We start from the raw sequence: 72,089 nt of genomic DNA, 5'->3' as shown, positions 1-72,089 counted from the left end.
CTCTCTCTCATCAGGGGAATTCCCATCATTTTTCAAAACTGCCATTGTAAAGCCTCTGCTGAAGAAACCAACACTCGACCATAACGATTTAAAGAACTACCGCCCAGTTTCTAATCTCCCATTCATATCAAAAATCTTAGAAAAGGTTGTTCTATCCCAGCTTGTATCTCATCTGAATTCAAACAGTCTTTTCAGCAATGTACAATCTGTATATCGCCCTTGCCACAGTACTGAAACTACTCTTCTAAAAGTAGTTAAAGCCATTCTCTCTGCTTTGGATAGCATAAAGATTACAGTCCTCACCCTCCTTGATTTGTCTGCAGCATTTGACACAACATACCTTGACATATTACTTCACCGTCTCCTGCATTTATTTGACATTCATGATACAGTCATACTATGGTTCAAGTCCTACTTGCACAACAGGGCACACATTGTGTCTTCAAATAGAATACACACCAGCCCAGTTAATCTATGGTGTGGTTTTCCACAAGAGACCTGTTCTCTTAATTCTATACACTCAGCTGCTCTCAAGTGTCATAGATCATCATCCAGTGTCTCACCAATTGTACGCTGATGACACCAGATATACAAATCTAGCCACACAGCTGAAGTTGATGCTACCATCCAAGGTGTACAGAGGTGCATTTCTGAAATCTTGGATGACAAGTAACAAGCTGCAGATGAATGATGATAAAACTGAGGCAGTTCTGATCACAACAGAAAGACTTTCTCGTTCACATCCTTACCTCAAACAATAAATATCAGCAACACCAACATTAAATTCACACAGTCAGTACGAAACCTAGGTGTTACCCTGGACAGTACTCTCACATTGCATCAGCTCCATTCGCAAATATCTTTCAGTTGAGGCCACTAAAACACTTGTGTGTTCATTAGTACTTTCAAGACTGGACTATTGTAACTCAATTATGTCTGGTTTATTTCAATGTCTACTTCAGAAACTTCAAAACGTTCAAAACACAGCTGCTCAGATCACCACGATCAGAGCACACCTCCCCGCTGTTCTGTACCCTACACTGGCTATCCATTCGATCCAGAATCAAACACAAAATTTGTTCTCTGTGCAACGTTTCACTGACGACTCCAGTCCAACATACCTATCCGACCTCACCCATGTGTACACACCAGCAAGATACTTACGCTCCTCTTCTGACAATCGTATACTCATTATTCCCACTATGAAAACGAAGTATTATGGACAACGTTCTTTTGCATACCAGGGCTCATCAACATGGAATGAATTGCCCACTGAACTTAGACACAAAGACACAGTGAGCCCATTCAAGAGTGCTCTTAAAACTCACTTATTTCGAATGCAAGAACAAACTTAAAGACCTAATAATGTTTTCTAACTTAAATATATTCAGCATGGATTTTATCTTTTATTATTTCATGGTGTTTGTTTTTTGTAATCATATCATTATATGTTTTTTTATGTTATAGGTGTTGTCTAATGTTGTAAAGCGCTTAGAGCTTCTAAAGATTAGGCGCTTTACAAAGTCCTCATTATTGTTAGTATTATTATATATTAAACACTCTTCAATGCGCATGACATTCGCATAATTATAAGCTACTTATAGTGGAAGGGCGGAACCTTATACAAGCTGTCCAGTACGAAAGCGATTGGATCAATGAAAGGAGGTATATTTAAGCCATCCTTTTCGTGGTTTTTAGTCCGATAGAACATCACTCGGCCATTTACGTCAGGTCGTTTTATGTCATGACTTGACGGAAATGGCCGAGCGACGTTCTGATTGGATATTCAGTTTGTTGGGTTGAACGCCCCTCATGCAACATGCTGTGTTCTCTTCACTGAGCTTAATATAGTGTCTGATCACATTTCGAACATGTATTGGTTACAAAATAAAAAATATTATCATATTCAAATCACTATGTTAACGATGATTGAGGTAGTTCTGAAATATTTTAATGAGATAATGCTCGACAATTTACATGGAAATGTTCAAAAGTTAGGTACAACTTGACGTATCTACAGCTTGCACGACATTTCATTGAACAAGCATGCGCAGAACAACCACGTTCTGCTGCCATCTAAAACCCTGGTCTTCCATAGCAACTTTTACATCTTAATTAATTCTTTTGCATATTACTGTCAATGTCATTCCTCGGAAATGGTAACCAAGTGCCTTTCTTAAGGAATCACCGAGCCAGTCGACCTGGGTTGTGATGGCATCCAAAACTGTACCATTGGATTATACGAGTCAGTTGTTCTATCAAATCAGCTAATGTCCTTCTCTTGTGCAAGGTTATTTTACCACATGTTTAACATCATCAATAAAATGTAAAACATATTAGAACCTTAAAAGTTGATAGTAAAAGCATGCAAAACACACGGTAAAAGCAATGCAAAACCAATAATTTTGTTAAACGAAATACGTGCAAGCTAAATTTATTCCAAGCTACTGATATTGACGTGACGTCAGGGAAATGCAGTACAATGCGGCATTTATGAAGCACGTTCCAGTGTCCGTAAAACTAGAATTGAAGTATGTGTCATCAATATAATATAAAATTCCTTTCATTAATTTAATCTATACGTTAATTACCTCATCACATTCTAAATGCATATTAATTATTACAGATGTATAGCCTCCTGATCATACTGCCTGGCTGCTACTGTATCGCTAAAATCTTTGCCTGGCAGTGAGTCATATATTTATATATATGACTATGATATGACTAACTGTTCCCCCCCACACACACACACAGAGTCAACGGGCATCCTTTTCCACTGAGCACGATACAGAAACTTTGTGTGTCAAATTCTACAGTTATTTGGTTATTCATTCATATCACACGCAAGTAATAGCTTGTAAAATTGTAAATTTATAACTAATGTGTTGCGTACATGTACACATTGAACATATGATAACAAGTAATGCACAATGATAATAAGACACATTGATTGTTAAAAAAGAAAGTGTATTTTTAATTTTATAATTTTCCCATAGTGATAAATATATGAAAAGTGTAGAAGAACGTATACATCCATATATGACATTTACTTATATATCTGGGTCTGTCCGTCAGTCTGTCTGTCTCGATTACAAAGGTAATTGCTATCCTTTTTCTACTCCTGATTCAGCTGTTCTAAGTTGTAATTCAATTGTTTTAAAATAATTAAGAGACGATTCTTATGCAACAATAAGAACAAATTCTTACATTTTTTATTTGAAGTTGACTATTTTTATCTTTAAAAGGTTTAAGTGAAGTAAACTTAAAAAGGCAATTAGAATCCAAAGTTTAAAAAAACAACTGAAAGGTTGCAATAAATAAAATTCTTCGCTTATATTGTAGACAAGCCAACGACAACTGTAAAATGGTAAATGAGCTGGTGTGTGTGTGTGTGTGTGTGTGTGGTGTCTGTAATTATGTGTGTACTTGTTCGTCAATTCACATGTTCTATTCCCGCATTAAATTTCTATAATGGTCCAGATGAAACTGTACGATATAAAAATAAAAGAAACATGATGATGAATTTATAATCTTTTTTGCCTCTTTTGGTAGAGCTATCGAGTATTATTGCGGCGTTCCTCCATACCTCAGTTTAGCAGAGGAAAAAGTAAAAAATGACAATCTAGCAAAATGGTTTTGGCAAACACGTTCTTAGGCATACACGTCTGTTTTTCTCTCTTTGTAACAATAATAACTGCTTTAGGCATCAGTGGAAATTAAGTTTAAAAAAAAAAAAAACAATTCCCCTACGCTAAATCGTTTTTATCCAACAAAGTGACATCTTTTAAATTTCTACTTGAAACTGGCGTTCAATTTTCAACTTTAAACTTTGCAAACATAAAGAAATGTGAATCGAATTTTGTGAAATACTGCATTTTCCAAATACTGCAGTAACAGAAATAAAAATAAATAGCTTGTAATGTGTACAAGTCAACAACGAACTGGAAAGAAGGTCATTGGAACAACATATAGTGTGTGTGTAGGCCGTGTGTGTATGTGCATGTGTGTGTGTGTGTGTGTGTGTGTGTGTGTGTGTGTGTTGTCCGTAATTAAGTAAGTATTTATCTGAATATCAACGTGCTTCAATTCCCATAATAAATGCGGAAAGTGCCCTATATTGATCAATCGTCTTCATTTTCCAATTGTGCATTTTGGTGATCCTCAATGCTAGTATTCCATATAGGGTGTTATACCGAACTAAAAACGTAATGCTAAGTTCCTATTGACCTCATACAGTCCGAAACGTAACGTTAAATTTCCATTGGTTGTCATACAATCCCATCGTAACGTTAAGTTTCCTTAGCTTGCCAGTAGCTTCTCGTGGGTCGGTGGTTCATTTCGGGGTTTTCCCGGGTTCTTCCTCCAACAGTTATACTGGCCGCTATGTATAGCATATCTTGTGCTGAAAAATGGCGTTAAACCCTACAACAACAACAACAACGTTAACAATTTTCCTTATTGTCCCATACCATTCCATCGTAATGTTAAATTTCCATTGGGTACCATACCATCCCACCATAATGTTAAATTTTCTTAGTGTCTGATACCATCCCACGGTAACGTTGAATTTCCATTGGGTGCCATACCATCTCACCGTAACGTTAAATTTCCTTAGTGTCCGATACCATCCCACCGTAACGTTGAATTTCCATTGGGTGCCATACCATCCCACCCTAACGTTAAATTTCCTTAGTGTCCGATACCATCCCACCGTAACGTTGAATTTCCATTGGGTGCTATACCATCCCACCGTAAGATTAAATTCCAAAGGTACAGCACAGTCCCAAACATAATGTTAAACTTCATTGGACCACAGACAGATTCAAACATAATGCTAACTATCCATGTGATCGCCATAGTTGCCCACAATGTAAATTTTCCATACATCCCCCACGCCGACTCATCCATGTTAAACTTGAATCGATCCTTATAGCGTTATTCGTCATATATTTTATTTATATCCCTCGAACAGTTCTAATACATCTCTGTAGTCGCAGTACATGTTTAATTCCTTACATATTGATGATCTACTAATCCTGTACTTCTCTTATTCAAAAATGAAGAGTAGAAAATATTTTTTGAAATTTTTTAAAAACGTTTTAAAATTTATGGCAGATTACAACGATGCCGAAATCAGCACACTATTAAAGGCAGTGCTAATACATAATGTAAAGCAGTAATTTTCGAAAAAACTATATTTTTGGAGTGTTCTTTGTAAACTGACCTTATGATCTAGAACCTTCCTAATGTTGTAATAATCTCGCAAAATTTTTAAATTATATAAACTTTATTTATTATGCTTAGTTGTGATGCAGGTTTATGTCTTAAATGAGTTTCTCCATATTGGTAAAAAAAATCATCAAACGAAAAGTTACACGTTTGCATACGAGAACATGTGAATTTTAAGAACAGCAAAATTTTACAACAACAACAGCAAGATAATAATAATAATAATAATAATAATAATAATAATAACTTACCGGTAATTTTTAAAAGAAATATAATTAAGCCACATATTTTGATGCAAATATCAGCGGTCATCATGCCTGGTTAATCGTGACACAATGATTCAGTTACTCTTCAAAATTCTTGAGACCGTGAATGTCTCGATTTACCTTCAAGATTAATTTCGCATTACGCCAGATTGTGGCACAATAATAGTCAAAGACACGATTCTTCGATTGAAAGTCAATCAACAATAATACAAAACTGTTGAAGCAAGGCGGTTGAATAATCCAGTCAGATCCGGCTGCCCACACGAGTAGGTCATTTTCTTTGCTGCTTATTCCCAGGTGTAAAGGTCCGTACCGACTCAGTGTTCTTGACGAAAGGTAAGGCAGTGGAATTACAATTTAGATTGGTATTATAATGGTATTATATGGATCAGAGTTGCTGTGGGAAAAATCGATTGTTCTGTCTAATTTGACGGTTTAATGACAGCGTAATTAATGTCGTATACGGAAATGTTTCGAATTTAATGGCTGCGTGTCGTATAGAACATTTATCGTCTCTTTTGTCGATGGTCCAGATGCGACAGTAAGCGCAATGCTTTAATCTTCGCACATTAATTTGGTGCAAATTCGCACTTTAAAAAAATATCTGGTCATCTGAACTTTTCACGAAACACGGTTGCAATTTTAGATATTGCTTCCTCATTGATTACCGATAATTTAGATCAGCATTTGAAAATTGTACAGAGGCAACACTATTTGATGCATTAAAATGGTATCTTCTTGGTAGAAGACAAGGCGTTTCCTCTGTTACGAATTTCTGCTTTCAAATTCACCTTTTACGTTAATAATAAATGAGAAGCAAGCGAGTTGAGGTACCATTTATGCAATTTCCTTTTAGGACACTGCTATATATATTTAATTTAAGTTCTAATTTCTGGCCTTGTTTGCGGGTTAGTGAATTTTTCCATTGAATTGATTAGTTTTCAAGAACATTCTGTTGCGTCATAGGTCAAGTGACACTCTGTCACGTTGTGGGAAAATCTGCTGTTACTTCATGTAGACATATCTTCTTATAGTTAATTTGTTGTTAAGAACACCATGGATAATGTCAATACGTATTATGCAAGATTACGACTATAGATCCGATTCTGGACACAAAGAAACTGCATGTCTGTTGTATAACCATTACCCAACGACCCGTCCGTGGTGAGTTAATAAGGGACTTCTACAACCAGGACGACGTGGTCGAGGCTCCGATGTTTGTTTTGCAATCCGTCAGTGATGTCACAATATGACTTGAAAGTAAATTCGGGAATTGGAAGCACGGAAACCAGAGAGTGACAAGTAGGTGTTAAATAACTCAAGGCAGTTTTAGAAGAGACCAGACCGCATCCAATCAAAACTGAGAGAATCAAATCTAGGGCGGAGTCTAAACAAGCAACCGCTTATATTCAAACTGAATCCATTTTTCAATCAGTACATGTGGTAACCTTTCCAGGTGCGGATCATAGAGAATTTGAGAACCATTAGACTGTACTCCGTGTAGCAAAAGTTGTGCACTCGTTCAAAATGAGAAGGAAATTCTAGTTGGAATTCTATGTTTGGATATGCAAACAAAGGCTTCTTGAGGTAACATACTTTCGCCCGTATTTGTCTTACTTTCATAAAGAGGTGTTGTAAGATGATACATTATTACGTACAGTTAGTTTATTAAAAATGTAATATTCCAGGTATAGCTAAATTATCAACATATCGTAACGTAACGTATAACATGCAAGATTAACGTATAGTAGATTGTTGGACTGGAATCGAAGAGGATTGTGTAATTTACTACTATGTTGCATTGTAATTCATAACTGAATTTATTAGAAAATTGTGTTTGACGTTGTACTTGCTCTATCAGTATATGAATATATAGATTGTAAATTATGCAGAATTAGTCATTGTTGGACTTAAGCACACATAATTAGGTATTTGTATATTTGTATGTGTCTTTTATAGTTCGTAGGGGAGGAAATGCGTATGATTGCTATTGAAGACGATAGTTTACTATATCAAAAAGTTAAAAATTAGGGATGCGTGTGCATGTATTAGTACTCGTTAATAATAATAACAATAATAATAATAATATAACAGAATTATTATAGAACACAACGTGTATTGAATATTCAGATGTGAGTGACTGAGTTGATCTGTTAATTTATTCGCCATTATTCTGATGAAACGTCTGTGAGAGTGGTGAATTTTCCTGAGATTAGAATAAGGACAGAAGAATATACGTCCCTTCTAATTCTACGGGAAGCTTTCCGGGTGGGTGTTAGAGACGACGTCTAAGGATCAGAGACGAGGGAAGACACGTGGAGAGCACGTGGTAGGCGTGTATTGTAAGGTCAGCAGTTTGTGTGGCAGTTCAGTGCCGGAAGGGGCAATTAATAGAGAGCACCGGAAATGTCGGAGGAACGGATCCTGAAGTACCAGGGGAGCACGTTGTCAAGGGTACCGGAAGTACAAACGAGAAAGAAGAGGCACATATGGACTCACAGATAAGTAACAGATACTACACTAAAAGGAAACACTCTCACTTAAGACCTTTAATTTCATGTGATGGAATAATACTTGTCAAATGTGAATAGGTCCCTGATTATATTTGTTCAAAGAAATTGTGATTGAAAAATCTGTAGATGAAATTATTGAATAATTTTGCTATATTTTATTAAATTGTTATACTTTCACCTTGAGTTATTTATATAGCTAGACCGTTTGCATTGCTGATTGGGGGCTCGGAGCTATTTAAGTTTCAATTGTCCACCTTCTCCGGTATTAGAAATAATATCTTAGGAGGCATTTGACACAGTCTATATAAAAATATAGTTGGTAAGTAATTATTAATCCCTTTTTAATATTGTCTTTGGGAATATGTGGTCAGAGTTTGAAGTTGTGTTCAGATATAATTCAATTGGATTTACAAAGTGCTCATTGACTTTCTGAACTGAAACACTACTTTTGGACTATTGATAACTCATTCAAAGACAAACATAACTGCATCGATGTGGTACATCAGGATATTCAAGATTATTGCAATTCATTCGGAGCATTCTATACTTATGGACTTGTGATAGGATATTTAGGATGATTTGGGATATAATTCACACTACTGTAAGTGTCTCTGTTTGACAGAATGTCACTCCTTGTTCAAGAATAGAGAAATATTCCAAATGATTGATGGATCCCTAGGAAACTGCAACATTAGAGCTTAATAATGACTGTAATCCTCTCTGTGGAAAAGTTAAACCCGAATATATTTTCTACATGAGTAAATTATTTAAAAGAATGAATGGAGCGTAGAATCTGGAAATCAAACGTTGAAAGCAGGAATAAATATATCTGTTGTATACCTAACAACAAAAAGTACCCGTACACCGTTAACGTCACTGTTTCGTTGGAAAAGTTCACACAGACTTTTCAGAAATAATAGTGTACATTGTACTCTTTAAAATGACTTACGGGGTCAAAAGGACATGAATTCATTAAGTTCTTAGTTCTGACGAAGGAAGGCACATTCCAATGTAATAAAGAGTTACTTGTATATTTATCAAGACAAACATTAAGTTGAATGAAAACTTTTGTCCGATGACAAACATTAAGTTGAATGAAAACTTTTGTCCGATGACACACATTAAGTTGAATGAAAACTTTTGTCCGATGACACACATTAAGCTGAATGAAAACTTTTGTCCGATGACACACATTAAGTTGAATGAAAACTTTTGTCAAATGACACACATTAGGTTCAATTCAAGTGGACCATTATGTCATTAAATATATCAAGTTATAGACACATCAAGCCCCCCCCCTCCAGTTGGTTGGATACATGAAATGTGGTTTTCTACGGTTGGATACCATTAAGTATGGGGGAGGGGAAGACAAACATAATATTTCTTCGGTGAGTTAGACGTAAATTGTCAATGTGCATTGATACAGCAATTTGCTATGCATTAACAAGGAAGTCAAATTTTAGTATTGTGAAATCCAAAATACTGTCCTTTTCTGAAAGAAAATTCGAGAAAAGAGATGTAAAATTAAAAAATGAAAACAGTCAATTCAATCAAGGGATTATTTTTCAGAAAACACCAAACTACAGTTAACTAGAAAATAAAGCGTCGAAAAATGTACAGGAGTATCATAGCTCATTACTGATACAGGTTATTGCTTGTTTTCAAACTGCAATTTACTGGCTCCAACCGGAATAATCCGTTTCTCATGTATTTAATCTAATTCAAGAATATTTAGAAAGAAACCATCATGAAATTTCCGATGGGTAGAACCAATTTCTTTACTATAGATCAGTTCAATATAATATTGTCTACAATTCATTTTATATATTTATAGTATTTTGATAAGTTCAAGACTATGTTTTACTGAGCTCGTAAACAAAAGCTCGTAAATGTCATGACTTTCAGACAATGATATAAAAATAAACGCACGGGAACCTAATAATGTTTTGCGGAGTTATTGGCACTAGCTATTTGACTGATTGTAAAAACATGGAGAGAAAAATATCGAAGAAAAGATAACATTATGTAAAAGGTGTTTGCATATTAATATATTATACCATGCTACATGCGAGAGCTCGTCTAAATGATTCGTACGGCAAATTTAATCCAATACTGTGAGGCCATTTTTTTTAAGCGATGAGCAATTGATGTTTTTTTACTGGATCGATTTTGAAAGGAGAGAGGCCACTAATGCGAAGTTCTGTGTGATTGTTGAATTTTATTGCTTGCCACAAGAAAAATTAAACTATTTTTTCTCGGGAAATATCAATATAGAAGACTAATTCTGTATTTTTATATTCCCAGCAATTGATTAAAGGCATAGAGTCCCATTGTGTTGCATCATTAAATAAAATAAGCACAATACGGCATGGTATGAAATGTCTGTTCCTGACCTCAATGATTTGAAAAGAATGCTCCAGCCAGTAATTATAAATATGTATTGTGAAATCTTATTTTCCTTGGCCAAGTACGCAGAGAAACGTTTATAACATTCAACACACTAATTAGGGGTTATCAACATGTTACGTTTCAAGTGGTATATTATCAGAAATGTCGAAAGTAATTGACTCAAATGAATAAACTCTCATTCTACCATCAAAGTATGTATATAAAAAAGCACTTGGGTATACACTGATACATAAAAGGTTGAATAGTTTGGGCAGCTACTCACTGGAATGTGTATTATGCAACATTTCTCTGACATATGGTTTGGACGTTTTTTTCCCAAAAGTGAATTTAAAGTGACTATTGTCGCTGCAAGAACTAAGTAGCAAGTACCTCTATTGTAATTACCAGACTTATTTGATGTATGAAGGGTTGAAACCTCACTACGAAGTGACGTACCTCCATTTAACCTTTAAGAATATAAACTTAATCGCTATGGTATGGTACTAATATGTACCAGTCAAAGCATAGTCTTAAGTGAGTTGAAAATTGCAAATGAATATCCATCACATGATCACTGTGTTATTTACATTTATATATCCATATAATCATTTTCGCTTCTCACTTACTTGTTACCCCTTACACTCTTTGTGCAGTTTAACATATCACCTTTTCGGTCCAAATTTGTCCATGAAATTCCTGATTGGTCCAACTATGTCTATGAAATTCTGAGCAGTATTCTCGTCACAAATTGAATGCTACTGTGGGATTTTTCCTTGACTCGCCATCCGAACCTTTTATTTTGGCACTACAATAAAGATCTTGACAAATATCTATGCAATCGATTTCCCTATAGGTATTGGGGAAAAACCTAAGGTCTGTCTGGATATGGCCAAATACCCCACAGAGGCTCGTTCCAAATGAAAATAAGGGTATCACTCAATTGATTGAGGGCTGGTGGCGGGCGAAACCCATATAACTGGCAAACAACTCTATGACAAATCTGATTTAAAGATACCTGTTTCGAGAAGAATTTCAACATATGCTGGTACGACAATAGTCAGAAAGTTATCCAATCTAAGCATTCTTCTAAATCAAATAATGCCAATAGCAATACCTTTAGTCTAGATTTAACACATTTTCTGTACCCAGTAATCATCTCCGTTTTCTGCCATGTTCAAAATAGCATCCATGAAAGTGGAGCTGGTATGCTTTCGGCGGAAACATTAAAAACATTCTCGTACAAGTCGATGTTTATGTCGCGTCGACCCGAACTAGAGTTAACTATATGACATCATATAGGAATTCCCATCGTAGATCCTGTACATAGTTTCTTGTGTTATTTATGGAACTTGAAATATTAACTTCGTTCTCAAAGTAATTGTCAAAAAGTAAGAGAATGAAAGTTGGTAGGCGATTTATTATTTCGTCATCGCTTAAACATTTTGTTTTGCTGGACCCAGTCGTTCAAGCAATATTATTGTTGATTAAACTGTGATGTGACTAGGTTACCTTTATCTTCCTTTAAAGATACCCCGTCAACCCAAGATAATACACTCATGCAGTTTAATTCTGTAAAATTAGAAGAACCACAAAAGATGACACACATGGTCAGAGATTTGCAGAGAGTCGAAAATATACTTCCAACACTACTTCTGGAGGGATTGACATTAGTTTAGTTTGGCAATCGTTTGAGTAGCATCTGTTTTCCAACACAAGTGCTCGACGCGAGCATGATGTTGAGAGAGAAAAAAAAAACTGAAGGAAACAAAAATCAAACAGAGTGACAAAAATACCTTAGATTACCCCCATGACCCGTTCTGACATTGGACCCTTTCTATCATACTATATAAGAGAGAAGGTACGTAACTTCCAAATAATTCGTTCCACCCATGACCCTCGATTTCCTTTTGCTATTTCCGTCTCTAAAGGTACACGACCATACCATATGGCTTGTTTTACTCCTTAAATAGTTTTCTATTCATCAAGCCATCATTGTCTTTTCTGCAGTGTACCAAACTGAAGTTACGGGCTCCGAAACGTGCGATTTTCGCGAAATTTTACTGCTGAGACAAGTCCGAGCTGATGTGACAATACACATAACCTTTTGAGCCAATCGTATTTCGGCGTTGACGTGTGTGCCGCATTGCTTACCTATTTTGAAAATAGATTCGCTTGTATACGATGTATGTGCAGTGAATAAGACAATGTCTAATTCTTCCACGGAACAGGATTCCTAAAGTTGAATTGAGTTAATGGTAAGTAAAAACTTATATTTGCATCTACCACTGTTCTGTAATTAAAGAAGGGATGTATTGTAGAGTTGCAAACATGGTACATGTAGCTCTTTTCACCGGTTGTCACATGTGCTCGGACTTGTCTCAGCAGTAAAAGTTCGCGAAAAATGCCACGTGTTAATTGGTGAGTGTACACATTAGTTTACCTCGGAATCATGTGCCTGGGAACACAAGGGAAGACACGAATCCGCACGTCTTGGTAGTTCCAACCCTGCTAGTTTATCCTAACTGGGTCTGCTAATATCCAACTTAAGCCGGTCGTAATCAAGACTAGTTAAATTTTTAAAACAGCACGACACACTTCGTTCAGTTTGCGACATACTGGAGAAAATGCAACAATTGTTCCCCGATTTTGACGTCTGGACAAGAATTGGTCCGGCAGTGCCATTTGCATTCGGATAGTCTTGGATTTCACCATTGACCGAAAGGTAAGTTCAGAACTATGGAGCCTTGGTTTCAAAATATATAGGCAAGCAAACTATACCCCTTGTATTCTGATTCCCTGACCTCTCCACTCTGTTACTCTTCGTTATGAGGAAGAGTAACGGAGTGGAGAGAGGTCAGGGAACTAGACAATACTTGACCCTCATAACGAAGAGTAACGTAGTGGAGGGAGGTCAGGGAACCAGACTATGCCCCGTGCTGAGGACGGAAAAATGAGAACATTTTAATGTGCGGAGTGACGTCAGAGACTCCGATTATCCAGATAATATCATTCGAAAACTGTATTCGCGTCCATTTCTATGTACTCTTTATGGGAAAAAATAAAGTATATATTTTTTGGCGTTAAATGACACATCAGCACAATCAGTGACCGAATGGACTACCTTACCAATTAAAAGTAAAGCTCTAAATATTTGAAAATGAAAATTTGTCTAACACTCCAAGAAGATAAACCCTTCCAAGTAAATGTAAACATAAAGTACAAGAAGAAAAATTATAAAAGTTAAAAATGTTTAAATTCTATAAAAGGTATATACATAAAAAGGAAAATGATAACACTTGTAAAAACATTTAAAACTTGTTGTCAAAATTTGTTATATAAACCGCATGACCTCAGATATTTAGAAATTTTTGGGTGGTACATTATCGCACAGTTTCTTCATCGAATTCACTTCAAAATACATAATCGTCATCCAGTAATCTGATTTTTATGACCAGCAGCGGAAGCGGAGGGTGGGGTGGTGAACAGACCATGTTACAGAACCCTCCAATCGTGAAAATAACGTTTCCAAACCACCAAAACAACGCCTAAAAATTGACAAACAAATTCACAATTTCTTTTATACTCTGGACCCCATGCCCATACGTGGTACCACAATATGGTCATCATCCCTCCCCCCCCCCCCGCTGCTTTTTCAAAATATCCTATCTAGACAGAATCGATATCGTGATCGCCATCCCGGGGATAGACACTATGATTTAACATATAAATTTATACTCAAAATTCATTACTTAAATCAAGCAAATGTCCGTTCTGGTCAGTTAGTTTGAAATTTATCCTTGATAACAGCGGATTATGACATCGTATTATAGACCGGATTGATCGGTTCTTGCACGATGAAATATCCAGGAGGAACGTGTGTCGTAAACGTATACAGGATGTAACCTTGTTGGGCTTGACTTGACTGTTAAATTTGCCTGGTAACTACTTTCAATTGCATCACATACAATGTTAATCGCGATCGTTGAAGTTATATTTACGATTCCCGGTGAATTATGACGGCCATCACTAGCGGGGATGTTATCAACCCGCAAAATATTATCTTGTGGTTTTCAACGGTGCTGTATTCATAGCGATCTGATGAAGTAGTTCGGTCATTATTTGAATCCCTATGATTTAAATTATAGTTGTCAGAATTTTTAAATTCCGTGTAGATTTTAACCATCGTGTCAAACTCAGAATCTGAAATTAAACCGTCGTTGAGACTTGATGATATCAACGATGACAATTTAGAATATGCGGCCGTGGCTGCGTTTAATCCTACCATATAGTTGTGTAATTTTTTATTTGTACACGTATATATCTTTTTGTGAGGATGTTAAAAATACCTGCAATTGTCGCAGACGAGGCCGCGTCAGTTGTAAGCACGAACGGCGCCACTATTAGCGAAGATACACCTACGGCGCCAACAACCACAGACGCTAAATAAACCACAATATCGATAACAACTTCGCGTCCACGATATTTTTTACCCTGTCTGTATACTTGTCGAAGATATCTTTTAGCGCTGCCTGCCATTCACGCACTTGATTATACCTGAAATTATGTACATCCAAACACTGTGGAAGACTCATTATACTTTATTTAGCAACCAATTGAGGCGTTTCAGCGACAAATTCCAGACACCACCAGTAAGACGTTGCGGTTAATTTTTTATCAGATGACTCTAATATAAATGTTTCTTCGTCTCCGTTATTTAGCACAATAGACGCGGTTCCAGAAAACTTATCGGTTGAATGCCTCCAGGGACACGTAGTTTATATACTAAATTTTGCACCACTGAACACAGACAGCCTGTACACACCGGTGACGTATGCGGTATGTTTGATAGTGTTATTTTGCTGAGACCATGTTGAGAATCCTGATGACACCGTGTATGTGTTGTTGGTAATCTGCTCGTGGAGAATTTTAATAAGATTTTTTTTAACGATATCAGGAATTCCACTTATGACATGTTCTAGCTTTCTTTTTAATCTTTTCAATATCCGACAACGCTGTCTTAATATTACCGAGTTTTGTGATAATATCAGAGAGTTTTACATCAACAGTCTGCGATTTTATTGAGCTTTTGAAAATTTCTACTAGTAGTCGTGAACATATTTACGTGAACGTCATACTCAGCCCGCAACTTAGCTAATTTGGTATCTACGGTATTATAATTTACATCTACATATTATTTTGGTTCGGCATCTTCATCATGTTGGGTCTCTTAAAACGACTATTTTATTTCCATTCATACTTAGTTCACCCGTCATAGTATCACCGGTGTTCCGCAAACGACCGGCGACACTTCTTGCAATTTCATTTCTAATAGTTGAAATTGATATATTTGAGTCTCTGATTATAAGACCTTTAGTAAACACAAGAATATTATCCACGGTAGCACCAAGAACTCGTCTAACTATGTCATTCCTTTGCTTGTATAATCGTGCACGACTCTCTGAAGTGGTAATGTTGATTTTGATATAGCGTCGAGTACAGCAATTACTTCACGGCCTCATATTGCCACCCAGTGAGTGCCAACGCAGGTGCTATTATCAAGATTGATAATACCTGTCTCGATAGGATTTGGTTGCGCCGGCAACTGACAGCGCATAAAAAGTCCTCTGAAGCCCTTGAGATTTAATCGTGCGGCTGCATCAAGTAAATCAAAGTCTGACATCGGTGCCGCTAGAATATCCCTGGGAGTCTCAGGCCCGAGCCGCTCGCGACTCGACCGTATCGATAATGAGTTCAAGATAACCTTTGGCCCCTTCCCCCTTTTTTAAATCTCCGCCCTGTCGTCTTTTTTAATGCCATTGCCGCGGAGGTTGCAACAGTACCTAACGTGGCTGCTATTGCAACGGCTGGAGCTGCAGCGGCTATCAACGCTGGTATATCCGCAAGAAGTGGAAGTATACCGCCTGTCTTAATCGAGTCTTTGATTGTACCCGTGGAAAGATTGAGCTTAACACCGGTTTTTCATTGTTTGGCATCATTGAAATGCTTGAGTTGACGCTTGTCAACGATAACTTATTTTGACTGATCTCGCTTAAATGATATTCTTATGCCAGTACGCGCTGCTGATTCCGACTAAAGTCTCTTGATCTGACCAGGAGTCAGACTGACGCTAACATGAGAATATGACAGTATGCATATCAACAGTGGTCTAATTACATGTTTTCTTTTTGCGCGTCAATAACTCGGATTCGTCCACCAGCACTCTCGAGTAACATTGATTTGTCACTAAGTATAACAGCGATTGCTCTGTAATCAAACACACACACACACACACCACCCCCGTATTTACGCTGGTTTGAAACACGAAGATCAACAACAGATTGTCTGGATAAATCAAGATGCTCCAGAGAAAAGTAATAGATTGGATATAGATTTTTAAAATCCAATTGTGATATTTGCAAACCAGTGTCTACGTTTTGATCGCGTCTCATAAATGTCATTAACCTATGATACACATGCGCTATATGATTTTGATCAACGTTTTAGTAGTATATTTCCAGCTGGTTCTTGTTGTCCGTTTATCCGTAAATAAACCTCACTAATTCCAATATTGTCAAATATAATATGATTATGTTGTTGTGAGTTTAATCGCGTAGATTCTTGAAACGCAAGGAATATATGTCGTGGTGATGAAATACGTTACTGTGATGATATATGCCATGAAATTAAGCCATTAATATTGCTCTGAATACTGTCTGTGGTTACTGCTAACCATGACAACAATTATTTACCACCTTATTCTATAAAAGGCAGCAGTCGCTGATCTTGGGCGATCGTTGGAGTCATTACCAGCATCCACAATGAGAGTTTTGTCAGTATTACTTTACCAGCATCACCATCAGCTCGCCAGATAGCTTCGTCGTCGGTCACCTTTTCTTACAAGGGCAACTGTATGCTTAGCTTCAAAGATAACTTTTCTATCGTTTCTTTAAAGTCCAAAGATGTGAGATAGTGGAAACGCGTATGAAAATGTCTACGACTACCTTTCAACATTGATCTATGTATTGCAAATCCTAAATTGTAATGATCGTTGGTATTCTGTGACACCAGAAAGTCAGCGTCAGGTCTGTCTATCGCTCCAGCTGGTTGTGGATTAGTCGCAGTATTTCGTGGTACTTGTACCTTAATATATGACCTAGGATCAGGATAATTAATGTTATCCTTTGCGAACATCATTGTTGGACCAGCTGATCTTTTATAATCATCAGTGTATCTTGCTAAACCTATTATTGTTGTGGCAACGTCGACGTCTTTCTGAATTGTTTCAATATTTTTTCAATCAATCATATGTGTAGCACTGTCAAACAACGCCATGATGCCGTTATTGACAAACCCAATTCTAACATCATCGGCGTGTGCAGTAACGTCTGTTTTTAAGATTTCACCTTCTACTTCAATAAAAGCCTCAGCGGGTAAGAAGTATCTACTTGTATCATGGACTTGTAATTCAGTTCTTCCACGCTGATTTGGCAGTCATTCGTCATAAGAATAAAGCTGATAATCATGTACCGATTCATCTTTAAGGACTGGTGCGCCCATATCGAAAGCTGGATCGAATATACGTTTAAACGTCTTTATTATGATTGCTGTTGTCTAACACGAAGACGACCCCCCCGAAATAAAACCTGTATTTGCATCACCTGCCAACTCTGCTAGTTTTTTTATTTGCAGCTTGATTTTATTATTTTACTGATATTTGCAGGCATAATTTCTGTGCTGGCTAGTTTTACTGGTTGTCGGACCGCTTGGGGTCTACGTATTAATCGTGCTAGTCTTTCTTTGATTGCCAAGAATGCTTTACCGGCAACATCACCAACAGCACCAATACCTTTATCACGAACAACGTCAATAGCTTTCATTGTTACTTGTTTTGCAATCGGTACTGCCTTCGGAGCTATCCTTCTGAATAGACCCTGAACAACATCGCCGAGCCCATCACCTTAAATCGCTTCATAAACAGGTAATCATGAGTTCATCATCCTGACCATGATCGGTCTACGTATGATCATCTTATTAATTGTTTATTATCTAAAACACAACGTGTTTTAAACACCACGTGTTTAGTTGCTGTGATAACCACCTATGACAACGTCATCGGCGATCTCATCGATAAGCTCTTGATAAACATGGATGTCCATGATACCGCCTGTAAACAATCTCCGATAAATATCAGCTGCCTCATTAATAATCTCTGGATAATTATTCTAGGCGCGTTTTACTCCTATGAGGACTCCTAGTCGCGCTACGTCAGAAAGAACATTGTTAGGACATGGTGTCGCTGAAAAACCGCTTTCAGTAGCACCATCTGGTCGTTGTTCTTGTCGTCGTTATTATCGTTGTGGTTGTCTTCTTTCTTCTTCTTGACTCTTTTTTCGCCTATCTTCTTCAGACATTTGCATCTATGTTTCCGCTACTTCTCGCATAATATCTTTTCTAGCCTTGTGTCTCCTTTCTTCTTCTTGCCTCTTTTTTCTCCTATCTTCTTCGTTTATTCGCATGTTTGCTTCCGCTAATTCCTCGCATAATTTCTTCTCTATCCTTTTGTATCCATTCTTCTTCGTATTATTCTTCTCTCCGTTGCTCCCTTTCTTTTTGCTTTCTGTTTTTGTTCTGTTACTTTTTTAGACGGTTTCGATGGTTCTAGTGGCTGCGGTGTCTGAGCTTGTTCCCGTAACTTGTTATCAAGTAAGTGTACTTCCCGAGCAAGTTTGTAGAATTCTAAATCATCAGGTTTAATCTGAAATTTGTTAGAATATATCCAATACATCCATCTGATAACTTTTTCATCAGATACACTTTAATAACCAGGTTTAAAAAATCAAGATTTTTCATATATCGCGGATAGTATTACTGCATGTAAATCTCCTGATTTAGCATCTTTTTTAGTCATTCAACAACACCTTCCTGAATTTTTTCAGTCAGATTAATACTCTTTTGTCGCTGTGCATTTGTATGCAAGGTCGTGCGGTATTCACATTCGAAAATCTCGTTCATATTTTCCCATACAAATGCAGTAACCTATAATTATTGGATTTTCACCAGGTCTTGGTTAATCTTGGTTATCAAGTCGGATATCAAGTCGGGTACCAGGACCACACTAATTATATCCAAGAAGATGTTTTTCTCCTGGGTACATAGCCCATGGAGTTCCTGGTAATTTTCCCAGTGAAGTAGCGATATCACCACCAGACACTTTGTGTCCGGAAATAAATTTATATTTTTTGTCCCACATCGTTCGCACTTGCCTGTAACCGCACGCTTGCAATTTTTATTATCGTAGTTGTTAGTCCACTTGTGGGTGGTGAATGTTTTACATTTTACGCAGGATAGATTCATATTACAAGTATATGGATGTAATTGATTTCTCAACGACAAGAAAGCAAGAAACAGTCAAACATCATCCAGCATTACCAAATTATATCCGAATGACATAAATTGGTCCGTCCGGATGGGGTAAAACACCAATGCTACTTAATTTGATAATGCGATGGTTAAATGAAGATGGCAATGTTATTATTGATGATATTGATGAGACGCAGTCCGTAGATGAGCTAAATGGACTTGTAAACAATATAGTTATATACGACGACGTAATGTTGGAAAAACAATCAAATCCAGCTCGGTTATTTTCTCGAGGCAGGCATAAAACCACAGACGTGATTTATGTCACCCAGCGAGCAGCAGAGGGGCTGTACAGACCGAAACTTTTTGCACAATAAACCCCTCCAGGAAACTATTCCTCGATAGAGGGCTTATTTCGACGAAATAAACCCTTCTATTCAGAATACAGGACAAAAAAAAATGTCCCCCGAAAACTCGAAGAGTTTCCAGGGACAAACTCGTTGAGTTTGCACTGACAACTTGGGTTACTTCAATAAATCTGAAACAGTTTCCGTGGCGGGGTCGTTATTGAAAAATCCATGGGTCGGGTCCATCCCCTCTGCTGCTCTGGGAAATGAGTTTCCAAGGAAAAACATTTTTATGTTGCAAATAGTGTATCAAGTCCAATACGGTATCTTGTTCTGGGATCGTGTAAATTTATTGTCACAAATCCGTGAGGTTTTCTTTGAGCATGACTGAAGAAATTTTTAAATTTATTTAAATCCATATCGCCACCACACCAGGTTTGATGAATATTTCTCAGTGTATGTGTATCAACTCCATTGAATATCGCAAGAAGATTACAATTATCCCTGATTACTTTAGGAATTTGTGTATAACGCTGAGTAACATAAATCACATCAGTGTTTTTGTGACGTCCCCGGGAAAATATTCTTGCGGGATTTTTTTGCTTGTCCAACATAACATCATCATACACTACTAGGTTGTTAATTGATTCATCAAGATCCTCGACGCTGGGGGCTTCTTCGATATCAGTGATAAATTCAACAACATCCTCACCGTCTTTACTCAGCGCGCTTGCACTCTCATTAAAATCTTTTATAACGTTATAGCATCGTTGATCATCTACAGATGGAGCTATCAAATACAGTTTATCCCATTTCATCCACTTCATTATCAAGTTCAGCAACAGCTGTGTTTTACCTGAACCGGATGGCCCAATTATAATCGCGCGGATAGAGTTTGGTAGCACTGAATTATGCTTAACTGGCTCTTTCTTTTTTGTCGCAGAAAAATCTGTAATTTCCATTTGTATATAAAGAATAATAATTATGGATCTATATTGTGTGAAGTGTAAGGCACGAACCCCTACGAATGATCTAACAACCATTACAACAAAAAATAACAGACAAGCACTTTCTGGTAAGTGTACGCGATGTGGCACAAAAAAATTTAGATTTCAAAAAAAAAGCGAGAATTTAGCGGAGGTGACATTGCAGCCAAACTTGGAAAGCTCCCCGGAACTCCCTGGGCAAAGTATCCCGGAGAAAAACATCTCCCAGGATACAATTACTGCGGTCCAGGGACCCGACTAGATATCAGACTTGATGAACAATCTAAACCAAAACCGGGAGAGTATCCGATAAACGCTATCGACGCAGCGTGTCACATACATGATGTTGCTTATCGAAGTAAAGATCTACAAGACAGGCATATCGCGGATGTGAAATTAATTCATGCACTAAGCGCCATAAAAAATAAATCATTTAAGGAGTCACTCGCCGATTGGTTAGTAAGATCAGCGATGAAATCTAAATTAGTATTAGGCGCTGGATAATTAAATAAAAATGCAAGCGATTTATTATTCCCCAATCGGATACTGGAGAGGTAACTCAGCAATTAATAAACTCGCCAACGCGGCATCAGTAACACGCGAGGTTGCCAAAAATTGGCTATCAAAACAAGCAATATGGCAAATCTACTTACCACCACCTCGACAAATCAACTTTGCACATTTTGATGTTAGTGTGCCCAATGAAGTTCATCAGGCTGACATACTATTCCTGCCTCATGATACTGTCCGTAGAAAAATATACAAATACGCGCTAACAGTAGTTGATGTTGCCAGTAGATACAAAGAAGCAGAACCGTTAGCGACTAAAACAGCGTCCGAAGTCGCCTCTGCGTTTAAACGAATTTATCAACGAGGACCTCTAAACTGGCCACGATTATTACAAGTTGATCCTGGCAAGGAATTTCAGGGCGCGGTGTCATCACTGACAAAGCAGCATAACGTTACCATACGACGAGGACATACTGAAATTCATCGGGATCAGGCAATTGTTGAGCGATTTAATAGAACACTCGCTGAGAGATTATTCGGATACCAGTACGCGAGGGAATTCATTTACGATACGAGATCTCGTGAATGGGTTGCAAGACTGCCAAACGTGATAGCCGCACTGAATAATGAAATTACCAGAACAACAAACATGAGACCTGTAAATGCAATCACAAAAAAATATATACCCCGCGTCAGTGAACGCGGACAACAGCAACAAAATGTTTCAACGCAGCCAGGGACGCTAGCGTCCCCACTGCTGGGTAATGTCACCGTTAGGTATTTATACGAACCAGGCGAACTAGAAGGAGGAAAAAAAAGAGCAACCGATCCCACATGGAGTGTTACTACACATAAGATATCCAGCATAACCAGATCAACTGGGAGAAACGCAATCTACAGATTAGATTCGACTGCTCCTCAACGCGGATTTAAACGCGAGCAACTTCAGGTGATTCCCGAGGATACACAATTACCACCCCGATCACTAAAGTGATCCGCACTGAAGTGATTCAATCATTTAAATAACTGCAGCAACACCTCTGCGTCGGTTACACTCAAGACAGGTCAACATCACATTTTCACGTGTATGACCGCGACTGCTATCTATTCTATCTACGGTGAATTGCCTTGGGTCGTTTTTCGAATACTGCCACAGCAATAAACAATTACAACTCGCACAGTGATTATTCTGCTGTTGTTGTAATTGTATTACAAATTCAACATCCAAACTTTGTTTGGGATCAAACTCTCTACCATTTTTTTTGTCGCTCTGTTTGTAACCGGCTAATTTCTTTCTTATTGTGTCATCAGCGATTGAGCTGTCGTTGACAACATCATCTAATACAATTCTTCGTAACTGACCTATCCTTCTTACTCTTGACACGGCTAAATAAACTAAATTTGACCACTCGATGCGATCATCAACAATCCAAACTGTTGTATCTGAAATAGTTAGTCCCTGCGAACTGTGGATGGTCATAGCGTATCCTAGCGTCCACGGGGATTTGCTCATTTTCAGTGCCTGTTCAACAGCATCAACATCAACTGTGACAATATCATTTAATACTAAATTCTGTTTCTCCGGACCCGACGCAGTCAGGCGCCCTGGAATATCAACATCAATATTCTGCAATCGCGTATCAGCTGGTCTATAACACAACGGCACTGGCAACATGGGAAATTTCTTCTGATGTAACTGAAATAACCGCTGCTGAAGTGTGTCCCTGACTATCTTTCTACTTGCCACAATTAAATCACCTGGTTTCCACGTTTCCCAAAAGTCGCTCAGCGAAGTCTCTGGAATTATTTCACGCATTATCTCACACTGGACTTTATTGGTTTGTAGCCTGATCAGTGCCTTAAACTCTTTCAGCGTTTCATCGAGTGCTCTAACATCGTTAGTTATTTCCTCATAATAATCTACAAAAGTTTTCAGCCACTCGTGTGGAGATTCACCTGTAAATGGGGGTGGTTGACCATGATCGCCGCACATCACCACTGCGGTATTTTTCTTTAGCAGCCAATCCAGAAACTGTTTTAATGTATCCAACGGCACAGTGTCTATCTCATCCCAGATGATTTTCTCGGGAATATATTTCGTTCCCATTCGTTCAGGTGTCCACGTGCCGCCGCTGTATTTGAAAAAACTGTGATACGTGCACGCGTTAACATCCCGTTGTCTCATCTCCCTGGCAAGTCTGTGTGTGGGTGTTAGCACAATCATGTCAGAGTTTCTAAATAATTCAATCGCTCGAGTTGTTTTACCAGAACCACCAGGACCGTTCAGATAAACTGTTTTGTGTCTTGTAACAGGATCGTGCACCGGCGGCAACAACGAAGTTGCCCCCGACGAAACCATCGAAGATATTTCTGCGCTGCGATACTCATCCTCGATTTCAACATCAGCCGATTTACAATATCCGTGTAACATTTCATTCTTTATTCTCCACGAGCCCCACGATGGATCATCCGATATAACATTATCCAACAGCGCTGAGTGTTTTTTATCAATATAAAATGAATCCGTTGCAACTCTCACTGCGGCAACAGGGAATCTATTGATCATCGACAACAAATTTATGGATACATAAGCCAGCATCGAAGATCTCAAATGTATGTACTGAGATGATTCTCCGTCAATATAACTAAAAACAGTCCCTAGTTTTTCCCCGTTTGACAGAAACACATCTTTGCGGTTACAGAACATGTTGTTCGTGGCTGCATCAGCGACAATAAGATCCAATTCAGTCTTGTCCATGATTAATCGACTGTGATGTTGTTTATGATCATACGCTCCACCTTGAGTGAATTTCCCTATTATTCTTCGTCCTAGATCTTTTGCTGTGCTTTCATCATTTCTGAGTTTGCTTTTAAGTACTTCAGGAGCTTTCTTGATGATAGCGTCGATAGAAGTTTCTGGATATTCTCGTGACCAATCTTCGATGACTTCTTCTAACGTAACCGGCGTTGGAGTTGGCAACCAAACTTCGGTTTGACGACAATAACATATAATCGCTTCGCTGACCGTCAGCGACAACAGTATTCGACTGTCAAGCATGTATCGCAATAACACTATCGGTGCCCATCGCTTCTCAACGAAATGTCTGCCAAACCAAACATAACACACAGGATGTAAATCCTTAGCGAATTTAAACGACGACACACAAGCAAATCCGGTCAAGTCAAAATCGGGTAAAACACCGTTGACAGCTACTCTTGTCATGGTATTGCCAGCGTGGCCAAACCGTTTAAAATATTCGCTGCATTCTCCACGCCCAAGGAAACTTCCTGGATAACACGCCGTCATGTCCACGGATATCATACCGCGGTGATCATACTGAGTATTCCACAAACCGTCGTGTCCGTATTCGACACAGCTCTGCTGGATATCAGCAAGAAAACTTTTCGGAGTTGGTCTCCATGAATTTCGTTCCCGGGCTACATGCGCGACAACACCCGGGACAGTAAAACAGTGTGTCAGTAACGTATCAGTGTTGCCAGCATGATATTTTTCTGCGAGTTTTTTCATTTCCTGCTGTAACGCCATTGTTCTGTATATTTCCCCGTTGGGTCTCACAAACTGATCATATTCTCCATCTTCGCTACTTCTGAATAACCACACAGACACTGGATCGGTTTTACTTATCTGATAAATAAAATCAAACATGCTCCCAGAATTGCTTTGCAATTCCGGATAATACTTCACAACACGGTCTTGCGGAAATATCCTAACCGAGTCAGTCCAGGCGTGACTGTTATGATCGATAATAGTTATTGGTGTTCCACGGGAATTGTATTTACACTCATACAATACCTCACCGGTTAACGATGAAACCGTTATAGGAAATTTTAGTAATCGCTCTAGCTCAGCAACATCATTTATTGACGCTCCTTTATCCGCTACTCGTGTCGCCCACGCTGTTATTTTAGTTTGTCTTAGCGGTGTTAGGCCGTTTCCTCGCATTGCATTTTTAAAATGTTCCATTACTCGCTCAGCTACACAATTCAACACCGACACCTTCATCGGTTTGAGTTTATCAACGCGTGGTTTCTTCATCGGATAAATTCCATAAACAACTGCGGTCACAGGATACGCTCTGGCATAATATGGTATATCAATCCCAACAAGTACTCCCGGTTTTGAGTCTTTACTTAACAGAACGGTTTTTCCACGAACGCCTCTGGCATCAAGAACAGGGTCTAGTTTGTCTCTGATAATCCACGTTCCCTCGCCGACTCCAACAATAAATTTTATCTGTACGAAATATCTTCTATCGTCGAGATACCCAATTATGTTACGCGCGATTGTATCGTTCATGGTAGCATCAATGATACGGTCACGAGAAATGCTCGCGTTTCCGAGGATAATTTTATACGAAGACCACGTGTGTGCGGCACCATCACGACGAAACTCTTCTTTGGCATTCTTGATAACACCAATTACCTCTGCTAACTCTCTTCGTCGTGGATCAGCGGTTAACCGGTCAAGATCGAATCTAGAACCTGATATGGGTTTTATTCTGGATAGTCTTTCAAAACCCATTATTATAATTAAGACAAATATTTAAATAGACAAATATATTATATGATGAACCAATGCAAGTGGATCAAACTAAATTCATCAGCGCCGTGTAGCAAACCCTGCAGAGGCGAATACTGTGGACAACATGCTCAACAGGTCCGCGGTGGGAGTCTAGGACCGATACCGTGTATCAGATGCGGCATTGGAGTACGAGGAAAAACGCAATTATGTTCAGCGTGTGGTGGAAAACGCTATCGAGAACTAAAACGGTATTATGATAAAAAAAATCCAGACTGTGATAACGCTCTCAAATGCGAGCGTGATTACATAAATAAGTTTTCAGACAAATTATGAATTAGACAATGATTTGCTTATAGTATAATGAATCAAGAATTCGTCCGACATCCAACTATTCCAAATTATGAGGCAAACCGAGATGGCATAGTGAGAAACTACAGGCTGAGGAAACAAGTTGGTACAGTTGATAATGCTGGTTATTTAAGATTTACTGTTAGGAAAGGGAGGTATTTATGTCATCGTTTCGTCTATGAGGTTTTTAACGGAGAGATCCCTAAAGGCCTTGTCATTGATCATATTAACGGGAACAGACTTGATAACAGTATTGAAAACCTTCAAGCGATCACTCAGAGCAAGAATACCATACGAGGAAGAGTTAAATGTAAAACAGCTATAAGAAGAGCAGTGAAATCTGTGAATGTTGAGACTCGTGAAGAAATAATATTTCAATCAATGAGCGCAGCCGGTAGGTATTTCGGTATTTGTCCACCTTCTGTACAGCATGTCGCAGATGGGATCTACAAAACAGCATTTTCAAAGAAGCTCAAACAGAAGATTTCATTCTGTTATATAACTCTTATCGTTGACACAAACGACGATAACTCCTCCGAGAGTGTGTAACGCTTTGCAGAGTTGTCGTTGCTGGTCAGAGGATTTGCTCCCCCTAAGAAAGCCACCTTGATAAAATATTTTATCGAGTTCATAACATGTAATCATTTATTTACCGTAGAATATATATTTTTTTACAAACAATATCCTCGTTTTACTGAATATATCCGACTGTTTTGCTCTTCTGTGCTTGTTATATGACCGCGCTTAAGAAAACATACAATTAAAATATTTTAAACAAGTCCCGCCCACTGCTAGAGCGAATTTCCAACTCGCAAGTAACAGTTGGGTTATATACGAAATCGCTCCCTAAGACCTTTGAGTCGATCGAAAGTCAGCACGCGCAAGCAAAACCATAAATTTAATCCGCCAATGGCGGGTGTCTTTTGTGCACCATCCAATGGTCGATTCAATGGATGGTTTTGCTCTGCTGCTGACCGTAGAAAATGACCCACCTGTGTATGTTTGTGTCGTCATAGGATAAGGTCTTAGGATAAGTTAGGATAAGATTACATGTTCATTGTGCCTTTACTTGCTGTCATACTCGAATCAGAGGTTAAAGGTTGTCTGTTCTGTACCGTCTCTTAGGATAAGATTACATGTTCATTGTACCTTTGCTTGCTGTGATACTCGAATCAGAGGTAAAGGTTGTCTGTTCTGTACCGTCTCTTAGGATAAGATTACATGTTCATTGTACCTTTGCTTGCTGTGATACTCGAATCAGAGGTAAAGGTTGTTTGTGTTGTCAAATAAATGTTTGCCGGGCCTGCTAGAGAACTCGATCCTAGAAGCCAGGGCTGTCTCGTCTTGTAAATAAATGTGCCTCTGAGTCACTTGGCAGTCAGAGGGGTCCGTCCTTAGGATAAGTTACGTGTTATATGTTTGTCCTTGTCAATTCACTAAACACGTCCTCTTGAGCCTATAGAACGTTATTTGACGATCTAGAGGCTCTTGCAGGGGATAAAGTGTTTCGTGTTACATGTTGTATTGTCATGTCGGAAGCAGTCCTCGTGGGGTTCTAGAACGTTATTTGACGATCTAGGCCCTTGCAGGGGATAAATGTTTCCGACTGTCTCGTTTTGTTTTGGAAAGCTAGCGTTTCTCATGCAAAGTGTTTCTATTAAAAATATAAAAATATATAATAATATGAATCACGAAAATATAAATACCATACTTGTTGAAATTAAAGAATTACAACAGCGAGGTTTTAATATTTTACTAAACACTGAAACAATTATGTCAGATTTTGAATCCTTGAATGAGCTATCACGCTTGGGGAAGAACAATCTCCCTGCTCGTTATAGGTTCATTAAGGGTTTGCAAGATCGTGTTTACAGATCACTTGCCGGGATAACTGAAAATCAGGTATCTGAATTTATTCCACTGTGCCGTGCAGTTGAGAAGATTCGTCTTGGATTGTCACAAGAGTATGAGACTCGAAAATTAATTAGCACCAGGGTGAGACGGTTAAAAGGTTATATAAAGAATCTAGACACGGAAATGCCTTGCATTTCTGACAAAAATACTAGTGTTTCTGACTACGAGGCCGACAAGGAAGTATAAACCGCATAGCGTGTGACTCACAGCACAAAGTGAAAGTAGAACCTGAGAACGCTAGCGCCCCCCCCCCCCCCGCTTGGAGTGTAAAGCACATTTCCACGGGTAAAAAAAAAAGTGTATTATTTTTTTTGCCCTTGGAAACTCAAAGAGTTTCTCAAGTGAAGGGCGCTTTCAGATTTTCAGGATTTGCTTAAGCGTTTCAACATCAATACAGGAATGAGAATAGTTCATAATCTGTTCTCGTTGACACCAAACTATGATCATATGATTTTGCTGTAGCTCTGTTAATTGTGACGGAGTTAACAAGAAGTCTTCGTCACCATACATGTCAATAACTATTTTAACGGGGAAATACTGTTCTGGGAATGTCTGTATTTGAAATGCGGTTTTTATTGCCTCGTAAAGAATTTGCTTATCATGAATATGAACTCGTGCATGAATGTACTCGGGTTGATACATTATACACAACCGTTTTTTTTTAAATGCGTGCTAGCACTTTCAACGATAACTTATGCTGGTTTTGATAGGGTATTTGCACGATAAAATGACGAAAATGGATCAGTGCAGAAAAAAAAACTATTATAAATATTATGGATCCCTTGACTTAGGACTTCACCAGTAAGTTTATACTAACAGTCTCGTCACGCAGGTCCAACAAATTCCCCCTCTGGTCGGTGAGTTTGAAATTTATCGTTGACAACCACGGGTTATGACACCGTAGATAGACCGGATTGATTGGTTCTTGCACAATCAGAAAACCAGGGGGGTCTCTTGGTGTGAACGTATACAGGATAAACCCCTGTTGTGCCGTCGTAGTATCTGATGCGCTGTAACTGCCATCGATGACGTCACATACAAGATTGACCGCAATAACATCTGTGATATTTACGATCCCGGGTGAGATGTGTCTGCCATCGGATGCTGTACTGTTGTCGTGCTTGAGAATAACAGGTTGTGGTCTTATTCGTTCGTACGCGGCAAGAATATCTTCGAAAGATTGATCGATGAGATCAGAGACTGATTTTCTCAGCTCGGGCACGTTATATCCAGGAAATTTAAAATCTGAAATATCATTCACTTGAATACCATATTTAATTGCAAAATCTGCTCTGGCTATCTGTCTATAATTATCATCGATATAGTCTTTAAGATCCAGTAAAGCCTGAATTATTCTTAGATTTATAGTTTCCATGGCCGATGCGAGTTTGTTTAGTTTTTCTATGGTTGTGATAATATTATCACGCGGACTTGTTAAATCAGAAATATAATCTTGGAAATATACTCGCAGGAGTTGTAGCTGTTGTTTATGTACTAGATTGATCGGAATAAATAATTCAGATTCTATATCATCTAGACGGTAAACACGGAGCTCCTGCCCCCCCTTAACACGTGGAGCTTCTATACTCCAAGTATCGGGCATTAAAGTACTTTTTCTTGCTAGTAATTGATCTGCAAGGAGTAAATAATAATTGTACTCGAGGTCGTGTAGTGCTTCTTTATAGGTCATAAAATCCGATTTTTCAGGTTTTGGTGGACGAGGTTTAACCTCGGGGGCCTTTGGCCATCCTAATAATGTTCGGATTGAGCTGTTATAAATATCCACGGCGTATCCTGGCGTTGAGATTTCAATGACCGCAGACAGCGTTGGTTCATGAGCTGTTATAGATATTTTGGCTTCCTTGCCGGTGATTCGTTTTATTTGGCGTTGTATCTCATTATTGATTTCTTCGATCTGATAACTCCCAGTGGGAAGTGTAATTGTATTCCAGTCAAGTTCACCCTGTTCGCCGGAGTCGGCTTTGCTTTTCCCGAACACGAATGAATTATTTGGCTGCAGACCACCAAATGATGCCGACCTAACATTGGGCCAGCTGTGATACACACTGAGCTTTGCTAACGCGATTTCACTCACTGGAATTGGAGTTCGAAAATTAATACCGAATTCTGGTGTCGTCGAGGACACTGAGATCATTGTGGTCCTTACCGGTGTTGTGTTTGTGACTATTTGTTGAAGCAGTTCTATTGACATTATTTATTTGTTTAGTTTTCAAATAGTCATTGTACGCATCTGACATTAGTTTGAATTCAGAATCTGATATCGTAGCGTCGCTACTTTGCACGTCTAACGATGATGATATCAGCGATGATAATTTCTGATATGCGGTCGTGGCTGTATTTAATTTTGTCGTGTAATCGTGTAATTTTGTGTTAGCACATGATGATATTTTTTTTGCTATGATGCCGAAAACTCCAGCTGTTGTTGTGGCCGCGGAAACACAGATCGTGGCGGCGACTGCTGCAGTTACCGGAGTGACCGCTGATAGTATTGCTCCGGCAGATGCAACAACGGCAGATACTGAATAAACCATAATATCCAGCACTGTTATGCGGCGCTTGTATTTTTTTACTTTTTGACTAGTTACTTCGATGACAGTTTTTAACTCAGATTGCCACTCACGGACTTGATTGTATCGATATTGTTGAGCATCTGGCGTCGTTGACATTATTCAATTACGCGGTAACCAATTGAGGCGTTGCAGCGACGAATTCCAAACAAAACCAGTAAGATGTTGCTGTTAAACTATCGTCCTCGGCTTCAAGCATAAATGTTTCCTCGGTTCCGCTGTTTAGTATTACAGTGCAAACCCCGGAATACTTATCGGTGGAATGTCTCCAAGGATATGTTGTGAAGATTTCAAATTTAGCGGCTGAAAACACAGACAACCTGTAAACACCGGTGGCTGTTGCTGTATATTTGATAGTGTTATTTTGTCGTGACCATGTTGCGAATCCCGATGATACCGTGAATACGATGTTGGTGATATGCCCCGGAGTAACTCCAGTGGGAACTTTAATCAAACTGGTTTTGTTAACGATATCAGGAATACCCGATACGATATCCTGCTGTGTTTGTTTGATCGTGTTAATGTCGGTCTTTACATTAGCGAGTTTTACATCGACGACTGGAGGAGTCCCAAAGAACTTATCCACGACCTCATCAGTTTTTACGAAGTTTCTTCGAAATCTTGTAAACGCGCCCACGTGAACATCATGCTCTGCACGCAGCGTATTTAGTTTACCGTTGACGATGTCCACGTATTGTTTGTTTGACGCATCCTGGTCGGATTCGGGATTCGCTAACGCGGTTATTTTGTTGCCGCTCATGCTGAGTTCGCCTGTCATCGTGTCACCGGCTTTTTTCACACATTTATCAACACCTTTATCAATACTGTCTTTGATGCTTGCGATTGATATATTCGAGTCCTTGATCCGGCCGCCATCACTAAATGCAACGAAGTTATCCTTGGTAGCTCCAAGAACTCTGCGAATTATATCATTCCACTTAATGTTGCTCGTTCTTAGTTTTCCTTGCCTGTCTTGGAAAATAGCAACTTCATCTGGGTCAACTCCAGCTATATTCAAAAGATTATCGACTTCATCTTTGGTCGCATATTTTGAGAGATCAGCATCTGTGCTTGGTTTACCTCCTCGTGTGAAAGGTCTTCCGTAAATATCCACCATTATTCTTATTGCTGTTTTTCAAATGCTAGCATTTCTCGATGCGGTATATTCATACACTACTTTATGAGGAGGAGTTGCTGGATTTCTTGAGATTGCATCAAGAACATTTAAAACCTCCCTCCCACAAATGGGCGGATCAATTAATGTTTGTGTTGGTAACGTCGACTGCCACACTGGAACATTAGAAAATCTGCTGACATACTTGAGAAACTCAACTGGCGGTGCTAAACCGTACGAATCAAAATAGATAATTCCACGTGGATCGATCGCGTAAGCAACCCAGTGAGTTCCCGGACCATCTTTGTTGTCGAGATTGATAATGCCAGTTTCTGGATTATTCGGTCGTTGCGGTAATTGATCTCGCATAAATACGCCTCTGAAATGTTTTACACGCAATTTTTTAACAGCATCGAGTAAATCAAAATTGCTCAACGGCGTTAGAATTTTTTTGGATACCATGATGGTGGAGTTCCTGGTAGTCTTAGACCGCGTCCCTTTTTTTCTTGTATCCTTTTCCCGTTGCCTTTTTTAGTGCCATTCCAGCTGCAGTTCCAACTGCACCGAGTGCTGCGGCTTTTGCTACGGCTGGTGCTGCCGCGGCAATCAACGCCGGTATTGCTGCGAGAAGAGGAAATATTCCACCGGTTTTAGTCATGTCCTTGATAGCTGCAGCAGAGAAATCAAGTCGGACACCGGTTTTTGCTGTTAGTGCCTTATTAAAATGTTTAAGCTGAGTATTAGTCAACGACAATTTGTTTGGACCACCAGTAATCTGATCTCGTTTTAGTGTTATTGATGTCCCGCACGTGCTTGCGTTCTTTGATTGCAATTTCTTCGTTTGACCGGAAGTCAAGGTGACATTAACATGACTGTATGACATTATATCCTAAGTTTGATTTTAATTGCGTTACATATTCTCGATTGGAGCGTCGATGACCCTCATTCGTCCGCCAACACCTTCAAGCAGCATTGCTTTATCGGAGAGTATGACAGCAATCGCTCTGTAACCACCAGCAGGAACACCTACACGAGCTCGGAAATGTAGGTCGACAACAGATTGTTTAACCAGATCAAGATGTTCCAGCGAAAAGTAATAAATCGGATATAAACTCATAAAGTCTCGCTGTGATATTTGCAGGCCAGTGTCTACATTAAGGTCGCGCCCCATAAATGACATCAGACGATGATACGCGCGTGCGACACGATGATGTTCGAAATCTATTAATATATCCTCAGATGGCTCCTGATGCCCATTTATTCTCAACGAAACTTCAGAAACTCCAAGTGTATCAAATACCATTGGATTTCTTTCCTGGCTATCTGTTCTAGCACGGTATTGAAATGCAATGAAAATATGTCGTGGTGCTGATACTCCTTGTTGCGATGATATATGCCATGTAAACAACCCACCATTATCACCCTGAATAACGTCTGTGGTTGTTGTTTTCCAGGATAGCAGTGATTTACCGCCCGTGTCCATGAAAGACAACAGTCGTTGTTCTTCGGTGATTGACGGAGACAACACTGGCATCCACAACCACAGTTTAGTTAGTATTACCTGACCAGGGGCAACATCAGCATCTCGCCAGATAGCGTCATTATCATCAGGTTTTCGCACAAGTACAACTGTGTGTTTGGCACCGAATATGACCTTGTGGACATCTCTGCAGAATCCAAAGATGTGAGACAATGGAATCACACCTGAGAACTCTTCATCTCCACTTAACATCGATCTACGTGTTGCAAAACCCAAATTAAAATTTTCGTTCATCGATGCAACTGCGTCACCGGCATTATTCATTGTTACATTCCTGTTCTCGGGGCTGTCGGTTATATCCTTTGCAAACATCATTGATGGTCCGGCTGATCTGGTGTAATCATCCGAGTATCTCGCCAACCCGAGAATTGTTGTGGCAACGTCGACGTTATCATGAATTGTTTCAATTTCTTTTCCATCTATCATGTAAATAGCGGATTTAAATAACGCCATGATGCCGTTGTTAACAAATCCAACTCGGTCGCCGATTCCGTAGTTAGTGTTATCATTCTTTAAAAGCCTACCTTCAACTTCGATGAAGGCCTCAGCGGGCAAGAAGTATCTACTTGTATCCTGGACCTGTAGTTCAATTCTTCCGCGTTGGTTAGGATCACGTGCTTCATAAGAATAATATTGAAAATCACGTACAGAATCATCTTTAAGTACTGGTTTGGACATATCAAACGCGTCATTGGATTTTCGTGCAAACATTATTATTATTTGTGATGATCTAATTAAAATGTTATCGTCACCGGAAACCATTACCAGCTATCAAATTAGCAGTTACACTATCTTGCAACGCTTTGGAGGTAATTCCTGCTGTTGCGATCTCAGCTAATTTCTGATTTACGGCCTTATTTACTACGCTACTAACATTTGCCGGCATAGCTTCAGTGGATGGTAGTTTTACTGGCACCAACCTCTCGACTGGGTTTTTTTTTCGTATCAGCTGTGCTAGTCGATCCTTGATTGATTGAAATGCTTTCCCGGCAAGACTACCAACAGTGCCAATGGCTTTATCCTTGACAACATCAGCGGCTTTCATCGCGAATTGTTTTGCTAACGGTCCAGCTTTCGGAGCGATTCTTGTGACTAAATCCCTAACAACATCACCGACTCCATCTCCGTAAACAACCTCGTATACTGGTAATCGTGAGTTTACTACTCTGACACTTCTTGGTCTGCGAAAAGAATCGTGTAGTATCATTTTATTTAATTATTGTTTATCTAACTGAATTTGCTAGCAAATTTAATTATTAGTCGCTGTGGTAACCGTCTGCGAGTTCATCAATGAGCCCCCGGTAGATGCTGATATCCATGATGCCACGCTGAAATAGTCTCTGACAGATATCTGCGGCTTCATTTATAATTTCCGGAGAATTGTTTCCGGCACGTCTTCCTCCGATGAGAACTTCCAACCGTGATACATCATCGATGATATTATTAGGGCAGGCAATAAAACCGGATCCTAAACCCTCCCCTGTTGATGGTACAATTCTTGGGGATAAAATGTCTTGAGGCAAACTTTCAGAAGATGTTGTTAAGCTAATTATCGGCGACCTAGTTTGTTTGAATTTTTGGCCCCGCGGACTTCCTTCAGATGCAGCCTCGTATTCACTTAACGGAGTTAGGTCAGGATCTATTGCTCTTCGCCGTGAAGGATATTGTTGTCGTTCTGTGTGTTGCAACGGTGATTTTTCTTCTTGAGGTTGCGATGGTGGAATTTCAAGTTTACGTATAGCATCTACAAGTCTATCGTATTTTGTATCGTCCCTGCTGATTTGTTTTTTATTTTCACGTATACGATACGAATATTTGATAAAATTATCATCTGTCATAGAACCGTGTTCTGGGTTTAAAGACACATCTCTTCTAATCAATCCTAACAGTATTGTCTCAGGTAATTTCTCTTCTGGTACATTTTTAAGAAGTTCAATATAATCCGGCGTAAATCTTTTGGCGGGGTCAGTAATTCTCCCTGTTACTCGCTTACCAGCAGGTACTGACACAACAACTTCATCGGGTGGAGGCGGGGGTTTAAGTCCAGCTGAAATATCCTGTAAAATTTTCCTTTGCTCTATTAAAGCCTCTTTGGTAACAGCTGCGGATTTTTCAGTAGCTTTGGTCACGGGTTTAAATAATTCCTCCGTAGTCTCTGCAAAGCCTTCCCGTGCTTGCTGTCTTAGTTGTAATTTTTGTCTGACACTATCACGGACAGGAAGAAATTTCTGAATTGCTTCGAGACGTTCTCGAGCTAATCTAGTCGTATGTGCTTCTCCAATATTTGCCATTATTTATTTGTCAATGATTTAATTCCGCTAACATAAAAATGTTTTTCCTTGGAAACTCATTTCCCAGAGCAGCAGAGGGGATGGACCCGACCCATGGATTTTTCAATAACGACCCCGCCACGGAAACTGTTTCAGATTTATTGAAGTAACCCAAGTTGTCAGTGCAAACTCAACGAGTTTGTCCCTGGAAACTCTTCGAGTTTTCGGGGGACATTTTTTTTTGTCCTGTATTCTGAATAGAAGGGTTTATTTCGTCGAAATAAGCCCTCTATCGAGGAATAGTTTCCTGGAGGGGTTTATTGTGCAAAAAGTTTCGGTCTGTACAGCCCCTCTGCTGCTCAGCGGTATAAACAGATACCAAAAGTGATCAGAGACAATTGTACTATTCTCGTTGTATTTAATGGAGTTGATACACATACGTTGCGAAATATTCACCAGACCTGGTGTAGCAGTGATATGGATATATTGTTGTTGTTGTTGTGGGGTTTAACGCCATTTTTCAGCACACGATAGGCTATACATGGCGGCCAGTATTAATGGTGGAGGAAGAACCCGGGAAAACACCGGAAAGAACCACCGACCCACGAGAAGCTACTGGCAAGCTTTCTCACATACCCACATTGGCTGAATCCTAGACTCGAACCGCCGCAGACAGAGGTGAGATGGCAGTGATCCGTAACGAAGAGCGCTTTAGACCACTCGGCCACTCGGGGCCCCGATATGGATATAATTAAATTAAAAAATTTCTTTTCGCGAGCACAGTCTACCCCGCACGGTTTTATAACGATACATTTACATGATCCATCCCCGGGATGGCGATCACGATATCGAATCGGTATAGAAAACGCAGCGGGGTGAGTGGGTGGGGTGGTGATTACCACATTGTGGTACCACGGATGCGCATGGGGTCCAGAGGGGGGAAAATCGTAGATTTTTTGGTTATTTTTAGGCGCTTTTCGGTGGCTTGGAAGCGTTATTTTGACGTTTGGAGGATTCTGTAAAATATTCTGTTCACCCCCTGCTGCTTAACCCTACTTCGAGATGCAGGCAGTATACATGATTCGTTTTCCTCCGGTTTATCTATTCATGTATCCGTTGGTTGATCGGTCGTCGTGCCCGCCCCTGTGTTTATAATCTTTGTACAGGCTTCAAATCCTTAACCAATTAATATAAAAAATTGCCCTGTATTTGCATCGAGTGATTTATTTGGTGCACAAAACAAGGTAGCTAGGCTCTACTTTCCATGATTTATTAAGACTTGATTTAAAATCGGCTATATTTCCAATACACTTTCATCTGTTATTACCAAACAAAAACTAAATATGCAACTCATAACCTTACCGATGGTTAAATGCAAACCACAAAATAATTCTATCTACATCCTTTTTATCCTCTAATTCAGTGAAAATATCTCTTTGTGAAGACTTTCACCTTCAAAATCAAATTCACAGAAATACAGAAGAATAATTTCTAAATTGTCATTAGTTAAAACATTATGTATTTGGATTTGTTTCATTCTAAAATTTAAACAATTAGCAACAGCCTGTTACGGCTGCTGGCTGACAAAGACGGTCAAGTTCTATGTGCTGGAAAGGTGCTCAATATATTGGAGAACATTTTGGAAAGAAAACAAAAATGCAACTTTGAAGGTCAAGGTGAAGCGGCTAACTCGAAAGTGAAGTTGACTATAGCATATTTATACAGCAAATATTCAGCTAAAAGATAACCGAGTATGGAATAATTTTCAAGGTTTGGTTACTAACGAAAGAAAACATAAAAAGTCATGGTCCTGAGCGGTGCGATCTTGTTCAAAGCTTATTAGTAAATTAAAAAAAGGCGGAACAGCCCCTACGACAAGACCATCAGTACTATAGTTCTACAACATTAAGACACATCACCCGATATTTTTGTTCTGGGTGGTGATGGCACTAAAACAAAAACCACATGTGCTATGTCTTACATTGGAGGAATATATCAGTACAAATTTAATATTTTTTTGTTGTCTATTTTATGTAGCCAACCGCGGGCAATTGATTCAGGGGTAAACCATTGATAACACAACAATTAATTGGGAGTGTGTTATCACTGGTTTCCCCCTGAATCAAGTACCTGTGAATAAATTCAGATTCTGACAGAAGCAAATGACGAAATAAAGAAATCATATTAAGTTGAAATTCGTTTCTTTAGTGACAAGAATAAAAAATATAGTAATATTAAAGAGAGTAGTTAGATATGAATTTTTTTATTTCAGACTACATAGTCCATACATCTAATTTTTAAAAAATTCAGACGTCATAGTCCATCTAATTTTGTTTTTAAAAAAATTCAGACTACATAGTCGATACATCTAATTTTGTTAAAAATTTCAGATTACACACTCCATACATCTGAATTAAAAATAGAGATATAAAGTGAAATTAGTTAAAAGATAATAGATCATAGATATCTTATGTACAAGTATACAGACACATCTACAACAATAGATCATGCCCTGCATTTTAAAAAATTAAATTATGTAGCACATTTAAAGAGTAATTTGTACCATCTACTAATAATATGAAAATTTAAATGAATCTCGTAGTTCCACTGAGATAGCTTCATTTTGTTCAAGATATTATCCTTTTAACTAATTTAAGCATTCCTGGTTTCCATGGCAACTGAAATGTAGGTCAATGGAACTGAAAAAGACATTTATTTGCTTTTGTCAGAATATAAATTTATTAGAAAAAAGATATCTGAATAAGTAAAGTCTGACTAAAGCAATTAGACTTTAATTTATAGAAAAGCATTGATATGGGCTGCCAAGTGTGCGAGATATTCCTGAAAATGTGGCCTCAGTAGACCAGGGAAGATGATTCACAATGTTGTTACTTAAGTAGCAAGACGGAGACCCAAAATCATAAATATCAGGGTCAGTGTCTTACATTGTAGGACTATGTGAGAGAGAGTTGTTTTGGGTTTAAGGCCATTTCTCAGCGCAAGTCACAATAGGCTATGCATGGCAGCCAGTATAACTGGTGGAGGAAGAACCCGGGAAGCTATTGGTAAGAACCACCAAACCCATGGGAAGCGACTGGCAGCTTTGTCACATACCCACATTGGCTGAGCTTGAGACTTGAACCCATGCGAACAGAGGTGACAGTGATTGGTAAAGGTGAGTGCTTTAGACCACTCAGCCAATGGAGGTGCCAAGAGACAAGAGTTTTAAAATTAAATAAGATTTATTATGAGTCGGCATGATTGAAAACAAAAATTCAATATTAGCGGAAATTAACTTTAAATCAACATGATTTGCAAGATATACCAACATGGCATTATTCATAGATATAATTTAACAAAATACATAGTGCATAACTTTAAAGTATAAGCAAACAAACCATTTTAAAAGGCAGTAGTTAAAAGTTAATTTGGTATTCTATAGTTAAAAGATCTAGGAAACTTACAATTAACGGTTCAAATCGAAATTGAATTAAAAGCAAATGCACCAATTTAGGACCATAAAAAAGCATTGCTGAGATGCAGATTCAAAATAAAGGTGCTTACAATAGAGCACTTGATGGTACATACAGTTAACCATTAGAGCTAATCATTATGAGTTATAGCTTGCAACAGTACAAATAAATAAATCCTATCGGCTATGAACAATTACATTAATTTTGCTGAGATGGTCATGTGACAGTCAGGGTGGGTTAAGCCGCTAGTGTTTGATGATGTCCATACCTGTAATTCAGGTATGTCATTTTTTTTATGACTGCTTTATATCATTTGAGAAAATGTGGGACAAACGGGGAGAACTTTTATATGCTTGACAACCAGGCATGCAGTAACTAATTGGTCATGGCAGCCATATCTTACAGACCTTGAATTTAACCAATCTTTCTGCAGACTGAAGGACAAGTGTACTGAGAAATTTAAAAGTCCTGCTGAATCTTAGCTAGACCTTCCATCAAAATGCACTCAACTGAAACTTCAGTAGCCTCAAGATTTGAAATTGTGAGAGGAAATTATCCACCAATGACCAGTTGGACTACTGCTGACTTTTTAGCACTGTATTAAAATTGGACATAGCATTGCCTTAGTGTGATTCTAACAGATACTTACAAAATTGAATAACATGTATTTACTTTATTTAAAGAATATTTTTTTAAAAATGTCAAGACATAAATTTTCATATTACTGTACATCTATCTATTCATTAATATAAATTTTGATTCATCTGACAGAAAGTATTGTAAAGCTTATGGCATATCATGTACCTTCAATATCTGTTAGTGAAATTTGTTAGATATCTCCAAGTCTTTGCATATTTCTGTAAGTCCCACTGCTGAATAATGATCAAAGCATTCCACTTGTGAGATATACATATATACACATTTGCTCCCCAGGATATGTAAGGGTTATGTTCCGGGGGCCTGTTTGTAAGTTGGTTGTTAGGTAAGTTGGGTGTTACTATCATTCTTACGCTTTAATGTCATGGTTAAATGTAACTTCAACAAAACACAATAAAAATGCTTAAAATTGTGAAAAAATATAATAGAAATGATTTACACATGTACACAAGAAGAGACTTGGAAATATATACTGAAGGTGCACTCGATTCGAAGATCAGAAAAAGAGGAAGCCTTGACCAGGTGGTTCACTTATGTATCAGCGAGTTTACGATATATATATATATATATATATATATATATATATATATATATATATATATATATATATATCCAAAATGTGAACAGAATTTTGTATGGCCTTAAAGTTAATCATTTGTCACTGACTCAATATGGTACTGACCAGAGTAAGAGAAGGCTGAAGGAAAATTCCAGGATAATAGAAACCTGCACTCAGTAATTATTTCTGTGCCAATCATTTTCTAAAATAGAGTTTTCTGTATTAGTTCAGTATATTTTATACTAATAAGTAGAGTTTATGGCTATAAACATAAGGAAGCTTGGAGCATATGAGAGGTCTAATTTTCTAAAACAGGAAGTTTCAGCAGTTTTTGTCCACCAGTCACCATTGAAGTAACTTGTCATCAAATAATCATAATGTCCCTGAATTTGAGGTGATCCTCCAATATCAAGACTTTACCCCCACTAACTCCATGGTTCACAATCTTAATTAATTTTTAAGTTTTCATCAATAGGATAATACATTTCTTCAGTATCATCCCATAATCCTGTTAACCAGAATCAGTGTGCCTGTATTTCTATAATCCAGATATATCGTGTAATGGGATATGAAGCCATGTATAGATGTCACCAATCAAACTTGGTTCAGTTTTGGGGTTTTGCAGTGAAGCCCTCATAGACTTGTAGTATGTGCACTTTACTATGAAGGAGCTGAAGATGTTTTGATTCCAGAGGACAACAATTATACCTTGTGTATCCCTTCTCATTACGATTGCTCATCTACAATTGAAACTGATCTCCATTTGGTATTAAGCTATTCACTGGTACTAAATATTCCACAATATTTCTCCTTTGAAGATAAATGACTTTTCTCATTTCAGTCAAGATGTCGGACAGTGCACTGACAAGATTGCCTTCTTCCTGGAAGGGTCTGTTTGGAGCGCTTGGCAAGCTGGAACACTCTGAAGAGCTGGCACATCTTTGGTATATGGAAGCAATGGAGTCACAGTATGGGCATCATCCTGTCTGGAGCCAGCTGTTGAGAAACCTAGTTGTAGAAGACCCAGTAATACAGGGGATACAACTTACCTTGTAAATTTAGGCAGTTTTGTTCCTACCTTCTTTTCTTCTTTTCCAGCACACATTGATAGTGAAACATAGGTTTCATATAGAGTTTTGGATAATATGTATAGTTGTATGTTTTATGCAATTAATGACTTAACTTGCATTTATAAAGAGTTTTGGATAGTCTGCATAGTTGTGTGTTTTATGCAATTAATGACTTTAGAAAGAGTTTTTAAATGCATTCAAAGTACACATGACAATTTAATGTTAAACATTTAGTCAGTACAGGTAAAACCTGTTATAACGCTATTTGTTATAATGCGATTCCGCTTATAACGTGATGGCAGCATGGCTCTCATTTTTTTATTTAAGGTGACCTCGCTTTTTAACATGCTAAAAACATGCTCTAAGAAAAGCCGATTATTCATATCTCTAGCAGATTATATGATCAAGAGGTTAATTAAAACTAATAGCATTGAAATTTCAATGCACATTTTCTATCGGGAAGTTTTTTGAAAAATTTGTTAATGCGATCCTGTTTATATTGTGATGTTATTCTTTGGACCCCGAGGATCATGTTATAATGGGTTTTACGTGTATTTCTCCTAAAATAATTACAGCCATGTATTGTTTTGACGCACTTAATTGATATCAACTTTAAAATTGGGATAAGTTCCGGTTGTTCTGGTTATGTTTGAAATAATAGTACACAATCATGGTCGAGTACTCATCCGAGTCAGATTATTTGAGCACACCCTGAAAATGTCTTGCTCACTAAGTCTTGGACACATTGTCAAAGGCATGAGAAAACATTTTTATCGTTAGGACATGATATCTCTGGTTGTGTTTTGTGATGCTAACAAAATAACCTGTTGAGATTTGCCAATTAATTCCAAACTTCCAAACCATGGATCCAAGTACTCGATTCCTAAAATGTTTTTGCTGGAGTTAAGACATAATCAGCAGAGATTGTAGCAGAAGTTGGGTTCTCAGCCATATTGAGATTTTGTATTTAACTTTTGTGTTGATTTTTTATTTTAAACCTTCACCTTATATTTGTTGCTGAATAGGCTCTTGATATACATGTGCCAAAGCTAGACAGTGCAATATACTATAAATAAAACACCTGTTACCTAAATGACTCCATGCAAATAGGTCTGTCAGTAAAATTTAAAGTATCCTTGACCTGTCATGGTTTGAGCCCTTTAACGTGAATTGTAATTCTTATATTCTAATATTGCGTGAAAACTATTAAAATCGCCATAGTTACATCTGATTCATGCCAATGAAATGCCACATGATGCAAGATCGGACTCTGACGATTAGGCCAATATGTATAATTGGATTGTTTACAATCTCCTGTATTATCAATATTTGCATCTGCATCATATTTCATTTCTTTTACATGCATATGGACTGCAATAAAATGCTTATAAAAAATGATGTCAAAAATATGAAAGAAAAACTATGATGCATTTTTTAAATTTTATTATTTCAAACTTTAGATAAAATTATCATATTTAAACGTGATAATTTTAAAAAAATACTTGTCAATATTATTAAGTAACAAAGACTATTTACCCTTATATTGAAATATTTCAGTAACAAATTTAATTTTATATAGTTGTTCACTTGGTTCGTTTTTCCTAATATTTTATAAGAAGTGCATGTTATAATAACCAGGTTTTTGCATTGCCATTGCCATCACAAAAATGTCTGTCCAGTAAGCCAACATGTGAACAGCGGCGCTGATTTGAACCACTAACACTCACTGCAGGGCTGTAAACCTGGCACAAATATGGCATTAGTTAAATTGGACATTTCTATTGTGCTTTCTTTCATTTGAATTGAAGTACGCATTTAATTTTTTTTTCGTCAAATATTTGTTAATCAGCACTTACTGTCTCTATCAGTGAAACGTACTGACCCAGTTAATGATATCAGGATCTGAAAACAAATATGTGAGGTCATGAGAAACATGGTGTATGAAGTAAGGATGAGTGCAAAGTTAGGAGGGTCAACAATATGTTAAGTTCAAGATAAATTTGAGTCATTTTACCTTTTTTATACATATTTTATAGGTTTAATATGCTTTTCATGCTTGATTATTTTTGTAACTTACACCGTATCATTACATATGATTTTCAAATTATTGGTTTTAGATACTGTAAAATACACAAGGTAGTCCATGTTTGCAGAACATCATGTTTATCATGGCAGAAATTTTTTATAGGATATTTTGAATTACTGGAATGAACCAAAAATAAACTTTTTATCTTTTCTTTCAGTCATTTATTGGTTCATGGAAAATGGTTTAGATGCACAAAATGATTTTGAGACATTTTTAGGAGAGTTAGATTAACAATAAATTGATTTGATAGGAATTTCAAATGCAAACAATGGTCAGGTGAAAAAAACTACTTTTTACCAGATTGAATCAAAACATGCTGGGGGAATTAACAACAGCAACATTGTGATAGACTACAATTCTCTGCAAAGATGAGTTCAAAAGGAATGCTAGGTATTGTATATGTAGGTACCATATAAGGAAACTGACAATTTGTATACATGATTAAGTGGTCTTGTTGCATACTTCATTTTAAAGGATGGAAATATAGTAAGAAAAATGTTCATTTTTGGACAGTTTGTATTGCTTAGTTACGTTTGATTCTGCTATCATCCTGTATCTATAGTTTTAGACTGTGTCGCTATTGCCAGATAAAATATTGCAATTCATCAATGCATTGATGATATAAAAAAAAATCCCCTCTTGATGACAATTCCATGAGGTAAAGAGCAATGAGGGTCAAAGGTCACATTTTCAATGGTACTATATGAAAGAATCTGAACTACATCTACAAAGGGAGAGTTATCATGTTTGGTATAATGTTTTAGGAGAATGAGTCTTGCATCCTGAATGGAGCTCCAGGTAGTTGGGGGTGGTGGTGGTCAGGAGTGGTTAGAAACATCATAGGTGTTGATGTTGGTGTTGGCTCCATCTTTAGTTCATAACATATCTTATACTCAAGAATGAATCTGTTCTTACACTAAGCACTGACTTTCCGTTGCAACATCCACAAAATTTTGATTGATTTTTAAAGTAATTAAATTTTATGACCTCAAAATGCTTGAGTCATAGCATGTGTCATCCTTCCATCTTAAACTTTTATGATCACAACAAACTTAGAAACTTTCTTCAGTAAAAAAGAATAATGACATGAAAAATACACAGTTATCTGTCAAATTGACAGGATTTTTAAATGCAGTATTTTGCTGAAGAAAGGTGTTTATAGACAGTTTTTGAGATATGGCTATCACTTTGATGGTGATAATGACATCAGTTGTAGTGGCATCAGTGTTAAGGTTCTGTGCTGAACATTTTATAGGTTAGATGCTGTGGTATTACAACACAGCATCCTGCACAGGGGTGACTAATCAAGACTGTATAATTGTAAAATTTCTCAGAGCTAAAAAGTACACAGTGCATTTATTTTCAGCAAGCCAAGGTTCCTTCTCCTGTCCCCTAACTTACAGAGGCTGTTCCTTTGCTTCCTGCTGCAGCATGTAAGCAGCATTCTGGACTGTGACCTGCATCATTTTGTTTGCAGAATTCAGCAAGCTGTGGACCATTCTTCAGAAATTAGGGAGCTGCTTGGAAAATTATCCAAATCATTCTGTGTGGAACATTTGGTAATTATCAAAACCAGTCAGTGTGGAATTCATGGTAATTATCAAAACCAGTCTGGTTGGAACATTTGGTAATTATCCAAACCAGCCTGTGTGGAACTTCTGGTAATTATCCAAACCAGTATGTGTGGAACTTCTGGTAATTATCAAAAGCAGTATGTGTGGAACTTCTGGTAATTATCAAAACCAGTGTGTGTGGAACTCATGGTAATTATCAAAACCAGTCTGGTTGGAACAGTTGGTAATTATCAAAACCAGTCTGTGTGGAACTTCTGATTATTATCAAAACCAGTCTGTGTGGAACTTCTGGTAATTATCAAAACCAGTCTGTGTGGAACTTCTGGTAATTATCAAAACCAGTCTGTGTGAAACTTCTGGTAATTATCAAAACCAGTATGTGTGGAACTTGTGGTAATTATCAAAACCAGTCTGGTTGGAACATTTGGTAATTATCAAAACCAATCTGTGTGGAACTTATGATTATTATCAAAACCAGTCTGTGTGAAACTTCTGGTAATTATCAAAACCAGTCTGTGTGGAACTTGTGGTAATTATCAAAACCAGTCTGGTTGGAACATTTGGTAATTATCAAAACCAATCTGTGTGGAACTTCTGATTATTATCAAAATCAATCTGTGTGGAACTTCTGGTAATTTTCAAAACCAGTCTGTGTGGAACTTCTGGTAATTATCTGATATAGCCTTGTAAATGTCAACATGATTTTTACCATCCATATTTACAATGAAGATTAGTTATCTTTTTCATGACATGAGCAGAAAAAGTTTCAGTTTGTTAAATTTCATTATAGAGCCACAGCATAATCTATATATCACACAATTGATGTGGTATTTAAATCAATATGTAACTTTGTTTTTGTCTTATAAAAAGGGCTTGTTACTAGCATATATTGTGAAGGGCCAGAAAAGACTCTTTTTCTGCTTTCCCAGATCTAGATTTTCTCTCACAAGAATCCAAATAATTTTTATATATATATATATATATATATATATATATATATATATATATATATATATATATATATATATATATATATATATATCCTGTTTTTTGACAGAGAGCAATCTTGCATGAAGTCCTCTGTCAGATGGCATAATTGCATGAAGCCCTCTGTCAGATGGCATTCTTGCATCAATCCTTTAATGGAGAGCATGCCAATATACCATCAAAGTAGAGAAGCAACTTTTCCTAAGAGGTCCTCTTACAAATTTAATCATATTTGGCTTATAGTATCACAACAGCTTTGACAAGAGGGTCATCAAAACAGGTCATTCAGAATTGCTGTTTTAATTTTTGACAATGCAGAACATTCTTAAATTTATACTTTTCACATTTTCCATCCCCATCATGCAATGGTCATTTTGTTAGTCCAGTTCAATTGAAAATCGGTCTGGTAAGTGACTGTCACTTGAGTTAGATTTTTAAAACAATGTGAAAATAAATAGTTTGGTGACCTTGTTTTTTAAAATGTATGAATTATGAATAATGACAATGTTTATTTCTCTAATATCTATAAGTTCACCACCATAGTTCACAAACTGGGACATAAAAAGCATTCAGTTTTGGTTGAGATCTTGGGACTTGGACTATATATTGATATCCTGAATGTCAAAACATCATCTAAATATCTGGTTGTTTTGATTGCAGATTTGTTGGTCTTTTATTTTGTTACCTTAGGTTACTTTACCTACTGGTTTTGCATTTTAATATTGGGCAAAGCTTGCCTGGTGAATTATCAGGTTACTTACCTACTGGTTTTGCATTTTAATATTGGGCAAAGCTTGCCTGGTGAATTATCAAGTTACTTACCTACTGGTTTTGCATTTTAATATTGGGCAAAGCTTGCCTGGTGAATTATCAGGTTACTTACCTACTGGTTTTGCATTTTAATATTGGGCAAAGCTTGCCTGGTGAATTATCAGGTTACTTATCTACTGGTTTTGCATTTTAATATTGGGCAATGCTTGCCTGGTGAACACTTGGACCTCATGTTTTATTTTTCAACAATGTCAAACTGTGTTTCCAGTGATTAGGCCATTGTATCTGAGAACCCATTACTGCTTTGCAGAATACCACTACTGAATTACTTGCACTATACCATTCTGTCGAATGTATTTTATATCATATTTTGATCAAACTTGGGATGACGGAATCTCATATGGGTTTGATTATTCGTTACAACACTAATCCACTTATTAATAAGGCACTAGGGCAACTGGTTGGCTGAGATTGTTATGACACTTTGGTGTTGTATCAGATTTTGGTCAAACTTGGTACATGTGTCATGAAGTTTTCTTGGCTGTGTTCAACTATGGGCTGTATTGGCACATATTAATCACTTCATACCTGAGCCAGGTGAATGATATTAGCCCTTCTTGAAACTCTTTCTTTTTTATGTCCATACAGCATGCAACAGAGGCATCTTCTTAGGGCCCTGTCAGTTGGTTCATCCTCCAAATAAGCTTGTTAGCATGATAACACACAAGCCACTAAACATAGAAGTTTGGTGGGCATATTTTGCATGCATATGTAGGTGACATAATTAGACATTCTGGCCATGAAATCAATTTCTTTGCTTTTATTGTATATATTTGTAACATTTTTTGTACATAAGACCATTTTTTATTGCAATCTTGTTTGCATGATTAAGCATGAACCACTTGAGGTAAATTAAATTTTATATATATATATATATATATATATATATATATATATATATATATATATATATATATATATATATATATGTATGTTTAAACTGATTGGATTTTCTTGCCATACTATCAGTTTTTAAACTTGTAATAAGGTTTTAAACTGTTTATATTTAGACTGCTTGGTTGGCTGTGTGGTCATGTTTTACAAACACAATTTTGATAGCTTTGTGGTGCTATGCAAATTTTGCCCTTCATTGGAGTCATAGGGAAGGGGGCACAGGTCAAGGTTATGTTCAGGATTTTAATAGTACAGGTCCCATCGAGAGTCCCAGTGCTATTTATTTGGTACTTTTGAGAAAACAAGCTAATCCCAGCCTGATTTTCACACATTTCTTAGAGCTAGGTACTTTCCCAATAGTGTCAAAGAGAAACCCTGGTGTTCACTTAACAAATAAAAATCTAGTTCATGGTAATGTTTTGACACAATGTAGAACAATTTTTTTTATATCATATGCAAGTCTATTCACAGCATTATGGTAGCCCTTGTTGCCTGGACACAGTATTGTTAGCCCTTGATAATGCAGCATATCCATGGAAAGTTAGTTTAGTAGCCAGGATGATTGAAGTACCTTGTTCTTGGACTGCATGACCTTTTCCAAATTAGAATGGAACTGTAGGTAATATTTACTTTGCTTGATGTCGATGCCATGTTGGTTTGCTTTTCAGTGGAAATGTAATTTAGGCCCCATATTTCAATGGAAAGGGATGAGGATGAAGAATATAAACCTCAAAATACTTTTTTACCATTCCCCAAAAAAGCAAACCAGCTATTTTCATCTACTTCTCCCACAAGAAAAAACAGATGCGGTGTATTTGCTACATCAAATAGTAATCCACTATAGCACTGCGATCTATAAAACGGACCCTCAAAAATATTATTAAACATTTTGATTTATTTTGGATAAGATCCATTCAAGCAATTTGTATGTAAATTGCTAAATTGCTTATTGTAATTTTTTTATTATATACAGAGTGTTTGTGTGTGTGCATGTGTGTTTGTTTTAGTCTGTCTTTCTTTATGTACCTGAGTCTTAGATTTAGTAATAATGTTGATCCTTGGAGTGAAGATTGCTTTCTTTAATGCTTTGCAATTTTTCCAGCTCAGGTACAGTATTCTTCATGTAAAGTTAAAGAAATGGTTTAAGTTTAATTTCACAGGTGGAAAACAAATCTGTGTTGTATCTGTCAAAGTTTATCTAATTCTAAATTCTCTGTCTTCAAGAGTTTTCAGAAGATAATAATAAGAAACATTTTCTGTTTTGTCAGGTTACAGACAAGAATTACCCTGATGTGGATATTGCTCATAAACATCCAAGATCATTATGTGCACACATTGTTAATTCTGAACAGAACAGTGGACAGAGTGACCGAGATTCTGTTCCCATGGAAACTGGTGAGTTTTTTCAAATTGACTGAAAAACCTCCTATGTAAGGAAGTTTGACCATGCTTTTCCGCTCTGTGCTTTTCCCATCTTTTTTGTGGGGGCTCATATTGTAAAATCAAAACAAGCCAGAAATTGAGGTAGATACATACAATTGCAGAATAAAAGGACATGGCCAGTGGAAGGGATACCTTCATAAGCTTTTGATTGAGCCAGTAGAAGAGCTGGCCTCAGTTAAGTTTATAATTCCAGTTTAAAACTGGCACAACTGAATAGTGTCAACTCTTACAATTTTGCCGTAAGTTTTAAAAAAATTACCCATAAACTGTGAACTTACAGCATATTAGCAAAAACTACAAAAAATGATCTTTGCCAAAAAATCCGGATAATTGGTTCATCCATGTTTTTTTCCGATCCAGGTTTCATCATAGAAGTAGTGAAATTAGTCAGGGAACCAGACTAACTTTACAGCAGCACCCCATATATTTGAAACTGCACCTATTTGTTCATGTGAAGCGTCTGCATCATCAAACTGTTGATTATAGAATTTTTAAAAATGGCATCCAGAAAGCGATGCAGTGTTATGACGAAAGGGAATTAAGCTTCTAAAAAAGCGTTAATATCAACACAGAAGAACAAAAAGGAGTATCTAGATCCTTGTGAATAAAAGCTGGAAAGGACACAATTACGCTTATTGGACATCACGTGCCAGTTTGAGTATGTCTCATGGCAGGAAATATGATTGCTGTCGTCGTGAAATGGAAAATTATTTCCAAGAATTATGTGAAGTTGAGAGATAGCAACAAGCCATTGAGCTGCATAGGGCTTGGAACTAGAGGTTGTGCAACTGTACTTGTGGTAAATAAAGTATGCGTACTTTACAAACTTTTCAGTTGAACATAATTATTATCGTCGATGGGTCGAACTTGCGTTTTCCAGCTTTACAATAGTAGTTATTGATATTTTGTTACACCTTACTGAAAACTGGTCAATCTTACGGAAAAAAATCAACTGCCTTTCTGAGATCGACTTGTCAGGGTTGGCAGGTCTGGACTAGGATGGATTTTGTAGTTTTACCATAGTGACAATAAGTCTGTTATTTTTCATGTCCCAGAACTTGTATGCAAATAAAAAGTATAGTATTGTCAGAGTCCCGACACATATAAACACAAAAATGTAAAGATAAAATTGGGAAGAATTCCATATATCACACAGCAGCTCTTGTTTAATTACCATGTCAATAAAGTGCCAGCTTGAAATAAAATTAAGGTTAATCAAGACTTCATAGTTCAAATGCCACTTAGACTTTCCCAGGAGAACTGTATTAGAGTGTACAATACTGTACATACAGAATGAATGTTGTGCTTAGTATACCTTATATTCTTGTTTATTCCTAAAAACATCAGATGCAGACATTGCTTTATTCATTGCTTTTTACTGCATCTTGTTCTTTCAGATTACATTTTAGCTCTATGTCAATTACAGTTTTATTAACATCCCATTAATCTTTCAGCCCATATTCTAAAAAGATGTCTTCTGCTTAACTACAACATAAGAGTACGCTTGTCCGTAGACTCGCAAGCACTTTCCTAACAGTAATATATTCTATTTATAGCAGCTGCCCTATTTCCAAGAAGCATGCTGGTTTCTTCTTCAAACTTTTGACCTCAGTTTCTATTATAGCAGGTGTATAGCTTAGAAGAGAACAGACTGGTTTTCTCATTTTTAGTTTTTGCTTGCAGATTGTTTGTTTTAATTCATGTCTGGTACAGAACGAGTCTGTAGGTATATGGCGCTAAAAGTTAGATTTATTTTAGTTAATGTGTGTGTTAGAGCAAAAATGTTATTCAAATAATTTCACAGATGGATTAAAAAAAGGCAAAAAACTGATTCAAAGATGAATACATGAATTACACAATACAGCATTCCATTCTAGGGCAGCTTAATGCCCCTTACAGGCTGTGTGGAAAGGATTTTAATATTGGTCATGGTAGTAAAACAAAGAAACCATGAATTAGCTCATTTTACTAACTCTAGTACTAAGGTAACTTCTTTTTTATAGCAGAACTAAATTGTGGACAAAAATTTTATTCTGATTTTGTCATGCTGATGGTTTTGGCAGCTCCTTTTGATCATAATTGTTGGATTTTGTTTTCTGACAGAAATCCAGGCCAGAGACTTGTTTAAACCCTGAAACTGGTTTGGGTAATGTCACAGGATGAAGCCAGGTTGGGACTGGATTAGGGAAGACACCAAAAGCAACTGCGTTTACAAGATGTTTATTTATAAATGCAATTTAAATAGTAATAAATCTGACACCATTATAAACAAAAAGATAAGGAAAATTATAAAGTTCCTAACATGGAACTATCAACAATTAACTCAACGAGATAAAACTCAAAACATGAATTTAACAAATGGAATTTCAAAACAAACGTGAATTAATTCCTATCACCGATCAACAAACTAAGAGTGATCTACACCCCAATATAAAGAAAGTCTTGAATATATCGTTCAAATAACGATTTAGAAAAGAATGTAATTATGAATGTATCGTTCATATAACGATATTGAAAAGAATGTAAATTACGAACCTATTGATCATTCACGTAACGATATAGCAATAGGAATGAATTAAATTATGATCGTTCACATAACGACAGGAATGAATGAAATTATAAAACTTTTGATCATTCACATAACGATATAGAAATAGGAATGAATGAAATTATGAAATGCAATAGTGGAAATAACATGGAACACTATATATAACTATCTTGGTGCCAATTTGACGTCCAAGATGTTCCAGTTCCACGCGTTCTAGTCAATGGCCAGAGAAGCACCCACGCATGGTCCGCTTCTCTCAGTCTGTTGAAAGATCCCTTAAGAGCCCTCACATCACAGACCTGATGGTCGCGAAGCCCTGGTCCCTCGCATCGAGAAAACTAGTCCACTCTTCCGATCCAATGTCACCATAACACAGCGTATACATCACACGAAACCCCCCCCCCCCCAGAGTTCTGTGACTCCACATCAAACGATGTATAAGGCATGGCAGGCATGTATAAAGCAGTTCTACAGCTGGTGACTCCACATCAAAACCATATACAAGGCATGACATAAGGCAGCTAAAATTATAACAACTAAACCGTGTAGTACATATGACACGGTTAAGTACTTCTGCATTGATATATGTTGCGCATGCACGCACATGAATTAGTTACCCATTATATTAATCGTTCAATGCATGCAGCGTATAATTAAATATCAATTTGTCTGTTCAGTTACAACAAATAGATAACTCGAACCAGACTAAAGTATTTATAATATGGCATTGTATAACCTAGGTATTGACTCTGTAGAATTTAAAATAAATATATGTTTCCTGCTCATTAGCTACTGCATTCAATGAATATGTTTGCAGATATATGAAAACAATTCTGTCATAAAACGAATAGTAATAAAGAAAATTTCATTACCTCTACAGCTGGAGATTTGCTTCTGTAAAGGGGTAAGCTTCCTGACAAGACTCTGCGTAATGTAATTTGGTTATAGAGAATTTGCTCTGTATGTACCCTAACTGTGACAGATAGGTGCAGCTAGGTAGTTAGGTTTCCCGCTGCAGGCAATTTGCACGTGCAGGGGTCTGAGTTTCACTCAGGATCTCGAAGTAACTAGAGCCGCAAAATATATACCACCCTCGGGTGACGCTGTACGTGGCAAAGAAATCCGAGTACATTTTTGACAACATATACATATTGATATAACTCATACACAATTCCGTGACAGGTAAAGAGGGAATTTTGTTTGAAGGCAGTGTTGGTACCCTTTTGTTCGACTGCATTAACCCCTTTATTGCCTTTTGCTACACATTATTAACAGGATTACCGTAGCTGAGCAAACATGTACTAACTTAAAGGTTGCTTACATTAAAGCAAACTACCACTGCATTATTTTCAAAGCATTATTTCTGAGACTTTTTAATCATATTTTGAGACATTATTGAAATTAAGGGCGGTGGTGCCTATGATTTGAAACGAAGAGATGTACTTCAGTCAGCATAAGTTAGAATTTTCACTCTCCATTCAGTGACACCATGAAGTAAACAAGGTCATTATTAATTAGAGTGATTACCTCAACACTATACTCATTGTTTTAATACTGTACCACATTTGAACGCATTAGAGATTTATAAGTTTAAGTTAGAAAATAAAATTACTGGTGACTTTTAACAACTGCAGTAATGCGTAAACGGAGAAGAGTAAACTAGAAAAAATGGGAAAAGTTAATGTTAATATAGTTAGAACATTGCTAATGCTCAATACTTGTCATGATGGAATATACATATTTATAACATTTCCATCTAATAATTAACGAGTTCCTTAACAACCATGAAATCATTGTTTTTAAATAACATTGGTATTAATAAAATACAGTAGAAGAAAAACATATTTCAGGGTTTCCCAATATTTATAGTACATGAAAAACTTGCTATACATTTTGTGTTACAACTTGTAAATAGTTCATTAAAAAAATTATATTTGAAACAATTAATGGTGTTTGAAGACTTATTGCATTTATGTTAGGCATGTTTTGTAACAGTTACGGCATACCATGCTCTCCTGACATTGTTCCTTTGGATTTCTAATCTCATTCACACTTTTCCAAGGTCAAGAAAGTGAATTAAAACTAATTCATGGCTATTCATTCTCTCAGTGACATCTATTTATATATGGTGCAGTTTTGTTTCCATTTTCTTGAATTTTTGAGAGAAAAAAATTCACTTGACACATATTAACAATTTATTTTTCTCTTTTGCTATTTTAGCATTTTTTTATGATGGGTTCAGAATGGCTGTAAAATATATTTTCAGTAGAAATTTATATAATCTCACTGTAACTGTTACAAATACATCCTTATACAAAAATATGAATAGTATTATCATAATGGAACCGTTAACAGTTGATCATGACCCTAAACAATTGTGCAGCAATGATTTTATGAAAGTGGTAATTTGTAAACTGTAACAAAAGAAAATGTTTCCACATTGATTAAATTCAAATTCTTGTTTATGAATATATTATATGTTTTCAGATGAGCATTTGGAACGTGAAGGGCCAACATGTAGTGGCATGGAGATACATCAGTATTATGGAAAAGACAGAGAAACAGAGGAAGATGTGATCATAGTTGTTGAAGATGATGAAGAGGAACAATCAGCTTCATCTCAAAAGGGCCTGAAACAAGTTGTTGATGTCAAATCTGGAAGCAAAATTATGGAGAAAAAGGCATATGAATCAGTTTCACTGCCACCTGACATACAGCAGAAAATAATCCATCTCAGGGAAAGGTTACTGTGTGAAACGGAACCTCAGTCATCTCAATCATCATATAATGAGATGGAGGTATTTCTCAACTGTTCCCCTGAGCAGGTAGATGACATTTGTAGAATGTTAGACACTGGGTCATTATCAGAGATAGCTGTGCAGTATATATGCCAGAAGTTGATCTCATTGTCAGATTCTCTCAGTTATAACAAATGTGTTCACCTGCTGTCAAATGTTTTATATCCAAAGGTCAAAGGTCTTACCCAAGCTGCCTCACGACTGTTAGCTAGTGTTGTCATGGCAACAGCTGAGAAGTTTCCAAAGCAACTAGTTGACAGTGTTCTTGTTCCAGTCATCTCAGAAGAACCAGGTTCACCAGAGGCTGACCTTATTTGCAGAGTGATAAAAGAGAATCAGACAGATGAACAGAGAAAATATTTTCTGCAGAGACTTAGAAACAAAACAATCAGAATTAATGAAAATTTCCTTAGCATTCTGCAAATAGTGATTGATACTAAGGTAGAAATGAATGAAGAAATTCTTTCATGGATAGTGACTTTGTTGACTAATTCTGCCACTGAATATTCCAAAAATCTCAAATATGGTAAGGTTGTTCTGGCAGTTGTGAATAAATATGGGATGAACTTAAGTCAGACAGATTTGTCCAACCTCACTGTTCTTATAGACAAACATGACACCTTCTTGAAGAAAACAATTGGAACGACATTGAAAAAATTGAAGACAGGAAAAACTTAAATGGAATTCAGTCAAGGATTACTATTATTCCAGTTGTTCAGTAAAACCTGTCTTGTGAGACCACCCTTCTGCCAATAAAACCTGTCTTGTGAGACCACCCCTTCTGCCAGCAAAAAGCGGACTCTTGGGACTGGTGGTCTCTCATAACAGGTTTGCACAAGATTAACATTTTTCATTGTCAAAATACAACAGGTTTAAGAAGGGAAAGTATCCACAATTGCTGTTCATGCATTTTAGAGCTGTTCCATTAAAACATACATGGAACCCGGGAAGGCACTTTTAAAGTTGGGTCCTGATGCATTGACACAATTTAGAATTTTCTTATGATTTTAATATGAACTCAAAATCAAAGTACCCTGGCATATATTTTTTAAAAACTGCCTTCCCTGGGTGCCATGTATGATTACATGGAACAGCCCTTATTCAATGATCATAGTTCTTGTCAGAATATTGCTATCATTTCATCTCAGTATTTTTGTATAGCAATTAAGATATACATCTATCATAAAACATGCACAATTTGAAGATGATGTGTACATGTAGATTAGCATATGAATTGCTGAATTAATGAGGTACTGTTTATTTATCTGTCTATAAGTTAACTTGAGATGTCCATAAATTCGAGATTCACTTCAAATGTAGCATACGAACTGTATGGTTGGCTTTGATAACACTCATCCTGTGTATGAATTAGCAGCTTTTAGTAAAAATGGAATTTTTTTTAAAGATAAAACCAAAATGCTTAATTCACTGATGACACAACATAAGATTAACTTCACCAGACCTGCATCACAGTGAACATATGATGACTTGGTTTAGTCAGCAAACAACATGAACCTTTTACATTGACAGTTGCATCTGGAAAACAATAATCACTTATTAACGACAAGGGCAAAGTGCTCATTCACACTAGGCATTATAGACGACAAATGACATACTTGACTACTACAATGAAGCCCATTCAAAAAGGGTCTCATTAGAGCATTATCAGGGTTTTGCAGCTGTTTTTTTTAACAAAAGATGAATAAACAAAAAAAAACTTTGAATGGACAGTGTACAACTGTAACACCTTTTAAAGAAGCAATGGTCAGTCATAATGGGGATTTACAGGACTTTAGCACTACAATGGTGGTAAGTAGCATAATATGGCTGCCTGCATCACCTACAGATGTTAGGAACTGGTAGCCAGACTAGACTATTGGGGTGGGGGGCAGTGTAGCACAAATATTTTCATAAATGGTTGTGGTTTCAAAGGATTAAATAAAGGTCAGTTGTCTTTTTGTGATGCAGTCATGCCTAGCAGTTATAAAATTATCTCTACTTTGTGTGCTGACACTCCTAAGCGGTCGTGGAGAAAAATTTTACAATATTTATTCTGCAGATCAATTTAAAACAGAGGACAAAATGCTGTTAATTAGCAAATTGCACCACTTACATCTGCTTTGTTTTTATCTACTTCTTTTTCTTACCACTCTGGTGGCCTAGTGGTTAGACTGTCTACCTCGGATGTGGGAGGTCATGGGTTCGAACCCCAGCCGAGTCATACAAAGACGGGGTTCATACTGAACTCTGAATGGTAAATTCAAAGACTTTTCCCAAACTTTCAAAGACCACAAACATAGATTTCCAAGACTATTTTTGCTAACATTTTATATACATGGTTATGTGAGAAAACAACGAATGCAAAATACTGCAATATTGTTTAACAATAAAATTCAAACTATAATTAATTTCCTAAAATTGCTTTATAATGATCTGGAAGATAGGTTAACATTCATTGTTATTTCAGAAATATGTAATTTATGCATCAGATTTAATACAAAATAAATTGTTCTCTTAACAGACATCAGCACTGCTTAAAATGCATTATTATAGTTGTTGTTTTTTGTCTTCACTCATTTTGGAAAGGGAAGCCACTGCCGTCATCTTTTCCTCTGCTCTTCTCCTAAGAGCATTTGACTCCTCTGCAACAAGCACAGTGAGTCCTTTTAACTTTGCTCTTCTGCCTTCTGAACAGAGGAAGCATGTAGGCTGGCAATGTCAGCTTCATGATGCAGCTTTTTGGCTTTATGTTAATCCATGCTAACTCCTGTTTCTTCCTTTTCTGATTTTCCCCTCATGCTCCTCGTCTGCTTTCTTTTTATCCAGATAGGCATGGTAGTTATGTCTTGAAGAGAAGGCATATGTCATCATTTCATTGCTCATGATGATTTCCAAAGGTCCACCTGCTTTTCTCATTGTGCCAATGATTAGTCTTTGAGCTCTGAGGCTTTCTCTGCTGAGATTCTCAACCGATTCCTTCTCCCATCAAAGTCGAGTTGATTGTCTTTTTACACAATGTACAAAACGCCTTTTGTTTACATGTTTTATCCTTTCTCAGTCATTCCTCGTATTTCTCTTGTTCAAGCCAGATATTGTTGAAAGAGCAGGGACCTGGCATTTTTAAACATGAGGTGAAACAAAACTGAAGACGTAAATCGACTGAACAAATTTTGAATCCTTGAGCGTTACTTTGGCGCACTTTCTACATAGAGTGAACGCTTGTTCAATGTAACCAAAATTCAGTTGGCTGAACAGTCTTGTTTTAAAAAATTGTGAATTAGTGTAATGAACATTTTTTGATTGGCCAAAGCTGATGGGCTCATCCAATCAAATTGAATGATTCATCCAAAGAAATAAGCCAGGAAAACCGACTATATCTGAATCTAATGACCTTAGGCAATTTTATTTGTGATTATAATAATAATAATAATAAAGAAATATAAAAAAATAATGAGGACTTAATATAGCGCCTAATCTTTAGAAGCTCTAAGCACTTTACAAGATTATATAACACCTAATAACATAGATAATGATATGATTACGAAAAACAAACACTATGAAATTAGAAAACAAAAAATGTACAGAAAATAGTTATGGTGCTGACTTCCTTTGGTGAAAGGTGTAGCCGGCTTGCTTTGGTGAAGAGTGCATGTGTTATTGAAGTCACCACCAAGCCCAACTTTGGATGACCAAACAAATGCTCATTTGTTATTGTGGTGGCAATGAAACTGAACTGGTCATCAAAAGAAAGAAACCAGGAAAACTCAACTATAGTCAGACTAAACATCCCCGTTTGTTTGTACCCCCCTACCGATTTCAATAATGAAAACATTTAATGTGATAAAAAGTGCACAGAACTAAGTCAATTTAATCATTAATTTATAATTTAAACCTGACTGTGACCAGAATGGCACCAATACTGGCATCCCCTGCACCTTTCATGCTTAACGGACTTTCATACTAACATGGCGCTATATTGTGTACACTATGGGCTACTTTATTTCCCTCGGACAACATAATGACGTAGTTCATCCTATTCTGTAACTGCCAGATAACTCTGTAAATTCTCATAACATTGAGAGTTTGGAATTATATCCCTTTGCACACACGAACATAGAAATTAAACGGCTTGTTAAATCCACGTGAAAGGCAAATTTGTTGTCATTCCTTTCCCTTTGCATGATTCGACATTCTAAATATCAGAAGCAGACGACATATGTATGTACGTATGTAGTAATGCACACACCCCTTTGCTGAAAATGGACTTGTATAAGGAACTATAAATGGATCTTGAGCATGTCCATCTATTATGTTGAAAACTTCCCTTAAGCATGAAACACACAGATGACAGTGTTAAGGCCATTCTACTCAGTCATGTTAGAAATTATAAATCAATGAATGAATTGACTAAGTTCCTTGCACTTTTTATCACATTAAAAGGTTTCCATTATTGAAATCGTTGTTTTGTTTTTTTTACAAACAAACGGGTTGATATAGTCATACTATCCAAATCTAACAACCTTGGACAATTTTATTTGTGATTATGGAAAGAAATTAAAAGTTTTCAAAGACTTTTAAAGACCTCAGGGTAATCTGCTCGATTTTCCCAAACTTTTAAGGCCTTGAAAATGCTACCTCATTTTTCCAAAACTCTCAAAGACCTTAAAAGACTGTATGAACCCTGAAAGACTTATAAAAAAATGGTACTAACAACTGCCTTGCTAAGCTCTCAGCATTAAGAGGTTAGTGTTAGGACTGGTCGGCCTGGTGTCAGGATAATGTGACTGTGTGGGACATCATGCTACATGTCCGTGGCATGATGCCCCAGTGTTAGACATTGCTATAAACTGCCACACTGCAGACATCATAGCAATATAGCTGAAACATTGTTAAAGCTACATTAAAAATCCATATCACACACACACATTCTTACATTTGTCTTCATTTTGTTGTTTTGTCTACTCTAGTTTTGTTTACTGCCATATCGCCCAATCCATAACATCAACTAGTGTATTCCCATTTTGTCTACTGCCATTTCACCTACTCCATAAAATCAACTACAGTGTATTCCCATTTCATGTATTGGCATATTGCCTTCTCCATAAAATCAACTACAGTGTATTCCCTTTTGCCTACTGCCATATCACATACCTTAAAATCATGTCAACTACAGTGTATTCCCATTTCATATACTGCCATATCATCTACTCCCTAAAATCAACTACAGTGTATTCCCATTTTGTCTACTGCCAGATTATCTACTCCATAAAATCAACTGCACTGTATTCCCATTTTGTCTACAGTGGATTTACATGGTGATGTTTTATATTTAAGCAGACTGAAAAATAATTCAGGTTGGAACATAAAGTAAGGAAGTTTTACCCATACTCAAAATGGGTGATTGAACAGATCATCATCTGGCCTTGAACCTTCTTTGATTACCCCAATTCTAATGCAAGTTAACCTGGACCTCCACCTTCTTTGATTATCCCAATTCTCATGCAAGTTAACCTGGACCTCCACCTTCTTTGATTACCCCAATTCTAATGCAAGTTAACCTGGACCTCCACCTTCTTTGATTATCCCAATTCTCATGCAAGTTAACCTGGACCTCCAACTTCTTTGATTACCCCAATTCTAATTTCTAGTTAACCTGGACCTCCACCTTCTTTGATTACCCCAATTCTAATTCAAGTTAACCTGGACCTCCACCTTCTTTGATTACCCCAATTCTAATGCAAGTTAACCTGGACCTCCACCTTCTTTGATTACCCCAATTCTAATTCAAGTTAACCTGGACCTCCACCTTCTTTGATTACCCCAATTCTAATGCAAGTTAACCTGGACCTCCACCTTCTTTGATTACCCCAATTCTAATTCAAGTTAACCTGGACCTCCATCTTCTTTGATTACCCCAATTCTAATGCAAGTTAACCTGGACCTCCACCTTTTTTGATTACCCAATTCTAATTCAAGTTAACCTGGACCTCCATCTTCTTTGATTACCCCAATTCTGATGCAAGTTAACCTGGACCTCCACCTTCTTTGATTACCCCAATTCTAAGGCAAGTTAACCTGGACCTCCACCTTCTTTGATTACCCCAATTCTAAGGCAAGTTAACCTGGACCTCCACCTTCTTTTATTACCCCAATTCTAATGCAAGTCAACCTGGACCTCCACCTTCTTTGATTACTCCAATTCTAATGCATTTAACCTGGACCTCCACCTTTTTTAAAACATTATTATATTGACTCATCTTGAGAGGACTAGAGACTGGTAGGTAATCTAAGATTTTTATTTTTCCAAGGGAACATCATATTCTTGCTACTGCTTCACATCTAAACAATTTTGCAATAAACTATTATGCAAAGACACCTGAAATAATTTTAGTCATACAATTTTCAGAACTGAGGCAAATCAGGTATGTTTCCTGTCACAATTGTTTTGATTTGATGGTGCATACTGCAAAAGGGGATGTTACTCTTATCAAGGTAACCTGGTTGAAAACATGTCTGAATCAACAAGGCCTTTGTGCACAATAATCTTTAATGCCATATTTGCATGAACCAAAAGAAAAACAACAGAATTGCGACCAGTATTCTTTATTTGTAAAAGAAAACACTAAAACCTTATCATGCAAGTCCTTTTTATTTGCAAGGAAAGAAAGCTTACATAACAAACATATGACAGGCACTATACATCAGTACAAGATGGAGATATTGTTTTCTGGACAATATATTTGTTACAAATAATATTTTGTTTGCATTTGCAAATAAATTATATAGACAGGCAGAATAACAGTTTTTAATGTCTGAAAAAAAATGGATAGATGATGGTACCATAATTATCCTAAATAGTCAGAAATTCCAATTTCGTGAAAACCATATTTTCACAAATTAGTAATAATTTTATATGATTCAGATAATGTTCAGACACAAGCAAAGATTTTTTTTTTAAAGCTGACAAAAAAAATTCAAGTCTGAATGTATACAAATGAATGTTTTGCTTTTATTCAAACTGGTAATTGAGAGGTCAGTCATTTGGCCATGAAACCACTTTGAATACACTCATTATCACATGGAGCAGCTGAGAGTATTTCACCTGGCAGCAATACAAACAGCTGAAAAGCAACACAACTGTTGATCAAGTACTGGTAGTTCCTTAAACAAAGGCAGCCCTGAGCTTGTTAAAGGTACTGAAATAGCAAGAAAAAAGCTTTCCTGTTGAGACAGTCAATGGAATTAATGAAACTGCTTTGAAAACTGTAAAATCAATGATCAGTGTTACGTCGAGCTGACTTGATTGCAGGTTTCAGTTCCATCTACTACAGGAGAATGTACCAAGGGATTCAAAACAGTCATACACATCGATTCCTAATCTCATTAGAGTGGATTAACTTGTGTGATATAAAGTGTTTAAATGTGTGTATAAGTTGTTATCTTTATTTTCCCTTTTCTGGTAAACTAAATTGGATTTACATTTATTTCTTATAAAGAGGTCAACATATCTGTCACACGAGTTTCACAGGATTGTGTAGTCTCAGTTTTATTATGTGGCATATTTCCCCTAGTTAGCCTCATTTTTTATTTAGTCAGTTTGGTCTTCATACCTGTAACTGGAACACCAGTAGTGATATTCTGCAGTTAAATTCTTGAAGAAGTCTGAGTGATTTGGCTCCATTATATATTTAGGGCATCAATTGCCATATTTGGAGTTTCAGGCTGGCTTCAAGTGGGTTTTTTTTAAAGAAAATTTGCGTTATTTCAGAGAAAAGATATGAACAGATGCATATTATTTTGGTGATACAGTGTTTTGTTAAAGACAATTCATTAGACAATGTTTATTTTAATACTGAATCCCATCTATTAAGACTTATTAATGGCACTGTTGGTTTTAATACTGAATCCCATCTATTAAGACTTGACATTAATGGCACTGTTGGTTTTAATACTGAATCCCATCTATTAAGACTTGACATTAATGGCACTGTTGGTTTTAATACTGAATCCCATCTATTAAGACTTATTAATGGCACTGTTGGTTTTAATACTGAATCCCATCTATTAAGACTTGACATTAATGGCACTGTTGGTTTTAATACTGAATCCCATCTATTAAGACTTATTAATGGCACTGTTGGTTTTAATACTGAATCCCATCTATTAAGACTTAATATTAATGGCACTGTTGGTTTTAATACTGAATCCCATCTATTAAGACTTATTAATGGCACTGTTGGTTTTAATACTGAATCCCATCTATTAAGACTTAACATTAATGGCACTGTTGGTTTTAATACTGAATCCCATCTATTAAGACTTGACATTAATGGCACTGTTGGTTTTAATACTGAATCCCATCTATTAAGACTTAACATTAATGGCACTGTTGGTTTTAATACTGAATCCCATCTATTAAGACTTGACATTAATGGCACTGTTGGTTTTAATACTGAATCCCATCTATTAAGACTTAACATTAATGGCACTGTTGGTTTTAATACTGAATCCCATCTATTAAGACTTAACATTAATGGCACTGTTGGTTTTAATATTGAATCCCATCTATTAAGACTTAACATTAATGGCACTGTTGGTTTTAATACTGAATCCCATCTATTAAGACTTAACATTAATGGCATTGTTGGTTTTAATACTGAATCCAATCTATTAAGACTTAACATTAATGGCACTGTTGGTTTTAATACTGAGTCCCATCTATTAAGACTTAACATTAATGGCATTGTTGGTTTTAATACTGAATCCCATCTATTAAGACTTAACATTAATGGCATTACATGTACATGATGAACAAACAGACTTATAGTTCTGCAAACAAAAGCAAAACACTAGAACTCTTTGTTTTTAAAGAACACTGCACCTTTACTATGCAAGATTTCTTTATTAGCAAGCAAGGATATAATGCAGCCTGTTTTACCTATCTAGGCATTGTACTTTATGGGCTTATCAATACAGTTATGACAATCAAGATATTCATTTTTGGAAAAATATTCACGAAAATTTGCAATTTTGCAATTATTATTAGTATTTATGTTATCCAAACAGAGAGAAAAGAAACTATTTTTCAGTGTCTGGATGTTTGGGTAATGACTATTTTTTAAATATCTGAGAAAATTAATTTTTAGCTTACCAAGCTGTGAGGCCAAGTAAGCTAATGGCATTACCCTTTGCCCTTTATATGTCATTCATCGTATATTGACAGGATTCATGTGCCATCCATTGTACACTGACAGGATTCATGTGTCATCCATCGTACATTGATAGGATTCATGTGTCATCCGTCGTACATTGATAGGATTCATGTGTCATCCATCGTACATTGACAGGATTAATGTGTCATCATCGTACATTGACATGATTCATGTGTCATCCATCATACATTGACATGATTCATGTGTCATCCATCATACACTGACAGGAATCATGTGTCATCCATCATATATTAACAGGATTCATGTGTCATCTATCGTACATTGACAGGGTTCATGTGTCATCCATCATACATTGACAGGATTTATGTGTCACCCATTGTACATTGATAATCATCTCATCAGAATTGTGATTAAACAACTTTTTCTAAATAAAAACTGCTTGATAATTTTGAACATGATTTTTCATGGAAGATTCTGGCATCAAGGCCTCTCACTATTGTTTAGGGTATGTTGATCCATCATCCAATGTGGCCACCAGTATAAAAAAAAAACCATTAAACAAATTCTTTTCAGAAACCTCAAAACAGACAGAATTTAACCAAATGTAAAAGAAAATATCCTGACATAAAGTTTTTTCTGATTTTTTCCAGTGATTCTTATGTACCATCAGTTATGGCTGCCATTGCTGACAGTGGAAAAAAATGTTATTGACATTTTCGTACAAACTGCTAAAAGAAAATTGACTAAATTTGCCAGAATGCATTCTGGCATAGAAAACTTTTAGGTTTGTACAAATAACAACAATGCTCCATCATGTGTTGCAGATATTTCAAAAACTACAAATAGTGCAATTGTGTTTAGGAGTGTAACAAGATAACCGGTTTGGATTTCGGATTTAAAACAGAACACTTGATGGTGATACAAATACAATGTTTACTGATGAAAGACTCAAATGAAAAAAGAAATATGATTAATACATGTGTGTATAAGATCAAAATATTGGACAAATTAACACAATCCTCATGAACCTAATAATGTAACATAAATGCAAATACAAGTAAATGACCTTACATAGTACAAGGACAAAGGTTAGTGATTCAGAGTAATTTCACACTATGAAAAGAATGATGTGTTTTACTTCAATAGTAGAAAATGATGTACTTTTGTCACATAGTAAAAGGTATTCACTCAGATAGTGAAAAATGAGGTACTTTACTCAAATAGTAAAATGATGAAAACAATGGGACATATATCATACAAAATATCTTTACAGTCCCGAAACACTGGGTATAACAACCCCCTAAATTAGCCCACGGCTGAAATAATACATGTGAGGAGTTACACAAAAGTCTCCATCACTAAAACACTTGGCTACCAGTCACACTGGTCAGTCAGGCAGAAAGAATTTCCAGGTAGTCACCGATCACCATATAGTTCCTTGGTCAATCATGCAATCAGCGCCCACCAACCAGTCAGCAATGCCCAATCAGCTGCTACTCAACCAGCAACACACTGTTCAATCACCTGCATGGCTGCCATTCAACCAGCTCAGTCATCAGTTCCACAGCTACTATGGCCAGCACCACATCCGTCATGGTCAAATTCTATGGTCAGCTCTACAGCTGGTACCCGTCAACCCCGACCATCATGGTCAGCTTCACAACTGCCATGGTTAGCTCTGATCAGCTGAAAATAAATCTAACCACATGTACTAAGAATGACATGGGCATATATGATAACATATAATGACGTTACATACGGTAAGCTATACAAATTACATTATCGTCACAACATTACAAAGTAATAAACAGATTCAGAAGTGAGCCTACCTGTGTCCGATAAGAATCCTATGGTACTAAATATTTCTTAATAAAATGCAGATTTATTGCTAATATAGATCTCTTGTTAAGTCACATACAAGAACAGAAAATATTTGCATTATACTACGCAAGCTGAAGTTGCATAGAAAATATACAAAAAGTAAATGTGGTAGTACAATAGGCATAACCTATAACATACATAAAAAATTAATAAATAACACATACCTCTACAGCTGAAGATGCAAGTCCTTAAGTAGACTGCTCACAGACAAGACATTCCGTAATGTAAAGATTTCGTTCTACAGTGAGGTGTTTATACACAGACGATGTAGCCCTACATCGTCTGTGCACTTGATGAATATCACTTTCTCCCATTGAAAGCACTTCACACATGTGGCATATGATGAACTGAACTCACTGTTTTGAAATATAGTACAATATACATAAATCACCCTCAGGTATCTTTGGAGACATAAAATGAAACCCGAGTAGATGTATTTAATAAATAATGGGATTTTTACAATTCAGTGACAAGGAGAGAGAGGAAGATATCGACTTTGTACCTCATATTTTTGTGAAGGTTGTAAGGATGCCTTCAACTTGCTACCTACACCTGTGCTATTTAAAGTTGAAAAGATTAGATGAAACCAACCATGTTACCTGAGCGAGCAAACTTAAAGACATATTATTTCACTTCGGCTTTGGGTATGTTTGGCTAAATGAAGATGGAGAAGAAAAACAAAACTTTTCTCACTATTTTCACCAAATATTATGGAATCGTAATTCCAAAATTGACAATATGATGTTAACAATTCACAAAATGTGGATTATCTTTTTTAAGGAAGCAGCAGTACTTGCTAAATTTAGGTGCTCGGCACATATGCTGAAAACAGAGACAGGTAGGCATAATAGGATTGAGAGAAACAATAGATACTATGAATTGTGCAGGGAGAAATAATGTTTATTTGGTAGAAGATGAATTCCATTTTGTTTGTGTTTGTACTGTTTATGACCATTTAAGAAAGAAATACTTTAATGAAGTTTATAATCTTAGCCATCGGTAGAAAAATTTGTATCATAGTAATATATGAATTATAAGAAATCTTTCTTACTATATCAATTTGGCTTTTATCTGACAAAATCTGATAACTCAAATGAATCGTGAATGATATACATAGTGGTAGTAACACCTTTATAATATTACACACTGATTATTTATAGGAAATTATGCATGTCTACTCATGTTGAACACCATATTTATAATATTACACACTGATTATTTATAGGAAATTATGCATGTCTACTCATGTTGAACACCTTATTTATAATATTACACACTGATTATTTATAGGAAATTATGCATGTCTACTCATGTTGAACACCATATTTATAATATTACACACTGATTATTTATAGGAAATTATGCATGTCTACTCATGTTGAACACCATATTTATAATATTACACACTGATTATTTATAGGAAATTATGCATGTCTACTCATGTTGAACACCATATTTATAATATTAAACATTGATTATTTATAGGAAATTATGCATGTCTACTCATGTTGAAAACCATATTTATAATATTACACACTGATTATTTATAGGAAATTATGCATGTCTACTCATGTTGAACACCATATTTAATTAATATAAACCATGGCACACACAATTTTTACTTGGATTTTGCAATATGGACTGGTGTCCTAAATTACTGAATAAAGTATTAGTATTAGTATTATTTTGAATATAAAAAAATATTAAATCAATTTCTCATAAACTGCCCATTAGAATTTACCAAATTTGACAGAATCTTGCCTTGAAGGTCTTTAAAATGTTTTTAAGAATGTTGCCAATCAGCCATCACATGGTTGTCATTTCTAAAAACAGAACCTTCAAACAACTTCTCAAAAACTGCTCAACAGAATTTGACCTGATTTTACAGTAAATATCTTTACAAATGATGGCAGTCTGCTATAAAATTTAATGCCATTACTAAAAATTTGAAACCTTTTAAAGACTTCTCAGAATCACTGAACAGAATTTGATCAAATTGACAAATGCATCTCAATGTATTAAGAGCTTTTATGTTTGTACAATGGCTGGAAATCTGTCATCAAATATGACTGATGTTACCAAAAATATGAAAACCTTTAATAAATTCTTAAAAAATGATCAATTTTTCATAATTTGACCACATTCTACAGAAGCATCCTAACTAAGACAATATGGATTAAAATGATACATGAAACTTAGTATTATTTCTATGTTTCATGTTTGTTTTTTTTTTAAATGCACAAATACATTGAAGTGAAAAATATATTAATATTGCAGAAACTAAAATCATGAATATAAGGTTTATCGGTGTATTGTTTATTCCACCACCACCACACTACACAGACATGCATACAAGCATTCATTTAATGTTTGATATTCTCTGTATATGGCATTATGGTACATTATGTGGGGGTTTCGGTTAAATATGGACTCCAGCTATTTGGGGTGGGGCAGATGCTCCTTCTGAAAGAAAGCTCAAATTGAATTAAGAGAGAAATCTCGAGTCAGAATTTAATAATTTGTGCATTGTTAATGGTTTTTAGCTCAACTAGTCATAATGTAGACCAGAAAAGATTATGGGATGGGATGATGTCCATTGTCTGTCCATGTATACAAGATTGTTAATGCTAATCCACCAAAACTACTTGAAGGACTGCCATGAAACTTTATATACTCATTCATTCCATGGTCTAGTTGGCCCTAATGAAATTGTTGTTGATCAGCCAAACAGCATGGATGCCACATTGGTCATCATACAAATCTTGTTATTGCTACTCCTGAATAGCTGGTTTTATCATCATGGAATTTTCACTAAAAGACATCTTATGATGTCTAATTCTGGTGACCTTTGAATTAGCCATTGGAAATGCAGGTTTAAGAAACGTGAAAGTGAATCAAATCTTTGTTTTACACCTTGTTGATCTTCAAACATATGATTCAATCTCCCAAATGCAAATCTATGACTTCATCTGACTGGCTGATACAATTAGCAGTTATGGTAATAACAAAGGTCACCAGAACATGATCCTGAAAAAGTCTATATTTCACATATATTAACGGAGATATGATTTTAATCAAATTGCCAGCATGGCCACCACTGAGGCCAGTGAGATATCCAGTATGGACACCAGAGCAGACATCGTAAAAATCTTATAATTTTTGCTTCTTCAGATGAGAAAGTCATTAAACCATGAAGATGTGTTATGATGTCTTGTTGGTAATAAATGATGTCTTGTTGGTAATAAATGAAAATTGTCCTAATCTGACATCCACATCAACAACTTTGAAAATCATATTGCTGAAGAATATTAGAGATGGCTTCAACACTAAGAAACTGAAAGGAAGAAATGGTCTTTTATCTTAATTTCCTGGAAATTCTTTTTTTTGGCCAGATGAGCATCAGTCCCATCCAGGGACTCTTGTTTGTAGTTTTGGCAGGCTAAAAAATGTGTGTATGATGCGCATTCTGGACACCAGGTAGAGGTTGTGTTAAATTCAGGTTGTACTTGAATACAAATAAGTATAATCTGTTATACTTTCTTGTGTAGCTTTCTCGTTCTTAAGGTTGCTATAACAATATTGAATTCCTTGCATCAAAGTACTCCGAGTGGCCGAGTGGTCTAAAGCGCTCTTCGTTACGGATCACTGCCATCTCACCTCTGTCTGCGGCGGTTCGAGTCAAAGATTCAGCCAATGTGGGTATGTGAGAAAGCTTGCCAGTAGCTTCTCGAGGGTCGGTGGTTCTTTCCGGGGTTTTCCCGGGTTCTTCCTCCACCATTAATACTGGCCGTCATGTATAGCCTATCGTGTGCTGAAAAATGGCGTTAAACCCCACAACAACAACAACAACTACTACTTTCTTGTGTAGCTTTCTCGTTCTGAAGGTTGCTATAACAATATTGAATTCCTTGCATCAAAGTAACTTGTGGTTAATGGTCAAATGTGGACGTATCTTTCCGAGTGTAATGTTTAATTCGTATTACCTGTAAACTCACTTTGTTGTTTTGCTATAATAGTCTAGCATGTAAGTATTTATTGCAAAATATTTCTTATTAACAGCATAATACAATTTTTGTTTACATGAAAAAGGAAGATTTTAATAATTTCCCCAAACATCGCCATGTATTAGTTCCAAACAGAATTTGGTATTTTTGTGGTATAAATGGAGAAGACATATGTTTATGTCAGTTTGTGACATGATTTTTCCTTGATGTTTAATCCATGAGTTTCAACAACTGTATTGATACTGAATTCAGTGTTACTTTCGTTTTGACTCTCTTTCACACACACACACACATACACATACATACATACATACATACATACATATATATATATATATATATATATATATATATATATATATATATATATATATATATATATATATATATATATATATATATATATATATATATGGGACGTAAGTCCTCGTTTACCTACTTTGATGCTCGATTGGTTTCCCTTGCCGATACTCCAGGGTTTGTTGTGTTGTAGGTATTGATTGTTGATCTGCATATCTTGGTTCAAAGATATAGACGCGATCAGTCCCTCTTATATGCAATCTGAAAATAAAAAAGTTTGAGCAGGATAATAATTATAATACAACGAATGCTCATTAACATGAACGATAGGATTTATTAGAATAAGTAGCTCGTTTGCGGAAGGTATTAGTAATGTTGGGGATGTAGCTCAGTGGTAGAGCGTTCGCTTCGCATGTGAAAGGCCACGGGTTCGACCCCCGTCTTCTCCACCTAGAATTTTTTTCTATCTTCGGTCCTTTTTTTCTTCTTTTTCTCTTCAAAATTACAGTAACTACGTTTTCATGAAATTCCAGATTTTGGGGTTTTACTAGGACGATGTTATATTATAAGGATGTGCGTCCGCACACACATTTTTAATTATATGGTTTATGGTACCACTGGATGAAATATATCCTATATTAACGTAGGAAAAGAAAATATTCTTTTTATTATATACCAAATTTGCTCCAGATTAAACTCACTCTTTGGCACAACGCTCTCACCCCCACCCATCTTTTAATAAATTCACCTCACTTTCACAACCGGGTCATTTAACTGTAAGGGTCGCATGGCACATCATGGAGATGTTATATTTTCACGTCTGAAAATACAAGGATATTTTTCACGTGTGAAAATAAGCATATCAGCATGTGAAAATAGAGGCAAGAGAAACAAAAATATGAAAATCAATAATTCGCCAATAAGTCTATATTTTTCACACACACACACACACACACACACACACACACATATATATATATATATATATATATATACACACACACACACACACACACACACATACACATGAAATTTTTAACCCCTACCACAGCTGTGAAATTCCCATGAGCATAAAAGCAGAAACGTAATGGTAAACAAACTCGAGGCCAGCCTAGTACTAATATTAGTAACCCTCCACTTGTTGAGGCTACAACATGGCCAGGACAGCTTGGCCTTGAATATTTTTTGTTTGTTATTTGAAATACTTTTTCTATAAAGAAACCCAATTTTGTGTCACTTGTTAAGGCTCGAATAAACAGTAACACAAGAAAAAATGAAAACAACAAGCTTTGAAAAAATACAATAATTTATATATCCCTGGAAAATTTCTGTAGAAATGAAAAAAATATGAACTTACAGTTTTATAGAATCCGAGAATAAAATTTTAGTAGTCCTAATAACAAAATGTTCTACTGATTTCACGTTCGAATACCGACGAAGAATCCAAGATGGAAGACGATAACGTATGCTGCAAACTGTAGTGTTTAAGTCTACAGTTCCTTGTAGAAATAAAAATTATCACTCCGGTTTCTGATAGCTGAATAAATTTTTATAAAATCTGTCCTTGTTCCACATTATTACATGAGCACACGTATTTTCCAGAAAAATAATGGAATTAATCCTTTTGAATCCAAGTAATTTGAAATAATTCCAAACCAAGTAATTCGAAATAATTCCAAACAGCACAGCATACAGCTAACGTTTAACAGCCCAGCTTCTACTGAGATTAATTCTCAAAAACATGGGTAATATGTGCTTTCTAAAACGTAAACAAGGATCACGTGATCATCTTCTGGAAGTTTATAGAAGCAAGTATTTGTTACAGATCACGTTTACCCAGTGTGACCCTGACGAAAACCAATCATTTTTACTTTTAGAAATAAAAAAACAATTGT

At 36.6% G+C, this 72,089-nt stretch overlaps 2 protein-coding genes and 1 non-coding gene across 4 annotated transcripts in view; 2 read left to right on the top strand and 1 right to left on the bottom strand.

Moving 5' to 3' along the window:
• LOC149785614 (uncharacterized) overlaps nt 1–5,957 on the bottom strand; it is a 23,174-nt gene extending 17,217 nt beyond the window's left edge. Inside the window, exon 1 of the mRNA XM_089931217.1 lies at nt 5,481–5,957. Within this exon, the coding sequence (XP_089787343.1) occupies nt 5,481–5,544 (64 nt within the window). The 5' untranslated portion in view covers nt 5,545–5,957. The remainder of the gene's footprint in view (nt 1–5,480) is intronic.
• A 31,629-nt stretch (nt 5,958–37,586) lies between these two features.
• LOC149785613 (Fanconi anemia group E protein-like) lies at nt 37,587–57,380 on the top strand. Of its 2 annotated transcripts, XM_089979427.1 has the most exons (5): nt 37,587–37,667; nt 41,447–41,657; nt 45,128–45,320; nt 49,316–49,442; nt 54,526–57,380. In XM_089979427.1, the coding sequence occupies exons 2-5, from the start codon at nt 41,452–41,454 to the stop codon at nt 55,512–55,514; spliced, it is 1,515 nt and encodes a 504-aa protein (XP_089835553.1). In that variant the 5' UTR covers nt 37,587–37,667; nt 41,447–41,451; the 3' UTR covers nt 55,515–57,380. The 2 variants fall into 2 exon arrangements, with proteins under 2 accessions (XP_089835553.1, XP_089835552.1); XM_089979426.1 differs by lacking the exon at nt 37,587–37,667 and having other exon boundaries at nt 40,673–41,657.
• Nucleotides 57,381–70,571: 13,191 nt separating this feature from the next.
• Nucleotides 70,572–70,643, top strand: Trnaa-cgc (transfer RNA alanine (anticodon CGC)). The gene has a single exon. It is a non-coding gene; the product is annotated as a tRNA-Ala (tRNA).
• Nucleotides 70,644–72,089: the final 1,446 nt, after the last annotated feature.

Source organism: Sinohyriopsis cumingii, chromosome 13 (assembly GCF_028554795.1).
Source record: "Sinohyriopsis cumingii isolate HCF-2022 chromosome 13, ASM2855479v2, whole genome shotgun sequence".
Taxonomy (NCBI): Eukaryota; Metazoa; Mollusca; class Bivalvia; order Unionida; family Unionidae; genus Sinohyriopsis; species Sinohyriopsis cumingii.
This window is presented reverse-complemented; position numbering and strand designations above follow the sequence as displayed.

Coding starts and splice junctions, on each gene's coding strand:
- LOC149785613 (XM_089979426.1), top strand. CDS start 41,428: ATGACTTTTCTCATTTCAGTCAAGATGTCGGACAGTGCACTGACAAGA. Junction 41,658..45,127: donor CAGGGGATACAACTTACCTT/GTAAATTTAGGC, acceptor ATTTATTTTCAG/CAAGCCAAGGTTCCTTCTCC. Junction 45,321..49,315: donor CATTCTGTGTGGAACATTTG/GTAATTATCAAA, acceptor CTGTTTTGTCAG/GTTACAGACAAGAATTACCC.